Source organism: Zingiber officinale, chromosome 6B (assembly GCF_018446385.1).
Source record: "Zingiber officinale cultivar Zhangliang chromosome 6B, Zo_v1.1, whole genome shotgun sequence".
Classification (NCBI taxonomy): Eukaryota; Viridiplantae; Streptophyta; class Magnoliopsida; order Zingiberales; family Zingiberaceae; genus Zingiber; species Zingiber officinale.
In genome coordinates, this window is record NC_055996.1 from 86,611,024 (window position 1) to 86,682,546 (window position 71,523).

General features: G+C 38.5%; 5 protein-coding genes across 19 annotated transcripts; 1 reads left to right on the top strand and 4 right to left on the bottom strand.

Moving 5' to 3' along the window:
* Positions 1-20,310: 20,310 nt before the first annotated feature.
* Positions 20,311-22,939, bottom strand: LOC121992954 (alpha-1,3-arabinosyltransferase XAT3-like). Its single transcript, XM_042547599.1, has 6 exons — positions 22,578-22,939; positions 22,448-22,480; positions 22,300-22,362; positions 22,062-22,157; positions 21,828-21,983; positions 20,311-21,642 (listed from the first exon to the last, which is right to left on the bottom strand). The coding sequence occupies exons 1-6, from the start codon at positions 22,708-22,710 to the stop codon at positions 20,477-20,479; spliced, it is 1,647 nt and encodes a 548-aa protein (XP_042403533.1). The 5' UTR covers positions 22,711-22,939; the 3' UTR covers positions 20,311-20,476.
* Positions 22,940-27,680: 4,741 nt separating this feature from the next.
* LOC121992955 (beta-1,2-xylosyltransferase XYXT1-like) lies at positions 27,681-30,009 on the bottom strand. 2 transcript variants are annotated; one of them, XM_042547601.1, is made up of 5 exons: positions 29,733-30,009; positions 29,595-29,648; positions 29,304-29,456; positions 29,024-29,176; positions 27,681-28,938 (listed from the first exon to the last, which is right to left on the bottom strand). In XM_042547601.1, exons 1-5 carry the CDS (start codon positions 29,857-29,859, stop codon positions 27,767-27,769), a joined length of 1,659 nt encoding a protein of 552 aa, XP_042403535.1. In that variant the 5' UTR covers positions 29,860-30,009; the 3' UTR covers positions 27,681-27,766. The 2 variants fall into 2 exon arrangements, with proteins under 2 accessions (XP_042403535.1, XP_042403534.1); XM_042547600.1 differs by having other exon boundaries at positions 29,024-29,191.
* A 3,458-nt stretch (positions 30,010-33,467) lies between these two features.
* On the bottom strand, positions 33,468-39,049 carry LOC121992956 (alanine--tRNA ligase-like). Its single transcript, XM_042547602.1, has 8 exons — positions 38,670-39,049; positions 38,443-38,589; positions 37,842-37,954; positions 36,782-36,874; positions 34,847-34,949; positions 34,674-34,748; positions 34,219-34,314; positions 33,468-33,724 (listed from the first exon to the last, which is right to left on the bottom strand). The coding sequence occupies exons 1-8, from the start codon at positions 38,760-38,762 to the stop codon at positions 33,665-33,667; spliced, it is 780 nt and encodes a 259-aa protein (XP_042403536.1). The 5' UTR covers positions 38,763-39,049; the 3' UTR covers positions 33,468-33,664.
* Positions 39,050-42,237: 3,188 nt separating this feature from the next.
* Positions 42,238-42,735, top strand: LOC121991200. Its single transcript, XM_042545218.1, has one exon. The coding sequence runs from the start codon at positions 42,238-42,240 to the stop codon at positions 42,733-42,735; it is 498 nt and encodes a 165-aa protein (XP_042401152.1).
* Positions 42,736-43,205: 470 nt separating this feature from the next.
* LOC121992958 lies at positions 43,206-47,387 on the bottom strand. 14 transcript variants are annotated; one of them, XM_042547608.1, is made up of 10 exons: positions 47,268-47,387; positions 47,081-47,172; positions 46,763-46,816; positions 46,390-46,654; positions 44,435-44,506; positions 44,182-44,249; positions 43,936-44,086; positions 43,760-43,840; positions 43,556-43,648; positions 43,206-43,478 (listed from the first exon to the last, which is right to left on the bottom strand). In XM_042547608.1, the coding sequence occupies exons 4-10, from the start codon at positions 46,642-46,644 to the stop codon at positions 43,431-43,433; spliced, it is 768 nt and encodes a 255-aa protein (XP_042403542.1). In that variant the 5' UTR covers positions 46,645-46,654; positions 46,763-46,816; positions 47,081-47,172; positions 47,268-47,387; the 3' UTR covers positions 43,206-43,430. The 14 variants fall into 14 exon arrangements, 13 of the variants coding, with proteins under 13 accessions (XP_042403542.1, XP_042403540.1, XP_042403546.1 ...); XM_042547606.1 differs by having other exon boundaries at positions 47,081-47,177; positions 47,268-47,379; XM_042547612.1 differs by lacking the exon at positions 47,081-47,172 and having other exon boundaries at positions 46,390-46,648; positions 47,268-47,371.
* Between the last annotated feature and the right edge of the window lie 24,136 nt (positions 47,388-71,523).

The window sequence follows — 71,523 nt, forward strand, 5'->3', positions numbered from 1 at the left end:
ATTTGGTGCATGGGATGATATTGTTCTATTAATTTTCCACTTGTATAACAAGTTTTTTTTTATAGTTTTTCATAATAATTGCTCTATGTTTCCTTAAATTTTTCCTCATGTCCTTACTTTTAAATATATTTGTCTACAATAATATGTAGAAAATTAGTATAAAAGAATATTATATTATACAGTATCAATAATATTCAAATTGTTTATAAAAAATTCTTGATAATAAAATTTTTTAAGATGTTAGTTTACATGTCTCCATATAGAATTAAAAGTGCACTGACATTCTTTAATTTTTTTTAGTTATGTAAGCCTATACACTATGACCCTAGGGAGTAAAATTACAAGAAAAAACTTTCAATTTTTGAAATAATAAATAAAAAAAAAGATTAATTGGAATTATTAATAAAATCAATACTTACAAATTTCTAATAATCCTCAACATAATTTGGCCACCGTATACTATTATAATATTTGACATGATTATATTTATAAAATAATATTATAACATATGCACATGTCAAATAATAATCAAATCAGAACAATAATGATTTATATGGTAGAACTAGTAAGATTGAAAGCAAATTAGAACAAAATATTATGGAAGAACTCATAATATCTATATTGGTATGAAAAGTAATTATATATATATATATATATATATATATATATATATATATATATATATATATATATATATATATATATATATTCATATTTTGGCTCCAAACTATATATATATATATATATATATATATTCATATTTTGGCTCCAAACTCATGATAGTCATATCTCATGTCAATTTAAAGGATACTGGTTCTTGATGAACACAATATTCAACTACCTATAATCAATATAAAGTCTCAAAATTATAACCTTTTTTTTTAGCAAAAAGGATCAACACATCTCATTGAGAAATACTAGGATGGATAAAACTTTTATCAAGTAATTTCTAGTTGAACCTTTAGTTCTTCTCTCCATAAGCTATGGATCACCATTATCACTTAAATCGGTCACTACAAAAAAATCGCTTCTAACGACAAAAAATTTGGTCGCTATATGTCCATAGCTATGTAATAACAACGGAATAATGGCCATCGCACAATATTGGGTTGTAAATGGTATTTCCGATGGAATATGATATCCGTCGGAATTTGTGACAGAAGTTTATTTCCATTGGAGAAAATAACGATAGAATCGAAAACTTATCGTTTCAAGCTACAACGGAAGTATAAAATCCGTAGTTAATATAGAAATAGAAACTTCATTTTTATCGTTAATACTAATGACGTAACATATAGTTTCATCGTTAACTAGTGACGGAATCATTGTTTTAGTCCCTATATTAACTGTTGGAGCAATCTGGGTACCCTAGGTTTTGATGTTTGGGTAAAGGTTTAAGTTAAGTTTATTGCTGTATTTGATATGCATTGTGAGTGTGCAGGATACAGGTACAACAAGGAAAGTCCAAGAGTGATCTTGACAAAGGAGTAAAGTCCAAGGATGAGTCTTGGCGGTGTAAGTCCAAGCATGTAGTCTTGGCAACGTAAGTCCAAGTGTGACTTGGCAATGGATGAAGTCCCGGAGGTGTGACCTCTTGGCAAAAGAAGACCCGACACCAATGACATGGCCGATGGAAGCTCCAGAAGGCAAGACGTGAAGGATGGGGAGGCATCCGAGGGACGCAAAGCTGATGGAGGAGGCTAGAAGGCTAGGTCTAGGTTGGTCGGGCGAGGGCGAGTGCTAAGTGAATGTACTCTGGGGTTAAATCCTAGGATTAGGGGGTTACTGTAGTAGTAATGTAGCGTTACCGTAGCAACACTGTAGCGTTACTGTAGCAGTACTATAACAGTAGACTCGTACGATCGACCAAGCAATCGACTGGGAGTGAACAGAATGTTTATGTTCGTTTGATTAGTGTGGAGCAGTTGATTGATGGAAGTATCAGTCGACTGGTATCAAGCCGTTGGGTTGTAATGATCGAATCTCCATAGAGGGCAGTCAACTGATGGTTTTGGCAGTCGACTGGTAGGCGGGGTTTTCCAACTCGTGGCCTATATAACCAAGTATTGGAAGTTTGGTTAAGGTTGACAAAATAGACTTGGTTAAAGCCTATTAGAGTCTCCCAAGCTCTCGTGTGATCGGTGTGCTTGTATTCAAGTGTTTGTGGCGAGGTTTCTCCACCGACAAGAACCTTGAGCTAGCCGGAGGTTTTCTGGGGAGTCCTCCACTAACTGATCGGGATCGTCCATCTTACGGATAGTCGTGGAGTAGGAGTAAGTAATCTCCGAACCACGTTACATAAACGTATTAGATGTTTGATTGTCTTGGTTATTACCTCTAGGTTTAGTATTCTATTTGTTAGATTTGTTTTTTGTATTTCCGCTGTGCACTAACATTATAGGAAGCGATCGATTTGGGTGAGACGTTATTCACCCCCCCCCTCCTCTAGCGGACGTCAAGGTCCCAACAAGTGGTATCAGAGCGGGTCACTCTTCTACGGACTAATCGCCGAGGGAGCAAAGCACTAGAGGAAGATGGAGTTCGAAGGTCCGTTGGATGGGATATCCGGATTCCACCTCCATATAACCGAGAAGACTTCGGGTATTGGAGGTCACGCTTGGAGACTTGGTTCCAAATGGATTGGAACCATTGGATCACATTGGAAGATCTTTTCGAAGCTCCAATGGACAAGAAATAAAAACGTCTCCGGCCTCGGTATTGGACCAAGGAGCAAAGGGAGAAATTAGAGACGGATAAGAAGGTAACAAAAATTCTATTGAATTTATTACCTCCTAACATTTTGTTGAGTGTAGGTAATTATGAGAATGCAAGTGATCTTTGGAAAAAGATCATTGCATTCCATGAAGATCCTACAAAACTCCAAGTAGTGGAGAAACCCAAGGAGAATGGCTCATTGGTCCAAGAGGAGAAGGACCAATCGAATGTTGACACGTGTTCAACATCCGAGGAGGAGAAGAAAGATGAGGAGGTATCATCCACATCTTCAAGGGAGGAAGAAGTGGAATCATCCACATCTTCAAGTGCAGAGGAAGAAGAGCAATCCAAAGAAGAAGAGATCTTGGAAGCTCAACCCTCCACCTCAACTACCAAGAAGAGTACAAAGGACCACATAAAATGCTTTGAGTATGGTAAGATGGGACACTACAAGAGTAGGTGTCCTTCGTTCAAGAAAGTAAATGAGGTAAACCCTAAACTCACTAACATTAATTTAGAAACTAATGTGAGTTGTAGGAAGAAGAAGGAGAAGAAGCACATTAGGTGTTTTACATGTGGTGAGTGGGGTCACTACCACACAAAGTGCCCAAGGAGAGGAGAGCTCAAGAAATTGGTGCACTTGAAGAAATGGGAAAAAAAGAGGAGCACAAGTCAAGGGGGAGCTTCAAAGGTAAAAGGAAAGGTAATCCCTATTTTGAAGTTTAATCCAAGCTCTAATTCTTATATGCTTGTTAGAAATAATATAGATTATTTACCCAAGCATAATCATGGATTTAAATAGGGTTAACACTGTAGATAATCCTAAGAAATCATACACTAAGGGTAGACCTAATAAGACCCAAACTACTTCGCCTAAGGGAAGAAAAGTGGGTGAAAATCTAAGCATTAATCCCAAAAGAGAGACATATGCCTAAAAAGGTGAGTAGATCTAGAGATGTCCAAGGTGGACATGTTGACTCTAGGGTTAGAACCTTAGAATTGGAAAATCAAGCCTTGAAGGTAAGGGTTAAAGAAATGGAGAAACTCCTAGATAGGTTCATTATTGGTCCTAGAGGACTTGACATGTGTTTGGGTGATCAAAGACCCAAAAATATCAAATTGGATCCCTCGAATACCAAAAGGAAGTCAAGTGGTAAAGTGACATATGACATTAGTAAGGGAGGTGTGACAAAGGGCAAGGGAGAGTCATCCAAGGCCAATAAGAAGGAATATGTTAGGATAACATATAATTATGGCAAGGGTGAGGTGTCCAAGGTGAAGGACAAGAAGAAATTAACCAAAGACAAGGTGTCTAAGGTTAAGAAAATCAAGTTTGTAGGCCAAGTGTCACCTATGATACACCATGTGGGTGTAGCCATAGTGGATGAGTCACCAAGGGAGGTGACTGAGGTTAAGATTCCTAAGGTTAAGAAGAGCCTTTGGGACCCATGGTAGATGAGTTATCAAATGTGCCAAGTGGTTAGGAGATGGACTTAAGTCCCTAACCTAGTGGGTTGGCACAATTAGGATGTGTTTCATGCATGGAAATATGAATTGGATTCATATTGCATGAAAATTAGTTTTTGATGTATAGATGTCATATAAACTAATGATAGGGATGGATTATGGTTTAGTATGGGCATATACATAAAGAAGAGTTCAAAACTAGGACTTTAGGTCAAGGTTCAATTGAACTATTTAGATAGTTTTGAATTTTGTGTCATTCTTGGGATTTGTTATAAATATATTTATATATATATTTTTTCCAAGTAGACATAGATAAAATAGACCTCTCCATAAAATTTAGGATTTTTTGGAGCTCTATGAAATTTTTGGTGTATTTCTGAAGTTAGGTCAGAAAGGCTGATTTTTACAGAAATAGAGTACCAGTCGACTGGTACAATTACCAGTCGACTGATAATAGTAATTTTGAACACAAAATATCTCTGTAAGCTCATTTTGATGATGGCAGTCGACTGAGACTTATGACAGTCGACTGATATGATCTGAAAATATTTTTCAACATTAGAAAATGACCAAAAGAGTGGTGAACATGTATGTAATCTTATGGGGGATTAATACATGATGCTTATGGTCATTAGAGGTCAAAGAGTTCAATAATTGAAATATTGTTGGAGCTCTTTTTGATGTATGACAAAGGGGGAGAAGTTTAGGTTTAAGTGGGAAACCTACATACCTTTGTAAGAAATTCTAACTCAAGGGGGAGCTTAAGTGAAGGGGGAGAAGTTTGTCTTTTGCGAGGGAGCTTAGGTGAAGGGGGAGTCTAGGATTAGGTTTCATTATTTATGCATGTGTAGATTGCATGTTTATTTACATTATTATTGCTATATTATTTCCCTAACTTAAACGGGTTGTCAAACATCAAAAAGGAAGAGATTGTTGGAGTAATCTGGGTACCCTAGGTTTTGATGTTTTGACAAAGGTTTAAGTTAAGTTTATTGTTGTATTTGATATGCATTGTGAGTGTGCAGGATACATGCACAACAAGGAAAGTCCAAGAGTGATCTTGGCAAAGGAAAAAAGTCCAAGGATGAGTCATGGCGGTGTAAGTCCAAGCATGTAGTCTTAGCAACGTAAGTCCAAGTGTGACTTGGCAATGGATGAAATCCTGGAGGTGTGACCTCTTGGCAAAAGAAGACCCGACAACAATGGAAAGGCCGATGGAAGCTCCAGAAGGCAAGACATGAAGGATGGGAGACGTCCGAGGGACGCGAAGCTGATGGAGGAGGCTAGAAGGATAGGTCTAGGTTGGTCGGGCGAGGACGAGTGCTGAGTGGATGTACTCAGGGGCTAAATCCTAGGACTAGGGGTTTACTATAGTGTTATCGTAGTAGTATTGTAGTATTTTTGTAGTAGTACTGTAGCAGTTGCTTGATGTTTTCATCAGTCGACTGGTGCAGTCAACCAGGCAGTCGACTGGGAGCGAACAGAATGCTTATGTTTGTTCGGTTAGTGTGGAGCAGTCGACTGATGGAAGTATTATTCTACTGGTATCGAGCCGTTGGGTTGTAACCGTCGAATCTTTACAGAGGGCAGTCGATTGATAGTTTTGGCAATCGACTGGTAGGCGGAGTTTTCCAACTCGTGGCCTATATAACCAAGTATTGAAAGCTTGGTTAAGGTTGACGAAATAGACTTGGTTAAAGTCTATTATAGTCTCCCAAGCCCTCGTGTGATCGGTGTTCTTGTATTCAATCTCTTGTGACTCAAGATGATAATATGATTGGGTCCAATAAGTAATGACTGCTCGTATCTTGGCCATGACAACATTATCTCTCATCGCTCGAGTGACCATCGTCTGTTCCATTATAGATAGGGGTGAGCAAAAGTTCAGTTAAATCGAATTAACCAACTAAACTGACTTAATTTAAAAAATTGAGTCGATTAATTCAAAAATTCAATTTTTCTAAAAATATCGATTATATTAGTTTAATTGATTCAGTTTCAATTTTAAAAGTTAAAATTTGGTTAAACTGAATAACCTAATTTTTTCTACAAAACCTAATAATATGGCTTATAAAAATTTATAATTTGGTTCTCATGGTTCTCTCTTCACATGCTCCTTTTCTTTTCTTCACTTCTGCCCTAGTCCCGATGCTCCAAGTTCAAAGCTCGTTGCGACAACAAAGCTGAAAGTGACTCCCTCAATCGAGTACCCCAACCCTCTGCACCTCGCACTCCCATCCCGCTTTGTCGTCCGTCTCTCCATTTCCCTCTTCATGGTATCGCTATTTAGGGCTCACCATGCGATGTCGGAGGAGGACAGGTCGAGTGGGAAGACCCTTCATGATCAGAGGAAGCCGAGCGATCTGGTCCTTATCGTGCCATAGGCCGACGGGGGGTGGTCGGATCTGACAATAGGCATCCATTTTCCCTATTTTGGCAATTGTTCATGTTAGGATTTTGGATCCCATGTTGTTCGTGTAAGTGTTTTTTTTTATTTGCTAGATTTGGATTTAGGGTTGGCGTTGATTTTGCTTTGTCAAACTGTGACTGATTCATGCTTATAGCAAATTAGATGGATAACACCTATTTTTAGTTTGTAAATGTACATGTGTTCGCGTCATTTGAATTTTTCTTCTCATTTTTTTTACTTTTGTTTTTGGGAACTTTTTTGTTCTTCAACCCAGACTGTAGCTATGTTCTTGATTTTTCAGTGGTAATTATAAAATCTCGATTAATTCAATTTTGACCAAATTAATCAAAATTTTATCAGTTCTATTTAATCGATTTTGTCAAAAAAATTTGGTCAGTTCGGTTGCTCAAAAAAATTCGATTTGTTCAGTTTTGGTTAATTCGATTCAGTTTAGTTCAATTTTTACTAAATGCTCAGCCCTAACCGTGGACAATCGATCCCTCATATTTTGATTTTCTTGTTTTAACGACTGCACCTTAGTAAAAGAAGCAAAAATATGATGGCCTCTAGGAGTCCTCAAATGATCATATATCACTTTGGCCTGAGAGCCAATACCGTAGAGGGTGGAGTTCTTTGTCCTTCCATTGGTAACATTATAATAAATGTCATTTGTGATTTGGGTGGATAGATGTTATGACTCCCCTCCCTCTACTAGTGGTTGAGATATTTGGATCACTTTATTTATCATTTGTTCCTATGTGAAGAAAATTATATGATTAATATTTTGTACATAATTATTAAAGTTAATCATTGTTAAAGGTTAAATGTAATAAAGTTAATATTCTTATATATATGGCTCGGGATCAAGGATCAACAAATGTACTATTTTTTTCTTATGAGTCTTGTTAAATACTTCCCAACAAGTGGGTTGTCTTGCTAGATAACGTTCTTGTATACAAAAAAAATTGACCCAAAATTATACAAGTTTGATAAAAAAAAAATTAAAATTTTCTTATATAACTTTAATTTAAACTAACCAAATCAATGACATGCTCTACAATAGATTGGGATCTAAAAATATGCCTTGCAAATTCGGTGCTCAGGCTAGTTGACACTGTATTTCTATTTGTTCACTGAAGAATTTGCCTGTTATTTTTTTATAACCTAGGTGGTAGTCCATGCATTCCATATTTCGTCTCTATTGTATAAATACCCTAGCCTTGTGACCTTACTTCTCATATTGTATAAAAGGTCTCTATACAGTTTGACATGTTGGTGCAATATCCCTCGGTTAGGGTTGACCAAGTTAACTTAGCTTGAGTCGGTTCAAGCTTGAGTCTTGATGTGTGAGTTTTGATGTTTGACAATATATGAAGATTGCATGTGCAATCGTCCGATTTGGGAGATTATTGGTGCAATTCTCCTCTGGTCAAGGTTTGACCAGTTAGATATAAAGAAGAGTCAAGTAGGTCAAGATTGACTGGTTACTTGACTGGGAAAGTCCTAACTGTAGGTTAGGCAAAGGCAAGTCCAACAGGAAGGCTAGCAGAAATAAAAATCCAAGTGGGTCAGTGTTGAACGAACACTTAGTGATGAAAGTCCCGATGAGTGAAGTCGGGCAGTAGGAAAATCCTGGTGAGTGAAGCCAGATGAAAATCCTAGTGAGTGAAGCTAGGTGAAAGTCCTGGTGAGTGAAGCCAGGAAGATGAAAGTCCTGGTAAGTGAAACTAAGCAGATGAAAAGTCCTGATGAGTGAAGCTAGGCAGATGGAAAGACCTGGTGAGTGAAGCCAGACACGTGAAAATTTAGGTGGGTCAAGGTAACCAAACACCTGGTGTTGGGAAGTCTAAGTAGGTTACTTGGCACAAGGAAATCCAAGTAGGTCAGAGGATTGACCGAATACTTGGTGAAGAAGTCCCAGCAGGTCAAGGTTGACCGGATGCTAGGCATAACAAGTTCCAACAGGTCATGGTTAACCGGATGTTAGATTTGGGAACCCTTGAGCTTGAGTTAAGCAAGTCAAAGGTAGTCAATTGATCAACCGATCGATTGAATTGAAGCCCAATCGATTAGCTGATCGATTGGGAGAGTGTTGCGATAAACAGCAGCCCAATCGATCGACCAATCGATTAGGAGCCTTTATCGCGAGAACAGAATACAGCCCAATCGATCGATCGATCGATTGGCGATGCCCAATTGATTGGCCTATCGATTGGGGGTTGGAATCCTTCGCGCGACGCAAGAATGGCTGAATCAATTGGGCGATCGATTCAGACCTTTTCCAGCAAGAGCACAAAGACGCTTTAAATCGATTAGCCGATCAATTTAAGCCTCCCCAATCGATTGGGATATGATCGTTGCACAGGTAGCTAGCTTTGGACGGCTGGGATGGCGCGAATCTCACATGGCAATCAATTGGGAGCAAGCCCAATCGATTGGGAGCCCTAAAGGTGTAGTATATAAAGTCACGACGAGCTTTCTTCTCAATGGTTTTGCTCTCGAGCCTTCTTCCAGCACATACGATCTTCTCCGACACTCTCCACCAGTTCTTGGAAGCTCTTGGGGACAACTGCTGCTGCACTTCTAAGGTTCAAGAGGCGTTCTTCAACAACAAGGTTAAGCAAGAAGAGGTTTTTCTTTTATATACTTGTATTTTCTTCTTACGTGTGTTGTATCTTATTGTGTGAGTATTGTACGAGGTTTCTCCATCTCCAATAGTTACCGAGAAGGAGTGTTTTTCTTAATGGAAAGTGCGTCGTGTGTGGATCCTTGGATTAATCACCTCTTCTTGAGGTGGATACCAAGTAAATCCTTGTGTTAGCATTATAAGTGTTGCTTCGAGTTCTATCCACTGCAAATCAACAACACCGAAGCAAGCAAACGAAGCGCGACGAGCTATTCCCCCCCCCCCCCCCCCCCTCTAGCTATAAATTGACCCTAACATGACATAATAAATATTCCATGTGGCTTCACCCCTTTGAAGAACACGAGTATCTGAATAAAGCTTCATCTAGATCTCTGGGTCTGGGCTTCCTTCCTCTAGCATCTAGAGATATGGATTAAGTTCAAGTAATGTTTGAACTTCTCTGTGGTCACTGGCTTTGTCAGCATGTCTGCAGCATTGTTTGCAGTGTGAACCTTTTCAAGTTTAATTTCCCAAGAAGCAATCAACTCTATGATCTTGTGAAACCTCACATCAATGTGCTTGTTTCTCGCATGATACACCTGATTCTTCACCAAATAGATAGCACTCTGACTATCGCATAACAACTTGACTCCACCTTTCTGAACACCCAATTCTCTAACCAACCCTGTAAGCCATAAAGCTTCCTTCGCTGCTTCAACTGCTGCCATGTACTCCGACTCCATAGTAGACAATGCAAGAATAGATTGAATCATAGATTTCCAACAAATAGGTCATCCTGCCACAATGAACACATATCTTATAGTAGACCTCCTGTTATCTAAATCTCCTGCATAGTTTGCATCTACGTGCCTAGCAACTAAAAGATCTTCCGGTTGTCTACTGAACATGATGTCATAATTAGTTGTATTTCTCAAGTATTTGAAAATCCACTTCACTGTATCCTAATATGATCGACCAAGATTTGAGAGAAATTTACTTACCATACTAACTACTTGCGCCAAATTTGGTCTCGTACAAATCATGGTACACATCAAACAATCAACTGCACTGGCATAAGGAACCTTTGACATCTCTTGGATCTCATCATCCGTCTTTGGATACTGTGTACTGGATAACTTGAAGTGATGTGCCATGAGTGTGCTCACTAACTTTGCATTCTTCATGTTAAACCTATCCAGCACCTTCTGCACATAGCTACGCTGAGACAACCATAATCTCCCTGTAGCTCTATCCTTGTGAATCTCCATCCCAAAAATCTTCTTGGTCTCTCCCAAATATTTCATGTCAAATTCCTTACTCAATATCCTCTTCAATTTATCAACCTCTTTCATTTTCTTCGCAACAATGAGCATGTTATCTACGTATAGTAGTAAGAAAATCAGTGATTTATCTTCAAGGCCATTCACATATATGCAACAATCATACTCACATCTCCTATATCTATTTTGAATCATGTATAAATCAAAACATTTATGTCATTGCCTAGGAGATTGATTCAATCTATAGAGCGATTTCTTCAACTTGTAAACCAATCACTCTTGTCCGAGCTAACTAAATCCCTTAGGTTGTGACATAAAAATCTACTCCTCCAAATTTCCATGAAGAAATGTCGTCTTCACATCCATTTGCTCTAGCTACAAATCGTGATGTGTCACCAAAACCAACACCACTCTAATTGACGTATGTCTTACCACTGGAAAGAAAATTTCTTTATAGTCAATCCCCTTTCACTGTGAATACCCCTTTGCTATCAACCAAGCCTTGAACTTCACTTCTCCCTCTGACATTGCTTCTTTCTTCTTGAATATCCACTTGCACCCTATAGTTTTCTCACCTTCAGGAAGTTTTACTAAATCCCACATTTGATTCTTATGCAACGACTCCATCTCCTCTGTCATAGCACCTGTCCACCTATCCTTCTCAGAGTTGTGTATCGCCTCCTGAAAAGATATAGGATCTCCGCTATTAGTGATAAGCGCATAAGATACCAAGTCTTTAAATCTGTATCTGATGGGTGGTTTTACGACTCGTCTCGTTCTACCATCAGCTATAGTGCGATGCTCCGTATGCTCTGAGCTAGAATCATCGGATTCATGAGTGTCTAGCTCTACCTACATAACATCTTTCTTCATGTTGCTTTGTGGTGTTTCCTTTCTGTCTTCCTGAGTATGCTGTAGCATAGTTTTCTTGTCAAACACCACATCTCTGCTAGTCACCACCTTGTTTGCCTTAGGATCCTAAAGTTTGAAGCCTTTAACTCCTTTTTGATACCCTAGAAAAATACACTTCTTTGACTTCGCATCCAACTTTGATCTTTCCTCACTAGATATATGCATATAGGTTGGGCATTCAAAAACTCGAAGATGAGAGTAATCTACTTGATTCCCTGTCCATACTTCCTCTGATACTTTGCCTTCTAGTGCTGCCCTTAGTGATCTATTAATGAGATAACATGTCATGTTAACCGCTTCCGTCCAGAAATTCTTTGCAAGCCCTGCATTCAGCCTGAGACATCTTGTCTTCTCAATGATTGTTCTGTTCAACCTTTTCGTTATCCCGTTCTACTGAGGTGTCTTGCGAACCAAGAAATACCTCATTATCCCATGCTGCTCACAAAATTCCTGAAACTTTGAATCTGTGTACTCAGTCTCATTGTCTGACATAAGACATTTGATCTTTCTTCTAGTCTAGTTCTCCACTTCAGTTTTCCATAATTTAAACTTTGCAAAAGTTTTCGATTTGTGACGCATAAAGTATACCCAAACCTTTCGTGAGAAATCATGAGTAAAACTTATAAAATACAAGTGTCCTCCACGTGATGTTACACTGGCTGGTCCCTAGAGATCCGCATGTATGTAGTACAGAATCCCCTCCATCTTGAATTGGACTTTGCTCTGTTTCCCAGGAACACAAAATTTGCAGAATTCAAGCTTGAATGTCTTGACACTCTTCAACAAATCTCTCATGTGAAGTTCTAGCATCTCACGTTCACCCATATGCCCTAGCCGCATATGCCACAAGACTGTACTATCTAATTCAGACTCCACCTACAACTGTAGTTCCTATCAACTTGTAGATGTTTCCTTCTACCTTTTATCCTTTCATTATCATCAGAGCTCCTTTGCTGACCTTTATCACCCCGCTCACTAATTTATAATTGCAACTAATACCATCCAGTGTGCCTAGTGAGATTAAGTTCTTTCTTATCTCTGATATATATCTGTCACATAAAGTTCTGATCACACCATCAAACATCTTGATTCTAACGTTCCCTATGCCAATAACTTTTCATGACGCATCGTTTCCCATCAACACTGAATTAGATCCACTGTCCTATAGGTGTTAAATCAATCCTTGTTTAGAGTCATGTGATATGAACATGTAGAGTCTAAAATCTATGTATCTGTCAGCTGCTCTGAACTTGACATAACTGATATATATCTCCATCACCGCTCTTTGAATTTTCTTCTTTAACTATGTTTGCAGATTTTGTCGAACTACCTTTGTTCTCTGCAACACTTCTTTATCTCTGGACAATATCTCTTGATATGACCTTTGCCTCTACATTTGTAGCACGTGATCACCTTCTTCCTTCTCGATTTATAATGAGATTTGTTGTTGTTACCTGATCCATGTCGAGATTTGCTCCTACCACGCTCCTCGTTAGTATTTACCACAAGTCCTCCTTGAGAAACTTCATCGCTTGCTTTCTTCTTTTGGTGAAAACATAGCAACATACTTGTGATCTCCTCCAATTTAAGAGTTTCCTTACCCCACATCAAAGTAGTAACCAAATTCTCATACATAAGAGATGAAGGTAGAGAATTCAACAACATCAACGCGTTGTCCTCGTCTTTGATCTTCACATCAACCTACTTCAGATCACTCACAATCTGATTGAATACGTTGATGTGCTGGCTCAGATCAGTTTCTTCTATCATTTTCAGCCCGAATAATTTTTGCTTGAGATACAGCTTGTTTGTTAATGACTCTGACATGTACCGGATTTTCAGCTTTTGCCAAACTGCCACCAGTGACTCCTCATCCATGACATGGTACATCACATCATCTATAAGATAAAGTCTGATTGTTGCTACTGCCTTCGCCTGAAGTTCTTCCCAATCTGATCTCTTCATGCTTTCCGATTTCCTTTCTCCTAGAACCTTCACCATGCCTTATTGCACCAATAAGTTATTGACTTTTCTCTGCTATAATCTGAAGTTTCTGGTTCCATCAAACTTCACCATATCAAACTTCACAGAAGTCATCCCTGACATGTTGAAGAAATCCACTAAAACTTGTAGCTCTGATACCAATTGTTGTTCAAAGAAGGGACAACACCTCTAAACCTCTAATGTGTGGAAGAAGAGGAAGAGAGAAAAAAGATCATGCGGAGCAACAATACAAAGACTCACAAAAGGAGAGCAAACATGAGGAAGGAGAAGAAGAGAAAGAAGAAAAGTTATCGTGGTTCGCCGGCATGCCTGCTCCACAAAAAAAAAGACCGAAGCTTTATTAGAATTCTCTACACAAGAGAATCACATTGCATGATTCTAATGATTGCTGTTATACAATAGGTTTACAATGATCCCTATAAATAATGCATAAACCCCAAACTCCGTAAAATCATAACAGAATTTTGTTATGAAAAATCGTAACAGAATTCTGTTATAAAAAACCATAACAGAATTCTGTTATATAAAATCGTAACAGAATTTTATTACGAAATATCTTAACAGATTTTTCTTCCATAACATCCATCATATTGACCTCATCCAAATATGAGCCACCCGTCAACAACATACATGTATGTAGTACTAAAAGTACAGACTCGCTCTTTAAATCACTTGCTTATGTGTGTCGCTACCTGATGCACATCCGAAGTAAATTTGCATGAAAAAAATATTAAGGTATGAGAAATATGTTAAATAAAGTCATGTATGAATTTGAATTACTAATAACAAAAATACTTATGATTCTCCAACAACCCTCAATATTGTATGGCCACGGAGTGTGACTGCTTGTTCTGCCATGATAATATCTATAAAATAACATTATAACACATCATAATAATATTACTAACATGATCATATTTGCACTAAACAAGATGAAAGCATAATTTACTTGATGAACAATAATGCTAATATTTAATCATCATTAAAATCTGAATCATAAACATTAACGGTTTCTAAATAGTAAGTTAAATTTAATTTTAAAAGTTATTTCTTCTCACAGTCTTTGTATTAAACTTAATTAAATTAATTGATTAATTAAATTTTCTAATGTGGATAACAAATTAATTTTGATTTATTGATTAAATTAATCCCAAATTTGTTAATGTGGATAACAAAACTATCAATGATCATCCAAACTCATTGGAGATGAAGAACAACAAAACATGAATATTATAGTAATGTACCAAGCATACACTATCCACATTAGACGGCTTAATGTAGAAAAAAATATTGACAAACAAGGTAATTATGTTAGCTCAGACAATCAAGCAATCATTAAAACTTAATCAAACCCCTAAACCAAAAATTCGCTGAGAAAAGGTCACTCACAGCTTCCCCAATGATTAGGTCAGATCTAAGGGTGAGCCTGTCGGAGTTTAGGAGGTCAGAGAAGAAGCTGAGGCCACTAGAGTTGTGAGTGTTGGATCTGAGTTGAGCTGGCTAGAGCTGAGGAGGTTGGATCTGAGCTGAGGCCGCAGGAGCTGAGGATGTCGGACCTAAGGAGGCCGGACAAGAGGCTGAGGCCGCATGACATGGGGCTGGGGACAGCAGCGCCAATGACACGTGGTGGGATGCCAGAGAACTAGCTAGAGATGATGCAACTGAGAGGAAGGGTCGGAGAAGGATGTGCGAGTCAAAGCAACCCAGATATTGTTAGACATAATTGTCGGAGAGAGAGTGAGAGAGAAAGGAGAGATTGTGTGGAAAGAAAAGTTGGGCTGGAAATCCTAACTTTGCCCGACTTTAGTAATGGAATCGAGTGTTCTATCATTGGTCGATGATGGAATACTCGATTCCGTCATTGATCATCATTGACCAATGACGAAAACTCAATATTATTATTGACCAATGACGATGAAATCGAGTATTCCGTCGTTTGTCAATGACGGAATCAAGTATTCCATTGTTGGTCTACTGATCAACAACGGGAACTCGATTCCGTCATTGATCATCGACTAAATGTGACCCTGTCGTTAATAAGGGGTTTGATTATATTCATAATTGCTAATCAGAGAAGGATTAATGATGGGGACTTGATGTCTCGTAGTTAACCAATGACGGAATAGAGTATTCCATCGTTAGCTCGATTCCGTAGTTGGTTAACGACGAGATTTCATCCCATTGTAAATTCCATCGCTATTATGCATTTTTTTTATAGTGGGTTCCTAATATTCAAGTTCTTTCTCTCCTTCTGTTGGGACACTCAGGGAGCTAGAGGGAGGGGGTGATTAGATCCATTCGCTTTGTTAATGATAATTTGCAACGAAAAGCTTGAAGCAAACACTAACAGAAAGAATTTACTTGGTATCCACCTTAACGAGGTGACTAATCTAAGGATCCACACACGAGCACACTCTCCACTATCAAAAATACTCCTTCTCGAAAATACTTCGTAGGTGGAGAAACCTCGTACAACACACTCAACAAGAATATAAAACAATGCAAGAAGTAAATATAAGATTGAAAGTAACAAACCTCTTGTTGCTTAGTCTCTTGTTGATGTAGAAGCCTCTTGTAAGCTTGAAAATGCAACAACACTTCAACTCTAAGCTCCCAAGAATCGACGATGAGTATCGAAGAGAAGGTGTGTGTAAACTTGTCAAAGAATGCTCACATTAACCCTTTTCTAGGGCTTCTTCAAGCGCCATAATCGATTAAGCATTCTTCTAATCACTTACCAGGTTAGCAACTCAATCTGAACCTGCAAACTGACTATATTTTCGAACCTTAAGTGATTACCCCAATCGCTTAAGCAGAGCATAATCGATTATCGTAATTGATTACGCCCTTTCTATTTGATTGCTAAAGAGTCGTAAGTGATTAAGCAACTTTGCTTAATCTCTTACCAACCTTTCTGTTTCTTCATAGAAAAGTCCTTAAGTGATCACCCTAATTGTATAAGAAGGGTGAAATCGATTAGCCTGATCGATTCCGCTCCCTTCTGCTTAATTGCGAGAAATGTCGTAAACGATTAAGCTTTCTTGCTTAATCACTTACCTCAGCTTTTGTTTCTAACAAAAGGTTTCTTAAGTGATTACCTTAATCGCTTAAGTAGGGTGTAATCGATTAGGGACCCTAATCGATTACGCCCCTTTCTGTTCGCGTGATTTTGAGTCTTAAGCAATTAAGTTAGAGCTTATTGCTTAAGGTATGCTAAATCGATTGTCTCAATTGATTTGGCAAACCTATCTCTTAAACCTGAGTCCTAGGGTTCCTTGCCCAACATTTGGTCAATCGTGATCAGTTGAAACTGTCGGGACCAAAGAATGCTCAATATCTCCACAATGACATGATGTTGTCCACTTTAAGCCTAGACCCTCATGGCTTTGCTCTTGGGCTCTCCACAAAAGGTCTCATGCCAATAGAGATATCCTACATTCTTTTAACCCCATGATCTTTCCCAAATCTTTCCAATGTGGGACTTTGATTGAATCCTAATAATCTTCCCCTCAAACGAAGGACCACAATTACTCTAATATTCTGGGCTTCTTCGCGAGCATTTAGTCACCCTGACATACTTTGGGCCTCCCCGCAAGTATCCGTATTCGGTCACCTTGACCTACTCTGGGCCTCCCTATGAGCATTCAGTCACCTTGACCTACTTCGGGCCTCCCTGCGAGCATCCGGTCACCCTGATCTACTCGCCTCACCGTAAGTATCCGGTCATCCTGACCTACTACAGGCCTTCCTGCAAGCATCCAATTATCTTGACCTGCTTCGGGCCTCCCAACGAGTATCCGGTCACTCTGACTTGCTTCGGGGCCTTTCCCACAAACATCCAGTCATCCTGACCCACTCCAGGCCTCCCCGCGAGCATCCGCTTCCGGTCACTCTTGACCTACTTTGGGCTTCCCTGTGAGCATCTGGTCAACTTGACCTACCCCAGGTCTACCCTTAACTTTGTTCAAGGTCACCCCACATTGTATCCGGTCTGGACCATAGCTCTGATACCATTTGTCGGGACCAAGGGTTGCTCACATATCTCCACAATAACATGATATTGTCTACTTTGGGCCTAGACCCTCATGACTTTGATCTTGGGCTCTCCCCAAAAGGCCTCATGCCAATGGAGATATCTACATCCTTTTAACCCTATGATTTTTCTCAAATATTTCCAATATGAGACTTTGATTAAATCCTAACAGAAACTCCTCATTGCCTAGCATCTAGTCACCCTTGGCCTATTGGAACTTCTCCACCAAGTATCTAGTCAATACTCGTGCTAAGTGTTCAGTTCTCCATGACCTATTTGGACTTCCACTCATTAGATGTCCGGTCAAACTTTTGACCTACCTAGATTTTCCACTACCTGACTTCACTCACCAAGACTTACTCACTACCCAACTTCACTCATCGGGACTTTCCGATTACCTGATTTCATTCACCAAGACTTCTCATCTGTCTGACTTCACTCACCAGGACTTTCCAACTATTTGACTTCACTCACTAGGACTTTCCATATTACCCCGCTTCACTCACATGGATTTTATAATTGTCTTTCATTCATCAGGACTTACCATCTGTCTGGTTTCATTCGCCAGGACTTTCCAACTGCCTGACTTCACTCACCAGGACTTTCCACACCAAGTATCTGATCCTCCATTACCCACTTGGTTTTTCTTCTTCTGCCAACCATCTCGTTGGTCTTGCTCTTGTTTAACATCCAATTATGACTTTTTCAGTCAAATATTAGGTCAACCTTGACCTACTTGAATTTTGGTTAACTTTTGACCATCAATCTCCCAAATGGACAATTACACCAGTAATCTCCATATATTATCAAATATCAAAACTCAAGCATCAAGACTCAAGTTTGAGCCAACTCAAGCTTAGTCAACTTAATTAACTTTGACCCAGGGGAAGTTGCACCAACAGTTTTAACTGTGCATAATTATTTTTTATAATATATTTTTAACATGTATGTTATTTCTAGGATGATATGATGAGACTGCGTAATGAGTATATTCAAACACAAGAAAATATAGAAAATGACAACGATGCAGTCTAAATTGCGAATACAATTTGTGATCAGGTCCATGATACTCATTCTATTATTTACTTGTCATGTTTGGCACAATTTGAATGATACTTATAAATTATGTTCTCAATGCTTATGTGTTGAATTGTTCCATCATATTCTTTTGAATATTTATTCATCTTATGTTTGCTTGTATTTGGTTGCTCTATCTTGGTCATTTGAGATACTCAAATGAGTTAAACCTTATCTACATGCTCGAGATATCATCATATCATATGTTTTATTATCTTCAAAACTTGTATTATTTTGGTGACCTAGGTATTGAAACTCTAGGCCAACATATTTGCTATATTGTTATATTGTATTGTTTATGTTATATATTAACAAACACCTCATATGTAGCTTTTCGTATAGTGCGCATTATCCTAAAATGTAGAAGCCTCAAATTCATCTTTTTTGCATACATGAGTATATGCACAAGTGTCATTTACTTGTGAAGGAGAATGTTGTATAATTCAGTATAACTTGATTTTGTTACTACTTTTAACAAGATTCATATACTTGCACCTCTCATTATGGTTATCGTTGATCCTTGAATTGAATTTTCATAACTTAATATTTTTATTGTCAAGCTACATCAGGTCCTCCTTACTTGTTCTGGATACATTAGAGGAATTGAAAGTAGACCAAAGTTAGTTAGGTCCACTTCTTCATATGTCACCTTATCCAGATCAACTAACATAGCATTGAGTGAAAAGCTTGGATCCACCGAGCAATGACTAGAAGGCACAAAAGAAAAGTTAGCAAACACCCAAGATGAGTTGACATTAATGAGATCAAGATAAGATATGTTCAAACAAATTCTTAACTGAGTGGCACCTGGAGCATTATAATCATTGATCCATGATTCATATTCAGCTCTACCTGCTCCTCAATCTTAGAATTTGATGGTGTGAACTTTTGTTAAAGTCGTGAGCTTTGTTTGTTGTGTTATTTGTTGTCAGAGTTGTGAACTTGTTACTTGCTACTTGTTACTTGTTACTTGTTGTTGGAGTACGTTGTGTTACTTATTTATTATGTTACTTGTTAGAGTTGCATGAGTTGTTCGTGAATGTTGTTAGATTTGTAAATGTTGTGAACTTGATGATGTTGAAGTATCAGTTGTTTGTGAGTTTGTTTGTAAATTTATTTGTGAGTTTTGAATTTGTAAATTTGTATACTACGTATGAATGAAAATAAATAAAATTATTTAAAAAATTAGGGTTATCAACCAATTAGGAGTTTACCCCGTTTTCATCACTAACCACATCATATCTATCAAAACTTATCACAATTGCTAGTGGTTTTTAAAAAAGATTAGCGGCGAAGTATTAAAAAAATTCGTCGCTAAAATATAGTTTCGTGACGAATTTGAGAATTTTGCCATGAAAATTAATACTATTTTGGTTAGCGATGAATTATGTTACATTCATCGCTAACCTTGGTGTATTTAGCAGTGATTATAGTAATTTTAGCGGCATTTACGATGAAATATTGACTTTCATCACTAAATATAGTTTACGACTAGCGATAAATATTATCGTCGCTATTTACGGTTAGTGACTAAAACATATGTTAGTGACGAATTATTTCATTGTTAAATAGCGTTATTCTTTCAGTGGAAGAGCATCGAGAGAGCGAGAGGAGAGAAAACAATTAGCTACGGATATTTATTTTAGCCACCAAAATTATTTACCCATCTTTAATTAAATAATTAATTATTATTTTAGTTAATATCTATGAAATTAATGATGAAATTATAAATTAGCGATCTAATATTATTTCGGTCTTAATTAACCATGAAAAATGGAGATCTCCCTATCATGTAAAAGTGTTTGAATCACCATTCTGACACCAGAGTCATCACCACTTTAATTTAATTACAGAAGCTCTTAAAAACTCTGAACCATTATCAGTTGACAAGAAAATAATTAAACTGATAAAATAAAATAAAAAACAAATTGCCTCAGCATGAATTCTGCTACCTATTGGATGATGTGCTCCAGTGCTTTCCACAGCACGATCTTGAACTTTTTTATGTCGATCTTCACATTCTGGTTGTCCATGAAGGTGGACCTCATCACGGGATATCCTTGCTTGTGGATGGACATGGGATCCTTGAACACCGGGTGATCCTTCGGATACTGCTCGATCAAGCTGCTCTCCTCTATGCCGATGCTGTACTGTACGTAGTTGAGCTTCATATCCTTGGCCGGATCCCCGAAATCCAGCATCGACATCCACTCGAGGCCTCCCCAAGGCACCACCTGGATCACCGTCGCGTTGGGCGGCAGGAAGAGGAGGTTGGTGAGCCCGGAGCCGTGCACGCCGACCATCACGTCCATCGAGTTCACCAGCCGAGCGAATTGGGCCACGTCGGAGCCCACCTCGCCGTCGTTGACGGTCACTTCGAATCCTAACTGGTCCGCCAATTCAGCTATTTCGTGTGGATTTGTGAATGCTCGGGATTGTTTCCTTGCTATGATGAGAATTCTGGGTTTTTTCCCGGCGAGGTCTTCGATGTTGGAAATGGAGTCTCTCTCCAAGGAGAAGGCTTCTCTTAGGAACTTGGCGAAGTCGACCATGGAGTAGCCATTGGGGGCGCGCGCAGGGTCGATGCTGAGCTCCTTGTGCGCCCGGAGCCCGACGACGGCCTTGCTGAAGCAGTGCACCTCTTTGTCCTTGTCGAAGTCGATCACCGGAAACTTGGAGAGCTTCTGGAACACAGGGAGGTAGCGGTAGACCCACCAGGGGTTCATGTCGCTCACCACGAACTGGGCCTCGCCGTGAACGTGGCGGGAGGCGAGGAAGAGCGGGATCAGCACGTCGGTGAAGTCGTGGAAGAGGTTGCCGGTGTATCCGCCGGCGGAGAAGACGACTGCCGGGACGGCATGCGTCACGGTGCATTGCGGCGCCGTGGTGCCGGCGGCTTTGACAGTCAGCTCGCGAACGCGGCTGAAGGCGGCGGCGTCGCCCTTGCGGGCGTAGGGGCGGAACCGGAACTCCTCGTTGCGCTCGTTCGAGTCGACGAAGAGGACGTCCGAGGAGTTGCCGGGGATGCGGATGTCGCCGGACATTTCGCACACGTCGGCTCGAGGGTCGGAGAATTCGCACGAAAGTTTCTTCTCCACATTATTCGTGATTTCTTGCGCTGCTTGGTGATCAGAATACCATATCAATTTCAAATCTATCAAATCAAAATGTTGCTAAACAAAATCTATCAGTCATCTAAAATTGCAATAAAATTGATGAAAGTCGAAACAGGCAAAAACATTCTTCTTCTGAATCCTCTTTGTGTCCCTGTATCATGGTGAACCTCAATGGCTGCTGACGTACCTGGTTGCTCGGGTGTCGTGGTCTTGTTCTCCACCTGAGCAAGATCATTAATGGTGTAATTTGAAATTGTTGGTAAGGTCATTCTACTGTGTGATTCATCCTGATCCGAATTGCCCCCATTCTTTGTGCCTTCCTCCTCTGCTTCACTCGTGCTCTCTGTAACAGGAAGATGTTTTTTAAAAAAACAAACTTGATGAAAAACTCAATACGCTTCGACCAATTCCAAGTACGGACCGAATGCTTCGTCAGTTTCCGGTTTCTCATCCTTGTTTGGATCAGTAATGGAATCCACCTTCTTCCCTTGGAGATCATTCTCCTCTTGGTATTTTTCTGAAACACGAAGCAAATCTGTGACCTTTTCGCTGACTTAGGAATTCATCTAATGCCGTCTCACAGAACACAGATTAACAGAAAACATGATAAATACTCCAAATCCATCATGAGTTGAGTCAGATCTAGCAGAGATTCTCACCTGATTCCTTAGAAGACTGATCGTCGTCTCTCAGAGTAGGAGCTATTTTCTCTCCTTCCACATCTATGCATCAGAAAATTGGAAATCTTAAAACTGCTATTGTAAGATAGAATTCACACGAAACGGCAAAAACCATCATGGGAATTACCTGATGGTCCTGCTCTTCTAATCTTCAACCCAACTGGAATAATATCAACAATTAATATAAAAAAAAAAAAAAAAAACGCTTTTCCCCCAAATCAAATATTTCTCATAACCAAAAAATCAAAGGAACTCACAACTGGGAAAAGCGAGAGGCCTGGAGATCATTATGAAGGTCATGGAGACAACCAAGCATCCTATTACAAGCACCACGAATCTGAATCTCTGCGTCTGATTGGTGTTTCGGAACATTTTCAATTTGTTCGCCATCCCTCCTCCTTCCTCTTCTTCTTCCTCTCCGTCTCCCAGCTGTTGGAGTCTGCTTCTTTCTTATCTATTGACTTCCCAAGGAGCCTGAAAGCTGTATCTTGCCAACCTCATGATCGAGAAAAAAGGGAAAAAAAAATATATGCTCAAACAATATTTTGTGAAACTAAGCTAATGGGGGGTGGTTGGCAGAGGTGGGTCCTCACCATCTTGCTTTGTTCCACGAACTACTGGTCCAGCCTTTAAAAGCTAACCAGGAAGGTTGGTGGAGGGACGCATTATCTTAAGCTTCTTCTCTAAGCAAGGAAGGAAGCCATCAAAATGGGAGTCGTATAGTCTTATGGAACATGGATACCAATTCCAACCACCACTTTGGACTTTCATCTGCAGCTGCACGAGCTGTGTATTAATGGTTTCTTAATTTGCTGGTGTTGAAGATTTCAATGCTCATTCATGAGGTTCCTGGTCGTTCGAGGAAAACGTGCATTTAAAAATTCGATCTTGTGTAAATGACTGGATTTCGATAGATTTGGTATCTGCTTCCCCGGTTTTAACACGGCAATTACTTACCGAGCTTCAAGTAGATCGATCCTATTCTAAAATTCCATTAGAATCCCCTCTGATGTTCTAAGCCCGTTTATGATCTATTGATCATAAATTGAAGTGTTATTCTTTTTCTCTTGGAGATTATAGCACATTGAGTGGCACACAAACAAAGTTGGAAATTTGTGGATGTAATTAATTCAGTACAATATCTGCGTGCCATGGAGCCTCAGTAACTGTCAATGAAAGCCACAACTTCTGACTATTGAAAAATAATTTAAAGTTTGTCTTTCCACTTTTGCCTTTCCACGTATTGAAACGGAGAGGTGGGAGTTGAATCATTCTCGTTGATTTTAAAAAGACAGGCATGAGAAAGTGATATGCCGAGTTTATTAAACTTTTTAAGGGTAGAAATATTTTTCTTAGAAAAAGTAGAATTTTGAAAAAAAATAATAATCTTATTGCAAATGCTTATGTTGTATATTTATACCTAGTAGCACTGTTTTATAATTGTCTTCTCATATATTCAATTTTTTGTAACTCAAAAGAAAATATATTAGATGGTTTTGTTCTCATATCCAATTATTCTTTTCTTAATCTCTGAATTCTTTCACAATTTACTGTTATCATAACATATTTTTATTTAATAGCCTATATTTATTTTTCTTTTATATATTGTCTTTTAGATATGCATAAATCTAACATAATTTGTAACAAATCTAACATCATATTTTGTTTTTATTTAAAATAGCACATTAAATTTCATGCCACAAAACTATTTATGGGCCAAATCCAATTATGGCCCAAATCCAATTGGGATCCAAAAATGTTAGTGATGATTCTAAAATTGTATCTCTGACCCAAATTTTTGAAAATAAAAATTTTAACAACTTTAAAAGGTGGAAGGTCCATGATAGTAAAAAAGATGGAATATGTTATCCTAGTAGTTCCACAGTTGATTATATGTGAGGAAGTAAATTGAAAAATTATAGTTGGTCAATACAGAGGAAAGTTTTTTTTTTTTGACTTTATCAACATTCGAACCTTTATCCTATGATAATAACTCTACCATGTAGAGATCACTCATCCATACCAGGGCGATAGGTGGAAGGTCCATGCACCATCCATGTCTGCCAAATAGAGCATGCTTAAAATGATAAATTAAATCGTAAGGAGAAAAACAGAAAAAAAAAAAAAAAAAAAAAAGTTCAAGCAGTGTACTTTGTCTCCTTTTCTATAGTCACCGAACGGCAAGGACCAGATAGTAATGGCCCATTCAAATTGTCTTGCTTTTTTCCCCGTTGCCTTTCCCAACTCCTCAGGGCTTTCCCCACAAGTGTCATGTGATTCTGAACATTTATGTAGCATTTCAAAAATAACGTGCATCATCTAATGCAAACAAACAAAAACAAAAAAAAAACTAAAGAGTTTAAAATTATTTTATTAATTAATATTAGATATTTAATTTATACGAATTCATTCTAATATCTTTAAATCAGCTGTCTATTAACAAAATTTATCTATTAATTTATCAAAATTAAAATTTGATCCTTAAATAAATATATGAAAACTTAAGAAACCATTCGCCCACGGTACCATTGTCCCAAAGGAAATGGAGTTTAAAATCAGTGTTATATAAACGCCAACTTTCATCACGTTATCAAAAACTGCAACGATAATTTATCAAAAGGTGTACTTAGATTTTTAAATTTACCAAAAGACGTACACTATTTTAATATTTAGCAAAGAAAGTACCTTTTTATGGTGCTCTTCCCATTCTACTCTTGACAAATTTGACTATTTTTTATTTTTCTTTTCTCTTCTATTTCTCTCTATTCTCTTTCCTCCTATACATGAAATATCTCTTCTCTTTCCTCTCTTTTGCATGCATGATAACGTGAACTTAAAAAACCTCCGAAGAAGCTGATTCTTTAGTCGATTCTACTAAAAATATTTTAACACTTATGAGAAGTCAAAATAAATCATGGATAACACCATTTGACTCCTTGCAACCTCAGAAATTCATAAGATCTAAAATACGTCCAATCGAACCTGTGTAGGTCCATAAGTGGGTTTCGATCAAAATTCATTGATGGACCTACACATGTCTGATTGGATTCATTTCAAGTCCTATGGATTTCTGAGGCTGCAAAGAGTCAAACAGTGTTATCCATTGTTTATTTTAGATTCTCAGAATTGTTAAAATATTTTTAGAAGACTCAACTAAAAATCTCATATCATGTCCACGTTGGGTCTGATATAGAATCATATTAGGGCCGGCATGATATATAATCATATTAAGTGCACATTGAGCCTATCTAGGTCTATCAATGAATTTCGATCTAATTAAACCAATTTTATGTCAAAATCTATGGATGGAGCTAGAAAGGTCCAATTGGACACATACTATTTTCAACATTCTTAGTGATGGTTCAAAAGTTTAAAAAAAATTAAATTCTCTTTTTTGCTTTATTTTTTTTTTCAAACATGTTATGAGAGATAAAGCCCACGTTGGCCTAATATCTTCTCATATAAGGTCTAACGTAGATCTAATATCCTCCCATATTAGACTCACATATGACCTAATATAGGGAGATACCAAGCCCAATAAAGAGAAAATAAAAAAAAATAGAGAATTTTGTCTATTCAAGATTTAAAGATAGATTTCTGAGTTTAAGTATTGTGTCTCAATTTAAATTAATTAAGGATTAAACATTAAAATGATGGAAAGAAAATGCCCAAACACCGCTAAAAGACGTAGATATTATTTTACCCTATTTTATTAATTAATTTTCCTCATTTCTTCCTCCTTTGCTCGGGCTTGTGCCTGTGCATCTCCCTCTCTTCTCCACCCTCACCATGTCACTCTATTTTTTTTTCTTTTTCCTTTTTATTGAGGCTGATATCTCTCCATATCAAGGTCATGTTGGGCTAATATAGGGAGATATCAGGGGCAATGTAGACATGATATAATTCCATATCAAGTCCAACGTAGATATGATATGAGATTTTTTAACCGATTATTATAAAAATATTTTAACACTCCTAAGAAGTCAAAATAAATAATAGATAGTATCGTTTGACTCCTTGCAGACTCAGAAATCTATAAGATCTGAAATGAGTCCAATCGGACCTATGTAGGATCCATTGATGGACATACACAAGTTCGATTAGATCCATTTCAGATTTTATGAATTTCTGAGACTGCAAGAAATTAAACGGTGCTATCTATTTATTTATTTTGCCTTTTCAGAAATGTTAAAATATTTTTAGAAAACTCGACTAAAGAATCAGCTTTTCAGAAAGCTTTTTAAGTTTATGTTATACATATGAAAGAGAGAAGAGAGGTTGCATAGAAAGAAATAGAAGAGAGAGGGAAATGGAGGAGAAAAAAATAAAAAATAATTAAATTGGTCCTAAATAGAAAAAAAACTGTCAAAGGACACTCCTTTTGATAAATATAAAAACAGTGTAAGTCTTTTGATAAATTAAAAAAAAATCATCTTTTGGTAAATTACCAAAACTACAGAAATGCTAAAGGAACCACTGGAAAACTATTTATTTTCGTAACTGTTGAACAACTTTAATCACTTCCAACTCACCGTCTCGTGGCGACAACTCTACCTCTTTTAATTTACTTGCACTCGACCAGCTCCCAACAAACAACTTTCTGTTCCAGTGTGCTTTTATTTATCAACTACCACAAACTACTGCGCATCACCAATATTTCCAACTACAAAACAACTACTATTAAACAACTACGATTAAGACTAATTAAGACGTGTATGAATGAGTCGAGTAAGGCTTATCGAGCCAGTTCAAGTAGCCTAATTAATCTGAATGGGTCAGCCGAATTAGTAGAGTTGATACATTCGATTGGATTGCTCAGGTTGAAAGGGCATTGTGAGGCAGTAGTTGCCGCATGATTTGCAACTTTGGCACTGTCGATCATTATTGATCGCCTCGAAATCTATTTCTCAATCAATGCGTGCATCCCTCGAGTGGCAATGGGCCCACACCACGTGGACCACCACTTGGTAATTAACCATATCAATCTTAATCTCATCATAAAAATATGAAAATAATGCTGAAAATAATACAACCAAACTGCACATTCATTATGAATCCCAAAACCTCCATCAGGCAAATGCCACGCAATTAATTAATTAAATAAAAGCGACGACAGATTTGATTGATTGCATGTCACTAGATTTTGTCGACCTGAAGGATTTTTCATATTGTTTCGCCTATTCATTTCACTATCATCATATAGCAGAAAAGCTTTGAATATAGAATGAATTGAGCGAGACCTTTTATTAATTATCATAAGTTGATTACAGCAAACACATAAAAAAAAGATTTCTTATATTTATAACCTTAATTAGTTCAATCGCATGTGCTGCCATGAGTTGCGAAGAAGGTCGAGCGAGTTCTACCGAACAGATTTATGAATTTCTATCTGTGAATTTTCCGTTACTACCAATAAACATAAACAAGCAAAATCTAGACAGAGTTTCTACTTCCTGAGAAGGTCAAGAGCCTTCTCGAGAACAGGCCGGAATCTATCCAAATCCAACCTCACGTTCTGCTTGTCCAAGTAAATCTCCCCCATTTTTACCCACCCAAGTTTGTGGATCGACTTTGGATCCGTGAACACCGGATCATCCCTCGGGTACAGCTCCGTCAGCGAGCTCTCGTCGGCGGTAATGGTGTACTCCAAGTAGTGGAGCTCCATCCCCGTCGCCGGATTCCCGAAGTAGGTGCTGGCGATCCATTCATGGCCGCCGAACGGCACCACCTGGATCACCACCGCGTTCGTCGGCAGGAACACCATGTTGGTCAACCCCGCGCCGTGCACGCCGAACATCACGTCGCACGAGTTCACTGTCTGCGAGAACTCCGCCAAGTCCAAAGCGCCCTCCGTGACCACCACCTCAAATCCGAGCTTCTCGGCCAGCTTCACGATGTGGTCGGCATTCATGAATTTTCTGCTCCCGGATCTCGCGATCATCAGCAAACGCGGCTTCTTCTCCGTCTGCTCTGCTAGTTTCAGCGCGAAGTCTCTGTTGAGGCCGTAGGTGCTCCTCATGAACTGCCGGAAGTCCGACATGGTGTACCCCATCGGCGACTTCGCCGGGTCGATCATCAGGTCCGCGTCGGCGCGGAGCCCCACGATGGCGCGCTCGAAGCAGTGCACGCGCGCGTCGTTGTCGAGGTCGATAGCGTCGTACCGGGAGAGCTTGCGGAAATAGGGGCCGTACTTGGCATTCATCCACCACCGGTTGAGGCGGGCGACGACGAGCTGGACCTCGCCGTCGAACTGGCGCGCCGTCTGGAAGGCCGGGACGAGCACGTCGGTGAAGTCGTGGAAGTGGTTGCCGACATAGCCGCCCATGGAGAAGACAACGGCAGGGACGGCGTGGGTGACGTCGCAACGGGGCGTGGCGGCTGTGTCGGCGGTCGTGCGAACAGTGACAGGCTTCATGTAGCCCATCACGCCATGGTCCCACTTCCGGGCGTAGGGCTTCACCTTCCATGACTGGTGGTCGGTGGACGAAGAGTCGGTGACGCGGAGAACGGAGGGCGAGTCTTTGCCGGTGATGATTCTGATGTCGCCGTGGATGTCGCAGAGGTCGCACCGGTGGCTCGACGTGTCGCACATAGGCTTCGTGTCGAACTCCGCCGGATCTAAATGTCGAGACAATAAGGAAGAAAAATCGAATTTTTGAGATCAAATCTCCGTCAACAAGTGGGGACAAATCTAGGAACTCACCAGATTTCCAAGCGCTGCTTTTGACAGGAACCTGCGAGCGGTGAACATCGACCGAAGTAGGTGGAGGAGAAAATGCATCTTTACTTCCATTATTTATTGTGCATCTAACGGAGTCTGGATCACAAGGCAGCTTGGCGCTCTGCTCCTTGCCATCTGCAGGGGAAGAAGCTGAGAAGTGCAACCACGTAGATCCAGTTGAAGATTTCTTGAACATTGAGAAATCGGGACCATTTTCTCATGGGAAAAAACATAACAAAAATCTGTTCTGTGGTTTTACTACCTCGCGTGGTTTCGCTTGCAGAAAACTCATTTCTTTGAGAGGGAATCTCAGATCCTGCAGAGGAAGAAACCCTTGCTGTCTCAATGGTTTCACTATTTTCGCAAAGATACGATGCTGCGCTGCCATGGTTGCACCTTGGCTTGCTCTCGGAATCTGTCTCCAAAAGATTGTACAAGAGAAACAACAATAAGACACAGAAATCTGAAAACTACACCAAGATCATCCGCTTAGAACAGCTCAAAGCATAGATCTATCATTTTTATTTTTATTTTTGGTTCTGTTCCCTCTCACCTATTTGTTGAGAAATCCAAGAATAGGCATCTGCTTTCGACATCTGAGAAGCCACTGCCACAACCATTAATCTTTGAGCAACAACAAAGAAAAGAACCAAAAAACTAAAATTTAACAGCAAATGAAATAAGAACATACTCGTAGCAAGCATGTCAGACTTGTACATGGTGACATAGGTGAGAGAGACAAGGAAGCATCCGATGAGCACGCCTACTCCCAAACTAAGAAGATCAAATCCTCTTCTGTAGATGGAAGCTACCTTCATCTTCTCAGCCAACCCAGTGCATGCGCTCCTCCAAGACTGCTCAAAACTTTACCATCTTCTTCATTTGGGAGAAGTCAAGAAGCACAAACATCTCTAAAAGGATTTCTGTATCCGCACGCACCAGCGAGGTTTATGGGTGGGTGAAACGGAGTACAAGGTCAGGTCCAAAAAATTTTGTAGGGCAAAAAAAATTTTAAAAATATATATTTTTTTTGAGAAAATACTCCAAACATCTTTTGTTTTGTTCCTTCCGTAATTTAGGCTAGTTGTCTGGTGGATGCACGGAGTCTCTAATGGCCACGACTTGGCCATGGATGACTGGCGGTGCCATGTGACTGACTAAAGGGCAAGAAGGCACCGAAGCAAATATTCGACTCTGTACTAAACTAAACGTCTCAATTTAGCTAGATTTTTAAATTTATCAAAAGATATTTTATATTTTATTATTAATCAAGGATGTATTTTTTTTAGTGTTTTTTTTATTCTCCATGTCTGATTGTTTTATTTTTTATTATTATTTTTCTCTATTCTTTTTTCTCCTATACATGAAACGTTCTATTTCTTCTCCTCTTTTTTTTTTTCTTTTATATATTGATTCTTCTAAAAATATTTTAATATTTCTGAGAAGTCGAAATAAATAATGGATAGTATTTGTGAACTTCTTGCAATTCCAGAAATCCATAGGAACTGAAATGGATACAATCGGAACCCTCTAGGTCTATCAGTAGATTTTGGTTGAAATCCACTGATGGATTTAAAGAGCTCCGATTGCACCCATTTTAATATCTATAGATTTTTGGGGTTGTAAGGAGTTCACAGATGTTATCCATTGTTTATTTTGATTTCTCAGAGATGTTAAAATGTAAGGAAGAATTATCAAAATTCTTCACGTTCGGTCTGATATGGAATCATATCAAGCCCAATGTAGGTCTGATATAGAATGATATCAGAAACCCATTGAACCTAATATGATTCCATCCAACGTGAATAATTTTGACGATTCTCCCTTATTACATTTTAACACATCTGAGAAACTGAAATAAACAATGAATATCATATTTGAACTTCTTGCAATCTCAGAAATTTATAGGAACTAAAATAAGTGTAATCGGAGCTCTCGAAGACCATCAATGAGTTTTGGTCCATCCATTTCAATTCCTATGGATTTATGGAGTTGCAAGAAATTCAAATATGCTATCCATTGTTTATTTAGGATTCTCAGATGTGTTAAAATGTAATAAGGGAAAATTGCCAAAATTCTCCACGTTGGGCTTGATATGAAATCATATCAGGCCCAATGTGGTCTTGATATCATTCTATATTAGACCCACGTTGGGCCTAATATGATTTTATATCAGACTCAATGTAAAGAATTTTGACGATTCTTTCTTATTATATTTTAACACCACTAAGAAATCGAAATAAACAATGGATAACATCTATGAACTCCTCACAACTCCAAAAATTCATAATAATTGAAATGGGTACAATTGAAGCTCTCTAGGTCCATAAGTTGATTTTGACTAAAATCCACTAATGGATCTAAAGAGTTCCGATTTTATCCATTTTAATTCTTGTGAATTTCTGGGATTGTAAAAAGTTCAAATATATTATTCATTATTTATTCGGTTTTTAGGTATTAAAATATTTTTAGAAGAATTGATGTGTAAAATAGAGAAAAAAAAAAGAGAAAAAAGAGAAGAAGTATTTCATATATCTAAGAGAAAAGAGAAAAGAGAAAAGAGAAAAATGATTGAAAAAAAAAAATCAGATGGGTAGAATAGAAAAACAGAGAGGAGGAGAAATGATTGAAAAAAATCAGATTGGTAGAATAGAAAAAGTATTCTAAAAAGAAGCATCCTTGATAAAGCATGCGCTTTTGATAAATTCAAAACTTTAAATACGTGTTTTTTTTTTTTGGATAAATTACCGTAAACTCATTGCTTGGAACCAGAGAAAAGAAAAAGAAGAAATGAAAAATGTCATCCGTGAAAGTTTAGCTTTTTAAAACGAAGATATCATGAGTGATAAGGTAGATACTGACAATGATAGTGGCCATCAGAGATGACGCGTTTATGAATGGAATCAACCCTGAGTTGCTGCGAAATTAAACAAATAAGAAGAATAAAATGAAAATAGTTCAACACATGATAAATCCGATACTTATTCTTCTAGTTGCTTGCAAATGCATTGGAGTCTTCAATTACAATTAGCTAAATCTAATCCTGTTTTTGTTTGGAGCGTGGTGAAAGGGGAAGAAAATTACAGACAGAAAAGAACCGGTGTGAAATAAAATTAATACAGTTTGATTTAATAAACCAATCGAGTCAACTTGACTGGGTCAAATTTATTGTTTTTAACGCATTGAATAAAATCGAATCAAGTTCAAGGTAACATATAAGTATCAATAAATAAATAAATAAATAAATAAATAAATAAGAAACAGTCAACTTAGATCGAGGGGGTGGATTCAAAGTTGTCTTGCACTGACGAGGCCCTTTCCAATATTGGACTTTTGCCCAGTGACCTAGTCATGATTGGTTTTGTAGTGGGTGGGAAAATTGAATTAATTGAGAATTAAACGTCCAACACGGCAACACTCCCCATCGCAACAAAAGAAGAAGAAGAAAAAAAAAAAAGGTGAAATTCATAAAACCAGTTCTGCATAAAATAATATTACGTTATTAATTGTTGAACATTTTATGCCACAATCGTCGTTGCAAGTTTGTTCGCACCTTTGCCTCACTTAGACAGAACTAGAAACCTCTCTTCATTGCAACATCTCATCATTTGCTGAAGAATCTCTGCCTATCGCCATCATCCATCGATTTTCTTTGGCTGCAAGATTATTAATTCACCAACCACCTGCACTCTACAGATCTTCGTCCCGGAACAGCATCATCATTATTCAATCACTACCACTTCCCTTATACAGCCCATGTGATATATGCTGCTCTCCACCTTATTCGTCCACACTGTAGTTATCGAGCATAGACATCTCCATTGTTAGTGATTCAACAGTAGAGCATCAAATTCTTAGCGTCACCAAAATCCTTCATGATCCTAAGCTTCTGCTTTATCACCCCTCCCTTAGTTGCATCATCTGAAACTACTGATCGTAGATCCTAAATTATTGCAACAGACTTTTCATTTATCTTAATAAGAGCACAAGTTATAGCCTCCAATGGAGAACTCTATGAGACATTGTAATAACCTTGGAAAAACACCTTCGACTTCACAGGCTTGAAATATGTCTCATGACTTCATCGCTAATAACTTTTCTTTACCCTTGTTTTAAAACCTCTGCATTAAACCTCCAAAATCAATAAAAATTTCCATGGAAAAACTTCACAAGGCTTCAAATAAGTCTCATTGTTTCATCACAAATAACTTTTCTTTTCCCCTTTTATATCACTATATGAAACCACCAAAAGGAATCGAAAACCAGAAACTCGCCTAAAAGGGTTAAAACCGAAAACAGACAACGTAACTTTTAAACCTTACAAAAATTCAGTGATTTGATTGATAGAGGGGACTCAAAGTTCTGGCATAAGAAAAAAAAAAATCACTATTCAGCGTCATTCACATAGTTTACCGTAGGCCTATAATGACAGAAATATCGTCTTGTTTTTCTTCACCTGTTATTTCAGATTCATAAAATACAAATAACCAACCAGACCAGAGATACACTGGTGGAAATGACAGATACGAATAGTTTGGATAAATGCTAGTGTAGTTACATAGTTTATTTGAGTATCAAATTTCATTCGTACCGAATCTGTAGATGAACTAGGCTTGCTGATGATCAAGCGCCAATGCTATAAGAAACTCTAGTGCTTCCTTTCTTTGTTCGTATCTGGGTGATCTGGAACCATTGGAAACTAACAGATGTTGGCAGGTTCAAATGACAGAAAATTAACATGATAAACTGTATTCAGAAATACAAAGGCATGGAGCAACATGTGGGCATCATAAAGATATCCAAAAAGTAACTCTGAGAGCAATAAAATGACCTTGCAAAACAAATCAAAGTTGCATCAGAATCCTATCTCATTAATTGTCATTTGTTCCTCATATATGTTCTTCACAGAATCACAGTAGGTTTCCACATTATGACTTCGGATCTGCTATTTAGACTATATAGGATCCTAAAGTTTTGAGCTCCGAACTTATTCTATTTTTCATAACAACATTTCCAGTTCCATTCCCCATTCCAATAGGAAACCAAACATATATGCATAGGGTTCGAATTTATCAGAAACTTAATTTTTTGGGTGGTGGACAAGATATTATAAGCGACTGCAAATATGATTTGGAATTGTAAGATGGAGACTAACTGAAATCCGAAGTCAAACTTACTTTCATGCTCCTTATATTAGCAATGTCTTCAACATGAGTCCCTCCACAAGGACAACCAGGATGGTCACCTAACTTCACTATTCGTGGACTGCTATCCTGGATAGTTTTATGAAACACCAAAAGATCATTAACAAATAAAGGTATAACAATCTCCAGTTAAACACATTCTGGAACAATTACATATGTATACGAAGATCATGTGTGATGAATAAAGTAAATCTTCCTTCAGGATGAAATGGCACAATACCGTGAATGATTATCTCATATTATTAAATAAAAAAAAAATCTTCTAACGGGTACTATGATAGTATGATATTCAAAATGAAGTTGATTACAGCAAATGGGCAACAAGTTATTTGAGAATAGACATTAGCAGAGCCATTAAAAAAAAAGGTTTATAGGGGTAACAAAATTACAGATTATTCCATAGCAATTTTGGTTATAATCATAAGTACCTTTGCAATGTAACTAGGAAGAACACCACCACAACAGTTAGAAGCTTCATCATATGATAAGATGGAAGCTGAAATCTAACACAATAATCACACAATATCATATAGTATCAGAAAAATCCTAAAACAAATTCAAGGAGCCTATAAATGGATTAGTTTCATAGCATTGTACAAACTTTTCCTCCAGTTAAAATCAAAGCATTTGTCTCTGTCTCCAATTCCTTTTGTTTGACTTGGAGCAGATCCTGTGGGATTAGGCCTTTGTACTCGACGAATGGACTGCAGACAACAAGTAATTAGCATCAAGACTACAAACAAAAAAATTGTGTCAAAATATGGGATTCAAGAGACCCTTCGAAGCTTTGGTGTCTTTCACGTACCCACTGTTAGTTCCATAATCCACTATAGGTCTTAATTGGACACTATAGTTAAGTTAATCGAATCTGATAAATATACTTTTAAAAAACAAAAAAAAGTACACATGATAACTTTTTTTAAAAAAATTCTCATGTAGGAAACATGAACTTCTAAAGTTTTATTTTCTTAAATTACACATCTAAATTTGCAAAATCAATTAATAGAGGGGTTCAAGTGAAGATTTAAAAATTGGAAGAGATATATGGGGTAGTCTACCTATAATATACGCCTGAAGAAAAATGTGATTACTTGGAAAAATTGGTAGAACAAAAATCATACCAGCAAAAACTACGATTTCCCAGCAAAGAGTTTGAGTCCCATTAAAAGGAAAGTATATACATATTTTGAGGACCATGTTTTCTGAGCCATTTTAAGCACTAGAAATTAATATACCAAGAGTACATTGTTAGATAAACTCTTGTTATGATATTGACAGAGTGTTGTAAATGGCAATAGACGGTGGCGGTGTGGTTAGTGACCGCCAACAACCTTGGCTACCTAGGCGGTGCCTAAGCAATGCCTAGGCGGTTGATTTTTTTTTCTTTCTATTTTTATACATAATTAAATAATATATTAACTAAAGGATAAAAAATTTAAAAAATACTATAAAATATATTAACAAAAAAAAGGTTAAATCTATTTTTTTAAAAAAATAAATAATAATTATATATATATATATAATAGGTTAATTTTATTGGGTTTTAATTAAGGTTATTTAAATTATCCCAATCATGATTAAAATTATTAATTAAAGTTTCAATTAAATCCTAAGTTAAAAAAAGCCTATTCTATTCGGCAATCGGCTTAGGCATTTTGGCGTCGGACGCGTCGCTTGAGCCCGACGACAAGTTCGAACCTGTTGCCTAGCCCGACAACGAGTCCCGAGTCCGGATCGAAAACACTTTACAGCCGCCTAAACACAAGGCAATGCTGTTCAAGGCGGTGCGGTTGAGGTCTGCCTCTTGCCTAGGCGGCCGCCTCAGCTGCCATTTAGAACACCGAGCATTGATAGTCTACAAGAATACAAATGAACATGAAATAAAAAGGAAAAAGGCATTATAAATAATGTTGGTCTGGAACAATATAATGGAATAAATGGTATTTGGCTTCTAATGTTCAGGATGTTGCATTATATGCAATATGAAACTAGTTACAAGATAGAAGCAAGGACAATATAATGGAATAAATGGTATTTGGCTACTACTTTTTAGGATGTTACATTATGTGCAATATGAAACCTAATGTGAACACCAGAATCACTCCACAGATTGCTGCTCATACTATAGAAAAAAATAAATAAATAAAGAGCATAGGACACAGGTTCTACAAAAATAACAACAAAGAGTTAGTGCCCAGCTACATGGATCTTAATTTATAATGCTACGGACCATTATTCAAGATTACATTTCTAGCAATACCCATATGGATAATCACCGCAAAATAAAATCTGGCATACAGAAAATCTAAATTTTTCCAGAATCCAACCTTAGTGCATAGATATGATGGGAAGTGAAATGAGTTGTAGAAATACAAATCTACTGCACAAGCAGCATCAAAAGAAAGGACACAAAAGTACCAAAATCGCTTAGAAAGGCAAGCTAATACGATTATTGATGGTGAACTTAGGCCATATTTAGTACAAGAATAAAGTAATAACCACTATAAAAAGCATGTCCAAAAAATGCAGCAGATACCTATCAGGGAAATGATAACATTTTCCTGGTTCTAAATGAGACAAACCCACTTTGTGCATGCAAACATCAAGCAAATGCCCTGCCGAGTGAAGTCTGTGAAAATGAAGAAAAACAAAGTGAGAATACCCATCAGCAGAATTTAAGTCTTATACTGCAGTATAAGATGGTTGGGATGTTAATCATGTGAAGCATGACCAAGAAAAGTGAGAATATTATACTTTTGGAGAAAGGGGAAATATCCCACCAATAGCTGGCTTAATCCAAAAAATCAATGGAGAATTTTGCATAAGCTTAATCAACTATTGATAAACAAGAATATAACTAAACTAATGCTAAATTAGATACTTAATCCATGGAACAGAGTACTGTTGGCATCAACCATTACACTTGTTGTTGATTAAAAAAAAGCAAAATAAGGATGAAATAAAAATGTGGATCAATATATCTACTATGCAAGTTATTGTTTCGAAGCAATCAGGCTACAAGAGCTGTTGTATAGCCAGCTTAACCATATCAGCTATGCTAGGGTTTAACTTGGACATTCCTACAAACCAATACAAAGTTGGCATACTTTGGAATTTCAAAATCTCAGAACAAACTGAGTTACCATGATAGCATATGGACTTGGTGATATCTTACTTGCCACACATGTTGATCAAGATATTCAATATTAAACATGAAATCCTTGTTTCTGCCCTTAGTGGTAAGTGAAATGTAGTGCATTGTTATTGTTGCAACTAGCTTCTAAAGTAGTTGCAATGTATGCAAATGACAGGGTTTTAAATTTCAATGCCACCTTGCATGGGACATCTTGATCCAATCCAAAACCTCTTTAAATAGTCAATGATTGTCCAACAACAACTAGAACCATTCCACTCTAGTATTGGAATGTTTTAAAACTTGAAAATAGATAACAACTAATCCGTTCATCAATGGAAAATTACATCAAGTTAGAGCAAACAAAGTGTCACAACAAGAAAAGAAACAATATAGACATCATATGCGGTCAGAATTAATATGTCAAGTCCGACAAACTCCTGCTATATATAAAATTTAATACCTTGAGTTAAGGTCCCGTCTTTGGGGGTCAACATGCAAGTTAAGTTCGTCTCCAAGTTTTGGCACGACAGCACAATCACTCTGAGGACCCTCTAAAAAACCATAATGGTAAACCTGACAAAGGATAGAAGAAAGGAAAAATAAAAACAGAGAAAGAACATTGCAATGACTAAGATCTAAGTCAGGCATGGGTATGTTGATATCAAAGCCATCAAACTCTTGAAAGGTGGCAAAGGTCTACGGCCATTGGTCCACTAAATAAAAAACATAGTTAAATAATTGAATTAACAAGCTATACCATATCAGGCATACCATTCATCTACCTATTTAGCATACATATCCTAAGAATCTAACATAGTAAGTTTCTGGCATGGTACAACCCGAAGCCAGATGTTTTAAGCTCTAAAACACGTGTTTGTCTCAGACATATCACCATAGTGACGGGGGAACAAAATAGCTCAGCCAGCATTCATAAACAGTTTTTCACGAAATGATAGCCTCCAAAGATTCATTTTCTGTCATTCTATCAATTTATCCTTAGAACAGCCTTGTGTTGTGCCGTTAACGAATTTAAAGGATCAGGAAAAGAATAGTTTACTCACCAGCCCGTCCTTCAACCTCACGTCCTCCACGACGAACTTGACGCCAGAGGCAGGCCCTGAGATGAAGCCGGTGTCGGCTGGCTGCCCCCCACCCTGGGGGTAGAAGATGGTAGAATCCAGTATCAGCGCGATGCGGCCGTCTTCGGTCTTTTCCACACAAAAAATGAAACAAAATTTAGGGTTCTACTTTCGCAGCAGGGGACGATTGCAGAGTCGCAAACGCTTACTTGGAGCTGGGCGAGGAGGACGGCGGCAGCTTCAACAGCCCACATGTCGTCGAAATAGGCCAATTTCGTCGCCGGCAGTGCTTCCGCCGCCATAATCCCGTCGCTTCGGACGCGCGTGACCGTCTTCTCAATGGTCCAACCTGTTCGTATTCAAATGATATTTTTCCACCGGCTTTTTGCCCCCTTTGTTTGTTTTTCTTCTTCAATTTACGATATCAATTCAATTCTATATCGATTACAAAAATTATATAAACAAATTACTATTAAAAGAAAAAAGGGAAAAAAGAATACGATTACGCATGATCATAGGCACGCTTCGAAGAGAAATTCGTGGGAAAAGAATAGAAATAACTTTCTAAATCACCACCCAGATCAAATAGATCTCTGAATAAACCTTCCCTTTAGTCAAGTATTATTTTTCTTTTCTCACTTTCTTCTTATCTGTACTTTTCCTTGTGACATTAAAAAATAAATTATAATGTAGGGGTGTATTTAATGTTAAATTTTTAATTATTCTGAATGATTTTTTGTGGATTTTAAAAGTTTAGGTGTATTCAATCTAGACTTTTATAAGCTCTATAAAAATTTAATGGAATCCAAATTAAATTTTTATAGAGTTTTAAAAAATCATGTGATATTCAAACTCGACTTTTAAAACTCTATAAAAATCTTTTGGTATTCAAAATTTTAATAAATTTTTATAGATTCTTTTAGAATTCTTTAACCAATGAGAGCTTTCTAAAATACTTGTTACAAGTTTAAATATAAAATGAAAAGTCTTCTCTTCACTCTTAGATTTCTATAGACTTCAAATCATTTTACGAATAAGTCATTTCTCTTTCAGAACCTATCAATACAATAGTACATAGTCCAACTTGACGCATATTCAACAAAGAATCTTCACCACCTTGATCAAATTTAACACTGTTGTCGATATTATTCTTTCACCACCTTGATTACGTCGATGATCTACCATAGAAATTACTTTTGAGTGTGTTATCTTTTGTTACAAAATTAACTATACATTTTTTAAAACTTTATTATTATTATTTTTTTGAATTTTATGCTTTTCTCTTTTTTTTTTGTTTTTGTTTTTAAAGTTTACGTTTTGTTTTTGAAATTTACGTTTTCTTTCAAGTTTTTTACTTTACGTTTTTTTTAATTTATGTTTTTTTTTTAATTTTTACGTTTTTTACTTTACGTTTTTTTTGTAATTTAAGTTTTTTTTTTAAGTTTATGTTTTTTCTTTACATTTTTTAAGCTTACGATTTTTTAATTTATCATTTTTTTAGTTTACCGTTTTTTAATGTTTCTTTAAGTTTTTTTAAAATTTACGATCTTTTTTAAAATAAATTTTTTATTATAAAAAATTTGACTTGTGTCGGATTGTATAATTTTCTTCGCAAGGAATGTCGTTCTAATGAATTTCTAGTTGAACTAGATAATAAAATTTCATCATCCTTACCAGAACAAGTTCATGGTGTCTATTGCTTTGATCAATTATCTGATACTCAAGAATAACAACGAGCAAATGTCAATATGAAAAGATACAATAGTGAATCGAATGTTGTGCGATGTTTATCATATTGATAATAACGAAATAAATTTTTCTTTCTCATAAATCCATAAGTTTACATGAAAAAATTTATAAACATATGTAAAAGTCTTGCAAAAAAATCTATAAAACTTCATAGAATTTTTTTCACAACTACGCAAGATTCTATACAAGTCAATAAAGATCAATCAAGTCCACAAAAATTTATCATTAAAAAAAAATCAATAAAAATCATTTAATCTCTTAATTCAATATACCCCTAAATGAAATGAACAATATATGTCATATAAAAATTAGAGCGGTAATTTAAAGTTTTTTAAAAAATATTTTTGTGCTTTATAATTTTGATGAAAAATTGGGCTGATGATTATTGTGCAAGTGCTTGATCTGAGTGACCTTAAGCTAGATCTTGATTTTTTTCACAACTACACAAGATTCTATACAAGTCAATAAAAATCAATCAAGTCCACAAAAATTTATCATTAAAAAAAAAAAAATGAAAATCATTCAATCTCTTGATTCAATACACCCCTAAATGAAATGAACAATATATGTCATATAAAAATTAGAGCGGTAATTTAAAGTTTTTTTTAAAAATGTTTATGTGCTTTATAATTTTGATGAAAAATTGGGCTGATGATTATTGTGCAAGTGCTTAATCTGAGCGACCTTAAGCTACTGTTGATCTTGATTCCTCATCCAAAGAAGTAATCAAACACTAAAAAAACAACTAAGGTAAGGATAGACCATCATTATCAGTTTCTTTGTTTGAAACAGCTGTGTTTGGCTCGATGGGTAGCGAAGCTTTTATATAAACTAGTATATGAACCAACAGCCTTTCCTTTCCATTCCTTTCCTCGCCGCAGTCTGTCTACTTAAAAAAAGTTGCTTGACCCCGAATTTCATTGATCATGATTACGCTCTCTAATCATTAATTCCGTGCCAACTTGCAGAGACTACCTACAACAAAATCTTTGGATTACATAAATCACGTACCCATTCAAATCAATTGCCTCAAGGATTCCCCTAATCATTGAACTAAGAGACTACTTTCTCCCCAACCCAACCACCACTGGGAAAAAACATTAAAATTTAATAGAGCTTGCATTCAACAACATCGAAGAAGCTGTCCTCCTATATTGATTAATATATTAATTTAACGTAGTTACTAAGATCAGTCCAGCATACTTTGAGTGAGGTGGATGGATGGCACGGGCATCGTTTGGTGGTGAGGACAAGCAGAGAGACAGCTTGAAAGTCCTGAAGAACTCACGGTTAATGAAGACACACTGGGGCCAAATCCTAAAAAACAAGGGGCTCTATGGCTGAAAGCAAAGCTGGAGTCGCCAGTTTGCCACTTAACATCAATCACTGCCCATACTCCATTCGGTGCTGTTCAGTGCCTTCAGGAAAACTGTCTCTCTGCACACCCACGATCACGAATGAGTAGGCTCCAGTGTGCCTGCATGTCCTCCTATGTTTGGACTCATCCTCTTAAATAAAAAAAGAACCATTTTTGACGGAGAAAAAAAAGAACTGAGTGATTTTACTTGCGTTGACGTGATCGAATTCACATGAAATTAGTTAAAAATTCATATTTGATGACAGCTTACCAGCAAAAGACGATCAGTGATGCTTTTGAACTGCAAATTGGGAGAGGTCCACTTGAAAATCTATGCGCTTTTGCTTTCTTTTTTCACATGGTCAGTGAGAAATTTACACAAGAAATTGCCCGTCGTGCAGAAAGACTTCGCCCAGGAATGCGAGTGTTAGGTGAAGCGGTCACATCCCTTGCAGCCAAAAATGTATCATTTTCCGCCCTCGAAGTCCGCTTGACGCTGTTTGTCCATCTCTTTGTTTGCATCCTGGGCTTGTCTGCTTCCCATGCATGACCTAATCCCATGTGCTGCCCCTGTTAATCTTATTCCGCCATCAACAGCGACCTCTTAACAATTTCCTACAAATTTGCCTTTTTAAACTCCCTCCCCATCGTCCTCCACTACATCAGCGACCATGGGGAACGCCGCGTGCGCGCCTCACTCCGCCTCCGCCAAGGTCATCAACGACGCCGGCGACGTCGAGGAGTACGTCGGCCGCCACCCGGTGCGGGCAGGAGAAGTCATGGTGGAGCACCCAGGGCAGTTCGTGTGCGACTTAAGGCGCCTAGGGGTGGGGTACCGGGTTCCAGGGCTGGCGGCGGACGAGGAGCTGGAAAGGCGGCGCCTTTACTTCCTTCTGCCGATGGACATGCTTTTCTCGGTGCTCACCGAGGAGGAGATGGAGGCGCTCGCGAGCCTGGCGGCGGCGGCGGTGACGAAGAGGGGAACAGGGGTGGTTGCGAAGAGCTACATTGGGCGGAGGATCTCTCCTGTATTGAGTGAATTCTGCTTGATACCGGCGGAAGCAAAGCAGGTTAGGAATGAAAACCCCGAGAGGACCAAGAGACCGTCGCGGCAGGGTTCGTGGAAACCGGCGTTGGACACCATTGAAGAGGTTCCACGAACAAATTAAGCCAAGAACTTGTTTTTCTTCTTCTTCTTTTCTTTCTTCTTTGTAAATGCATGCCTTGTTTCCTGCATGTAGCTGTGCTAACATCTTCACCACTTTGCTTGACTACTATAAATAAATAATTTGAAATCTTGCTTCACTCTTTGTTCAATCACTGGCTTTGTGTTCTGTCATTGCTGCGTTGAGGCTCTGCTTGTTCCTTGCATTGTTTTCTAACTCAACGAGAAGGAAATGGAATTGTGTCCGCAACCACTGCAATTAATGGCTTAATGCCTGAATATCAAGGCTGACATCACGCGAACTGATCAAGGTCCTTTTACTTTTTTTTTTCTTAAAATATTTTTTAAATTAGTATTTGATGTGATATAAAATTTATGATATTTTTTAATTTTATTGAGTTTTTTCTTCTGAATCTATTGAACCTACCAAGTAAAAAAATAAGTGGCATAATGAAGCATTTTAACGAGAGGCCAAAGAGTAAATTTTTTTCTTTCATTTTTCAAGCAATTGAAAACACGCGTTCCTTCACCATTCTATGTACATAGCCGAGTCATTATAGACCCAACTACAGGCACATTTTTCTATTCTCCACTTTCTCTTGTTCTTTCCCAAATGCTCCATTGGCATCATTCTCTGGCTCTGGCCCTTCGATCCGCCACTCTAATGAGGCTGAGACTGCACTAGCTGCATGGACTGCTTCAATCACTGTCTTCTACATAAGATTGATCGAACATTTCCCAAACTCCCTGCAGTACAATACAAATGTGAGGCGATAGATCTCCAACAAATAACTGACAGATAGTTTGTGACCAGCACAAGTTACCAGTTGGCGGCGGCCATGATGTCGAAATGTCCTTACTGCTTTAACCATTACAAAGAATAGCAAAAGCAATCCAGCAACCCTCAACACCATTATCTTTGATTTTGTTATGTACAAGTAAACAAGAACTGCATCACAACCAGCTCCAGGAGATAACAGGCTCAACGATTTTGCTAAGAATGCATTTCTAAGATTTAATGATTTTACCAAGAACAGAGTGAACGAGTATTGGTCAGCTCCCGTGATCATGAGAGGAAGAGTATGGCGGAGGAACAACAGAAACATAAACTGGATAAAAGGAAATACTTATCAAAGAACAAGATCAAAAATATAACTCGGGAGTTAACTTCAATTTGATACTTATCTAACAGAACGGAACTCACTATCACAGCAACTGACTGGCAATAGGATGTACTTCTAGTGCCTCCAACTAAAATATCATCATAGCCTGAATTAATGTTGTTGCGTTCAGAGGGAACTAGTGCTAAGATTTGAGAATCACGGAAACTTCGTCGCATAATGTCCCAATTTCCTCTGCAAGCAACGATAGGAGTTGTTTCTTTAAAAAGAAAAAGAAAATCTTGCTGAGACATCAATTTGAAAAATTGTTGCTTATGTATAATGAATACCTAAAGTTCATTGGAGAACTCCCGTACTGAAGCAACTTTTGCGGAGCTGTGTAACCTGGCTTAAATTGCTGAGTATAACTAAAATTTAGTGAACAACAAAATAACAATCAACCAGATAACGAATTATTGTGAAGCCAAATCTACATCAAAATGAATATCTAGACAAAATCCTAGACATTGAGTGTCATAGTAAGATTCCGGATATCAAAATTTTAGATCAAAAACTACAGATAAACCAGCAAGAAGACTTCACCTGCAGGCAAATCTCACAGATAGTATCACCCTTCTCATTACACCATCTTTGAACACATTCACGATGGGCAAACTGAAAATGTAAAGACAAGAATTATGACTTTAATAAGTATGAAGGTCATAAAAGAACTGCTTGTTTATATGAATATGAATGACAAGAAAACAAACTTCCATAAACACGTTAGCATATAAAGTGCAGAAAGTTACCAGCAAAGCTGCAGGAGACTCGATGCAAAGTGGAAAACAGGTGTTAGTTAAAGAAGGAAGTATGTGGTTGAATATGCTAAAGGGAATCTTTTCCGATAAAGCTAAGAAAAAACAAAACATGTTCACCAGCTTATTGTCATTTCGTCCCTAGATGTTTAAAGCTGTTAGCTCTGGCTCAAAAACCAAGAACCAAACAAACCAAGGCCTTATTTATGAGAAAAAACTGAATTTCCCATTCTGCTGCCTCAGTGTAAGAATGGCTCAATAACAGTCTTAAACTTAGGTGAACACTAGACCTTTCACTTTGTAGTCATTGTATTTCACACCCTTTTTGAGTACTAGATAGGAAAATGACTACTATTAATATTTGATTGTGATTAACTATGGTGGGGAGCTCTTCTGCCAACATGTTTTCATAAAACAAGTTAGTATATATACATATTTCTACAAATGTATAGCCTAAAACCAATGCTATGTTGGCTCAAAGGAGAGGATACAAAACAACTTAGCAAAGAAAGGGGTGGTGCAGAAGAACTTCCAAACAGGTAGCAGAATGAAGAAAAACAATGCAGATGGAATAACAGTTAGATGCTTGTCATTATCACTGCTCAAATTAACGGAGATTATTTTCAGCCTCTCCACAATTATGGATAAGGAAATATATTTGTCGATCAACTTATCCTGACTGGTTTTCTTTTCTGAAGAAAACTGAATATTTAATCCTTCAACAGGAAAAAAGCTCCTCCATGATTGGTTTTAGTTTCAAAAGCAGATGCTCTGAGTCTCTGATGAACTATTTGATGCAGAATTTACAAATGCTTCCAATACAAGACATCTAATCAACTTCTGCTTACTGCTTCATACCTACTGTAATAATAGCTTAGCCTAGGAAGGTTCCCAAAAAAGAGCTCCAGTCATTAAGAACTAAAATAAATGAATGGTCTCAATCACAATTTGGAGAGACACAGGCATAATTCTTTACTTTATTCCTATAAACAATCTCAAACTGTGTTTTAGTGATATAAATCACTGTCCGTAAGCTAAGGTATTCATGCTTTCTCCAACAATGGGCCGTAAATATGTAGGATTCAACCATTAGTAGAAATACATCTAAGCACAAAGTTCAAACATACTGTCTTAACTGAGCATCAACAAGTTTTCATTTAGTCAATAATATGGATAAATTCATTAAGGCATATCAGTAGAAAGGAACGATGAATCATAGTTCATAACCAGAATATCAGAATAAATCCAAAATGAACTAAAAATACCTTTGCAATGCAACTTCTTATACAAGGTGTTATTATGCAAGTGGTATGGCTTCTAAAACTCTGAGGGGTAAACTTTTTATAACTTGCGGGGATCAAATGAAAAAAATCAATAAAGTCCAGGGGGCAAAGTGAAAAAGGAAAGGGCTGAATGAGATTAAGCTAAATTCTTCTTCGCAGTGAAACAAATTGGTTTTCCAAAGACAAAAGAAACCATTGATGTATTACAAGCTCCTGCCTCCTGCTAGACTACATTTTTTTAAGTGTGTTTTTCTCCCTACCATACTTTTGAAACCCTTCTTTTCAGAGAAAAATCATCTCTCTGTCTCCTTTCTAACAAAAATTTCCCTTCGGTGTATAAGATTTCACGCTACCAAAAAAAATGAACATAAATTTTCCAAGAACAACATACACAACAATAAAAAAGAATAGAACCCTAATGTAACTATAAACCAAGTGTAGACAAATTACAAGCCTTTACCTTCATGCTGCCACAGCAAGAGCAAGGTATCTCCATGTTGCAATCTACATCATCTTCTTGACAAATTCGGCACTCAACCAACTTCCCCACAGAATCCTCATCCCTGAAGCTCCTCTTCTGCGCAAACCCTTTGCCTCCTTCGTCCAAGGATGTCGAAGTCGAAGAATTCTGGCATCCTTTTCTATTCCCAATGGCTGCTTGCAGAGTTGATTCAGTAAGCAGGTGGTCCACAAGCAAAGTAAGATGGTCTCCCATCCTTCTGGAACTAAGAAACCAGCATTAACTAAATTTTCGAAGTCAAATAAAAAGAGCATATAAATACTAGAAATCAAATGGAATCACTTCAACATCGACCGACGACCGAAGAGGTTACCTCAACAATGCAAAGCGCGTCACAAAATTGTCGGAATTAAAATCCCAATCCAACCTTCATTTAGAAAGGGGGAAAAAAAGGAAGTTAAGTCTTCGACAAATGAGAAGTACAGTAAAAATGTCTCATCTATCAAATTAACCACTTGAAACCAATTTTCAACTACAGGTACAAGTGAAACCAACCAAAAAAAACACACACACACAAGAACCGAAAGCATTGCATCGGAAATTGCAAAAGGGAAGGCCCTTTAGGGAAACCAAAACGCCAACCAACTCGACAGGAAAAAGAAACAAAGATGAAACAAGGCAACAAGCCTACCAAAGAACAGAGGAATCCTGAGACGGAGAAGAAAAAGAGTAATATTTGGTGAAAAGGTGCCAGCTTTCTTATGGGGTCCTGGAAGATCTCTTCTTTCCTTGTCAGGGGAGATGAAGAACCTCAACAAGACCGAAAGGCGCGGTGGGAAGCAAGCTATGAAGTAGAAGAAGAGGAGGAGGAGACTTACAAGGTAGGAGATGCAAGTGTTGGAGTGAAGGAAAAGTACAACAGGGGAAGCCGGAGAGGAAAGAGAGAGGCGGAGTGGGGTGGTGGTTTTATTTTGCGTACGTAGATGCCCGAAACGCCATGGTTGATGGTTCTCACAACCAGACCGGCCATCAAACCGCTACCGATTTGACGGTTCAAGCAATTGAACCGTAGACTGACCGAAAAGCAATGATACAAACGTATAACTAACATACGACCATCTGTACAAATTGATTTAATTTTTAAAAAATCGGGTTCACATCTCCGGTTGAATTATAAGTCCGGTCCAATAAGAAAAACATTATGAGGGAATGTGGGCGACAAATCGAAGACGAGAGTCACATTAAAAGTAAATGCACCTCTTTGAAAACATGAGCTTTCAGTTCACATTCCACTCCCATTTAATACCATTTTAATATTTTAATATATTTTCTTTTTAGTTTGTAACGCGATGAATCCTATTTTATTTTCCAAAAATCGTATTGGCAATAGACTGCACTTAACGTTTCATCTGATTACATATGTTGAATAAACCTTTGCTTTAAGTGTTTTTTTCCCAAAGAATTAACAAATGAATGCCAAAATAGGACAAATTTCTTTCTTCTAAATTGAATATGTTGGTCGATTAAAAACGTTATTTTTTTCACTTTTAAATTATTCCTCTCAATCTAAGTATTTCTTTTAAATATTTGATTGTGTCTAAAAGTTGATGAGACGGAATACCGGAGATGTGGTACTCCCGTTGATTGCTTATAGATTTCGCCTGGAACTATAATACAAATTACGTCAGTGTCGAGCTAGGGAAGAGGTCCCCGGTGTTGACTCTCCGACGTTCAAGTCAATCACCGACAGTGAAGTATAAGGTGGAGCAACAAGAAAATTGTAGCACAAAATGTGAATATCGCATATCTTTACCGATGCTTGGACCCCCTTTATATAGTGCTCATGTAGCGCATGTGCACACTTCCCAAGGTGAGCACGCTTCTTAAAGTGTTTCCTGAAAAGACTCGTGAGTAAAGTGTCCTTGACACAGTACCTTAACGGACCGAGCATATCTATGAAGTGATAGTGGAAGCTTCCGCCGTACGATCTTCTGGCTGTCCATGCCCAGTGTCGGTGGCACCAACTCCCAAAAGAATGTCGCTGGATATCAGAGGGAGTGTACTTAAAGGTCGAGCAGGTTGGCCGCTCAGCGGGGATCTCGCCGCTCTAGTGCCCCCACCGGTCAGCTAGAACCTCGCTACTTCTGTGCCTGTGTCCGCTCGACCGAGGTTCCACTTTGTCACTATCGATCCTTGCTGGCGAGCTGAGCGGAGTAGCCGCTCGGCCGAATTTGAACTCTACCAGTCAAGCTCTACTGACTGGCCGAGTGGGGTAGCCCTCGGATCAGCTTCTGCCCCTCGTCTCTTCCTCCGTTCAGTGTCCAACAATCCAGCGTCGGTCGTTTAACTCCTCCCCGTGTCGAAAGAAGTGGTAGATCGGGGCCTTCTCCCCCGGTCGAGGCATGCTTCGCTCGACCGACCGATGCTATCTATGAGTTTATCGCCTTGACTTTGACCTCCATCGTGGCCGCGGGGTGGGGCCCCTCATCATCACCGCATCACATGCCTCCCCCTCAAATCTTGTCGAAGGAGGCTATAAGTCCGACTAACTGGACAGTTGTTTGAGCAGATTTCCATCCAATCGGCCTTCAACACTATTTGGTTTCTGATCGGGATGTGACCGCTCCTTGCCAATCGGTCAGTTGAAGCTTGTCGTTCGGCCGTAGGTATGCTCCCTCAATCCGATCGGCACAACGAAGGTTTGTACTTGTGAAATCTTTGTAGGATCGAAAGCGCTAGAGGGAGGGAGGGGGGGGGGGGTGAATATCGCTCGTGGCTTTCACGTCGTTTTAAAACAATCGATCGGAGTAAACGTTACGCAGCGGAATAAAAGAAATAATGCAAACACCAAGATTTACTTGGTTCGGAGCATGTGGCGACTCCTACTCCAAGGCCCGCAGATAAGAGTGTTTTCGATGGGCAATCACTAATCAATCGAAAAGATTACAAATTAGAGTTTACAAGTGATTTGCAATTAAAGAATACCAACAATAGAAAATCTTCGATGGAATAGTCGTCGGAACTTTCGGACGTCGTAGAAGCATTTTTTTAGCAGCTCGAAGAAGAAGAAGAAGTTGTTCATTGTGTTGTTCTAAAGCTTCTAGTCAAGGCTCCTTTTATAGGCAGTTTTGGGCGCCTGGAACTCCTCCGAGAGCTTGGACCACGTGGCTCGACCACTCCGCGCGCGCCACATAAGCTTGGAGATAATCTTTAAGTTCCAGGCGCTTGGACTGACAATGGGCGCCCGGACCAGCTCGGGGCGCCCGGACCAGTTCCGGGCGCTAGAACCAGTTCCGGGCGCCCGGACCAGTTTCGGGCGCCCGAACCAACTTTCTCTAGCCCTTGTTTTCTGCAAAACAAAGTTAGTCCAGGCAAAATTAATATACATATAATATGAAATTATGACAACCTCTAACTGTCCGGTTCTGACTTTGAGTTTCGTTGAAACTCTAGGTCGAACCGACGCCAACTGGACTTTTGCTCAACGCCCGAGGCTCCAGGACTTTCTGCTGGACGTTCGCTCCATGACCCGTCCAGTCTTTTTACCTGGTCCGCGACCGCCATGACTTTCCACCTAGAGTTCCCGACCCTAGGGTTTTTGCTTGAAGCCTTCGGGTCCGCCAAGACTTTCTGCCTAGTGTTACCACCCCCTAGGACGTAGGGTTATCATCCCTAGGGTTTTCCACCTACCTAACTGCAGCTAGGACTTTTGCCTAAGTACATTTAGGACTTTCCTGCAAACTCATTCAAACATGTTAGACTACAAATAACCTTAACTTTGAACCATTTGTCATTATCAAAACTCAGGTTCGATCGTCGGATATTTTCCGCACTAACAATCTCCCCCTTTTTGATTATGACAACAAAATTCAAAGTTCAGTGAAACATGAAAGTAGTATAAATGCATAAAAGCATAAAATCAAGTTTCAAGTGCAATCAAGTGAAAAAAAATATGTATGTGCATAAAAAAAAAAAGTTGTACCTCACTTATTTAATTACTTAACTTTCACTTTCCTTTCGCCCTTTACTATATATCAAAAAAATATTACTTAAAAACCATAAGAAAGATGGAAAGATAGGAAATTTATCTTTTTTTTTTTTTTTAATTTTTAGCTTCCCTTGAAAGGTAGCTCTTACTTGAAAATTATTAGCTAAGTTCGTAGTTTTGAAACTAGACTTTAATTAAGAAGAAGGAAAAATTTAGCAAATTTTTAAGCTTTTGAAAGTGACTTAGGGTTTACCAAAAACTTAGCTAGACTATATTTAAGCTTTGAAAATGACTTAGCTTTAAAACAAATTTAGCTAAATGTAGTTTTATAAAGGTTTTGAAAGAGGCTTAGTTAAAAGTACTTATCTTAAAAAAGATTTTGATTAAAGCTTTGTTTAAAAAATTTGATAAAAACTAAGTTAAGTACTTAGCTAAAAATGATAAAAACTTAGTTTCAAAAAAAAAAAATGATCAAAATTTAGTTAAGTACTTAGCTAAATAAAAATGATAAAAGCTTAGTTAAATACTTAGATTTTAAAAATATTTTGAAAAACACTTAGTACTTAGATTTTGATAAACGCTTAGCTTTTAAAAATATTTTGAAAAACACTTAGCTTAAAAATAATTTATTTTTCTTTTCAAAAATAGTAAAAAATTGAACTTCTTTTTTTTTTTTGAAAAACAATACTTTAACAAAATAAAAAAATAATGTCTTAAACTTCTTTGCACTCTCCCTTAATTAATGACAAAAAAATTTTTTGGAGTCCTAGAGTCCAAGCATATAAAACAAACATAAAAGTTATTATTTATTTTCCTAATTTTCTATAGCACTCATTCTATGTTATTAAGCATGTTCACCTTATGAGTGTGTGTGAGACGGAGTTAAGCTGATTTACCTTTGAAAAATATTTTAAAAATAATTTAAGTTAAATTTGGATTTTAAAAGTAAAGTATAAATTTGAATTTTGAATGATTTCAAAATGTTGAAGACAAAAATATTTTAAATTTAAGTTTTAGAATAATTAAAATTGAATTTGAGAATATATACGTTTGCGTAATTAAATTTTCAATTTAAAAACCTTTTAAACTATATTTAAAAATAATTAAGATTTTAATAATTAAATATTTGAAAATAATTTACTTTGATTAAAGATTTTAGAATTAATTGAAATTAATTATACTTTTAAAATTAATTATGATTTGAAACTAATTAACTTTTAAAAATTAATTATGATTTGAAAGTAATTATAATTTAATTATGATTTGAAAGTAATTTAATTATGATTTAAAAATAATTATGATTTGAAAGTAATTATAATTTAATTGTGATTTGAAAATTAATTAGATTTTGAAATTAAGATTTATTAGGTTTATTAAATTAGATTAAATTAGATTTATTAAATTATATTAAATTAGATTAAATGATTAATTAATTCTAAAATTTTACCTGAGTTCATCTCACCAGTCTAGATTATCAATCAGGAAACCTTATAGGTTTTTGTGAGATGGTTAATTTTATCTTTGATTTAGGTTATCATCTAAGGATTGAGTTATATTTGAGTTAGACTTAGGTTTTTAAATTAGTCAATTAAATATTCATTTCAAAGATTGGCTTCTAGGTCGCAGCGAGACACTAGGCATTCTTGGGTATGAGATCATTCACCACTTCTAGACAAAGTCTTTCAAAGAAATTAGATATTTAATTTTTTTTTTGAAACCCCTAGGTCTAACCAGTCAAGTGTAAATCACGCCTAGGTCCTTATCTAGCGTAATCTAAGCATGTATAATAAGAGCACTAAAACAAGCATCAAACAATTCTATTTATAAAAAATAGTTTTTCTATTGGCTCCCCCTAGATCATAGTCTCGATAGGGTCTATCAAGGTAGTGGATTTGATCCTTGAGGACCCAATATTATCCAAGTCCAACTTGATTAATCAAGTTTGACTTAGGGATCCATGCTTGGACTAATTTTCTATTAGTTCTATTTACAAGTGATAGGTAAGACTTGTATTTTCGTTTAGCCTTAAATCCAAGTCCAGATCGGTTGTAGACGACTCTCTGTTTTCCAAGAATCAAATCAAGATTCTTGGAACCCAAAGTGAACCGTTCCAACATGTCTTTAAGTTCTTTGACTTGAGTTTTCAGATTGGAGTTTTCTTCCTCAAATTGTTGGACTTGAGTTGAACCTCCAATTTAAACTGGTTCAGTCAAAGGATTTAATTTAGTCTCCTCCTTAAGGATTGTTACCTCCTTTTGGAGTGACTTGACTCGGAAGTTGGATTTGGCTAATTTACGCATATGGTAATTAACTAAATTATGTAGTTTACTTAGTTGAGAAATACTTACAGTGGGTTTAGGCCATTCAAAAATGGATGCGGATCCGTGGCTTTTCTCGGACTCGGTTTCCGATTCACTCTCGATTTCCGATTCCTAGGCTATCAATGCAAGGAAGCTCATCTGTTTGAGTTCTTCGTCAGAGTCTTCTGAAGAAGACTCATCCCATGTTGCTTATAGTCTTTCTTCTTCCTTTGCTTCTTTGCTTCCTTTTGATTCAGACAGTTGGCTTTGATGTGTCCCTTTTGGTTGTAGCCATAGCATGTAACTTCGAACTTTACTTTTGGACTGGCTTGCACTATCTTGAACTGAATCGCCTTCTTGATGCCCTTCTTAGTGAATCCTTTCTTCTTTTTGTAGAGTTTGCGTACTAGGTTGTCGATCTCGTCTGTGATCTCGTCGTCGTCATCTTCTAAGTCTGATTCGTCTTCGGACTCAGGTTTGGTTTTACGCTTTGCTTTTGGTTCTCGGGTTCTGCTGTACCTGTAGCCAAAGCAATACCTTTCTCGGTTGGACGTGTATTAGTCTGTTCTGAACGACGCTGGAATTTCGTTCTGTGTAAATCCCCTGTACAAAAATTTATACAAGCACAGAACATTTCCTAGAAACCCACATGCTCGATCAGACATGTGTAAGTTCTTGATTGATCAAAGTGCACCTTGATCGAAGCACAAGATCGCTGGTCTCTTGTGTTGGTATTCAAAATCGATATCCAAAATCGACACGAAGAAAACAAAACTAGATACGCAGCGGAATTAAAGAACTAGTTGTACTTTTCTTCGTAGCTAAAAACCTCTTGATCTTCTGTCATATTCCTCTCATCTTCTTGGATGTCGTGTGGGCGACGATCTACCAAGACAAAACACCCGAACCTCTTCTTCCTTTCCAAGCCGCCTACCACCAAAGAATGCAAAGCAAAAGGGCGCCTCCTCCTTCTTCTTTTCCTCCAAACCGCCGGCCACCTAGGTGCTTCTTCTCTTGTTTTTCTTCTCCTCCAAGCCCCCGCCACCAAGGGGAGATGGGGTTCCTGCCCTAGAGGGAAGAAAGGGATGGGGCGCCGACCCTAGAGGAAAGAAAGGGAGGGGTTTTGGGTGCCGACCCTAGAGGAAAGAAAAGGAGAGGGTTTTGGTTGTGGAGAAAAACTTATCACTTTTTACTTGATGTTTTTGTCGCACAACCTCCTCTCCTTTTATAAGCCTTGGCACCAGATAAAAAAGGAGAAAAATTAACAGATTTTTAGAATTCTGTTGAGAGAAAAAAATCTCCCTTTTCATAACTCTTTTTTTTTCTTTTTCTTTTTCTTTTTCTTTTATTGTGGCCGACCCCTTACTTGGGCACTGAGCAAGGCTTGGCCGGTCCTATGCTTGGGCAACAAGCAAGGCTTGGCTGACCCCTTGCTTGACCACCAAGCAAGGATGTGGCCAACCCCTTTCTTGGGTAGGAAGCAAAACGAAAACAGGTGAATGCGAAGCTTTATAGAGGCTACAACAGGGACCGAGAGGAGGAATTGGTTTTGGCCTCCTGATGGACTTGAGCTTCCTGTGTTCGACCTGAACACTAAACTCAAGTTCATCAATAATAACCCATATCACTAAAGGGTCATTATTGAACTACCGTACCAATCTCATATTACAATATGGGCTCCTACTTATCATGAGTGCGTTAATCTCCCTGTGTTTAAGATATCTTATGTCCGTTAATTAAATGAGTTACTGACAACTCACTTAATTAACATCTGACTCCAAGAGTAATACCACTCAACTTTATTATCATGTCGGACTAAGTCCACCTGCAGGGTTTACATGATAATCTTTATGAGCTCCTTAAGGGGGCATCATCAACCTAAATAAATAGGACACAGTTTCCTTTTATAATCAATAATATATCATACAAATGGTACTATCTCCCAACTTATCGGGCCTATTGATTTAACGAATAAATATCACTCATTGATAAGTTAAAAAAAAAATACTAAGTATATGTGTTTGTTATTATATCGGGATTAAAAGTATGCACATCCATAATAATAGAGGTTCTGTTCTTTTATATAGTCAGTATAAATCGAACAACCTCAAATGGTCCTGCTCAATACACACATAGTGTACTAGTGTAATTATATAATCAAGACAAACTAATACCAAATTACACTACAACCGTTCTAATGATTTGTCCCTATCCATCTTGGTTGTGAGCTACTATTTATAATTTATAAGGAATTGATAACATGATCTTCTGTGTGACATCACACACCATGTTATCTACAATATAAATTAAATGGACAACTGCATCGACATATATATAAATATAAAATGTAAACATTTGACTAAAGTGATTCTCATTTCAAAATATTTCAAAATAGATGTTCATACAAAAGCTAGGCTTATAGTATACATCCCAACATGTTCGTGCAATTCAAATTCTGAAAATAACTCATCTAACTTAATTGATGAAAGATCCTTGGATACTTTGTAAGCATCTACCATGAATGCCCATAAAGTATTCCTCGGAAAGGCGTTAAGTGGGTACCTTATTATGTCTCAATTCTCCATCTTTTGTTCAATCTCGTGGAGTCCGTTCAGTAGATCTTGTATCCGCTCGTGAAGTTGGCTAGCCGTCTTGCCTTCCTGTATTTTTATGTTATATAACTTATTTAAAATTAGATCGCGCTTACTTACTTTCGTTTCGAAGGTGCCTTCGTGTAGCTCGATTAGCTTCTCCTATAGTTCTTTCATGCTTGAGAATGGACCAACTCGGTTCAGCTCTTCCTTTGTTAGACCACATTGAAGAGTACATGTTGCTTTGGCGTTGGCCTCAACCTTCTTTATTATACTTGCGTCCCAGTTCTCGCATGATACTGGTTTTCCCGTGCCGTCGAGTGGGAGTGAGATGCCGGTTTTGATGATCATCCACATCTTGAATTAGGTTTGGAGGTAGGACTCCATTCGACCCTTCTAGTAGACGAAGTCCTCGCTGGAGAAAAGAGGTGGGCGGGCTGTGTTGTAGCCTTCTTGGTAGGCCATTGTAGAAGTAAAATATCGCACAAACAAAAACAAAAAACTTTGTTCCAAGACTTGGTCTTGGATTAGTAGTGCGGGATTAAAAATAAATGCGCGAACTCGAGTGGTGTTGCACCAGTTTCGAGGGAAAATTTCAATTGCGATAAAAACAGATCGGAAGGCGGCAATATTACCGATTCTAATCGACTCTGGAAAATTAAAAATTACCACAAAAAATTACTTGAATGGTGGGTTCATCAATTCAAAGCGACCCCGCTTTTGAATGAGTTTGCAGGAAAATCCTAAATGTACTTAGGCAAAAGTCCTAGCTGTAGTTAGGCATGCAGAAAACCCTAGGGGGTGGTAACCCTAGGCGGAAAGTCTTGGCGGGTCGAAGGCTTCGGGCAAAAACCCTAGGGTCAGGAACTCTAGGTGGAAAGTCCTGGTGGTCCTGAACCAGGTGAAAAGACCAAACGATCGTGGAGTGAACGTCCAGCAGAAAGTCCTGGAGCCTCGGGCACTGAGCAAAAGTCCAGTCGGTCTGGAGGACCAGCTGACAACAGGTAAACTCTCCTGAGAGGAGTAGGTGAGGACGCGTTCCCCGAAGAGGGAACAGTAGGCATCTGTTCGACCTAGAGTTTTGACGAAACTCAAAGTCAAAACCGGACAGTTAGAGGTTGTCATAATTTCATATTATATGTATATTATTTTTGCCTAGACTAACTTTGTTTTGCATAAAACAAGGGCTGGAGAAAGTTAGTCCGAGCGCTCAGAGTCCGGGCGCCCCGAGCTGGTCTGGGCGCCCGGAACTCAAAGATTATCGCTAAGCTGATGTGGTGCTCGCGGAGTGGCCGAGCCATGTGGTCCAGGCGCCCGGAGGGGTTCCGGGCGCCCAAAACTTCCTAAAAAAGCAGTCTCGACCAGAAGCTTCAGAACAACACAACGAACAACTTCCGCTTCTTCGAGCTGCTTAGAAAACGCTTCTACGACACCTGAAAGCTTCGATGACTATTCCATCGAAGATTTTCTGTTGTCGGTATTCTTTAATTGCAAATCACTTGTAAACTCTATTTTGTAATCTTTTCGATTGATTGGTGATTGTCCATCGAAAGCATTCTTACGTGCTGGCCTTGGAGTAGGAGTCGTCACAGGCTTCGAACCAAGTAAATCTTGGTGTTTGCATTGTTTCTTTTATTCCACTGCGTAACGTTTACTCTAATCAATTGTTTTAAAAAGACGTGAAAGCCATGAGCGCTATTCACTCCCCCCCTAGCGCTTTCGATCCTACAAAGATTTCACAAGTACAAGCCTTCATTATGCTGATCGGATTGAGGGAGCATACCTACGGTCGAACGATAAGCTTCAACTGTCCGGTTCTGACTTCGGATTTCCTCTGAAAACTCTTGGTCGAACCGACGCATACTGTTCCCTCACAAGAGAACGCGTCCTCACCTACTCCTCTCAGGAGAGTTTACCTGCTACCAGCCGGTCGTTGTTAACGTTCCGCAAGTATACGGATACGTCGTCAGTAATAAAGAAAGATATCGTATCCACAAGGACTGGTTATAACTACTAAAGATATCTCAACACGAATTAGCTAAACAACTAATCAATTGATTTATAAAAACTAAGTGCAACTATGGAAAGAAAAGCATAGAAGTAAAAGCATAGAAACATGAATAAGGGCTATGGTAAAAGGATATTCTAGGAGTTTTGGTTTCTTTATAATGTTATTCAATGTAAATGATCTACCAAATCTTATTCCTCAATTGTCCATCATTTGTAGAAGGTTGCCGATTCTCTCTTGCAATAGACAACCGGCTTAGGACCAAAATCTATATCTAAATGTGATCAATTAGGAATGATTCCTATGATGTCCTTACACGGGCTTGCTTGTCACGCGCGTCCCTCGGATAATCAACATAGAAATTCATTACTTCTCAACCCATATCAAGATATAAAAGATTAATGCATACAATCTATCCTACCCCCTTGAATGACCTTATTTCACCTTCAAGATTATCCCTCAATCGTCCTTACACGGGCTTGTCTGTCATGTACGCCCCTCAGATAATCAAATGAGGAATTACCTCTACAAGATCCACAAGATACTCAAACATTCAATCAAGTATGGTAATTAAGTTCAATCGCAACAATCTACACAAGATCAAATAGATACAAACAAGACAAAATCATAGAAATAGAAAATTGGCAAATCCACAAGAGTTTACATCAAATCATATTACAAATACTTCCTCCATCCTAGAACAAAGAGATCTAATCCATAGAACAAGAAAAGAAACCCAAAGACAAGAAGATCATAAGCATCTTGATCCCAAAATCCAAGAAGAGAAAGGGAAGAAAAACTTATCTACGATGAAGAAAGGTCTTTGGATTCAATCCTCGATCTCGGAGTCTATTCGTTGAAGATATGCCCTTAGATCGCCGAAAAATCCCTCCAAGAAGGTGAGGAATCACCCAAATCTTGTTTTTCTCCCCAAAAGGGAGAACTCCCCTTCAAATGATGGAAGAGACCCTTATATAGAGTAGGGCTTTGGGCGCCACACGACCCTGAGACATAACGGTGTGAAGCTCACACGACCTAGCTCATTCTCTTCACTGCCCATCTCACACGACCGTGTGGTGCACACGACTGTGACATGTTTTGCCACTACCCATCTCACACGACCGTGTATATCTACACGACTTGTGTTGCCTCCAGCTCTGGAACTCATGCACGACCATGTCTGGGACACGACCAGGATTTGTTTGCCTTCTGGAAGGCTTGCACGACCGTGTAGATCTACAGGGTCGTGACTCTCTTGGCTTCAAAATTGGCACGGTCGTGTGATGCACACACGACCGTGGCCTTTTCCTTTTCTGCAGAAGCTACACGGGAAAGCTTCACCACACGGTCTAGACACTCCTCTGCTCTGCCAATGTTGCATGGATGAGCATCACCACACGTCCCAGGTCACTCTCCCAGACATGGTCGTGTGGCACTTCCAAGATGGTGTCTTCCTCCTTACATTAGCTTGCAGATTTGGCCTCGATCATAAATTCTTCTCCAAATATGACTCCTGCGTATAAAAAATGCATAAAAGCATATCTCCGAATAAAAAGAGTAAATATGCCAAAAGCAAAGCTGGAAGTACAAAAATGCATAGATAAAGCATGCACAAAATATGTGAATGTGTGTCAAAGCATGCTAAACAAGTGTATAAAATCTACGCACATCAGTCGTCCAGAATGACTGGACTTTTGCTCAACGCCCGAGCCTCCAGAACTTTCTGCTGGACGTTTGCTCCATGACCCATCCAGCCTTTTCACCTGGTCCATGACCACCAAGACTTTCCACCTAGAATTCCTGACCCTAGGGTTTTATCCCGAAGCCTCCGACTCGCCAAGACTTTCTTCCAAGGGTTACCACCCCCTAGGACCTAGGGTTACCACCCCTTAAGATTTTCCACCTGCCTAACCGCAGTTAGGACTTTTAGCTAAGTACAGTTAGGACTTTCCTGCAAACTCATTCAAACATGTTAGACCACAAATAACCTTAACTTTGAACCATTTGCCATTATCAAACTCAGGTTCGATCGTCAGATGCTTCCCGCATTAATAATCTCCTCCTTTTTGATTATGACAATAAAATTCAAAGTTAAGTGAAACATGAAAGTAGTATAAATGCGTACAAGCATAAAATCAAGTTTCAAGTAAAATCAAGTGAAAAAATATGTAATAGGCAAAAGTCCACAATGGTATGATATTGTAGGATTGGAAAGAATTTAGATATCTTCACAATGGTATGATATTGTTCACTTTGGGCCTAAGCCCTCATGATTTTACTCTTGGGCTCTATCCAAAATGTCTCATGCGAATGGAGATATATTTTTTCTTATAAACCCATGATCTTTTCCATGTGTTTTAAATGTGGGACTATGTTTGCAACTTTGCAACTCTAACAATCCCCCCCAAACAAAGGATCACAGGCTTCCCACGTCCGATCCTTGACCCACCAGGTCTTCCTGCCCCTCAGTCCACCCGACCTACTAGGACTTCCTTGCCTAGCTGCAATTAGGACTTCCTGCCTGGTATCTGATCCTCTTGATCCGAACATAGGAGCCCCTACTTTCTTTGTTCGAGGTCAATATTGTACCCACATGACTCAATCAGACCATAGCTCTTGTGCACAATCAACAGTCAAATCTTCTGGTAGTCCGAGCTCTGATATCAATTGTAGGATCAAAAGCGCTAGGGGGGGTGAATAACGCTCGTGGCTTTCACGTCATTTTAAACAATCGATCGGAGTAAATGTTACGCAGCAGAATAAAAGAAACAGTGCAAACACCAAGATTTATTTGGTTCGGAGTTTGTGGCGACTCCTACTCCAAGGTCCACACGTCAGAGTGCTTTCGATGGGCAATCATTAATCAATCGGAAAAATTACAAAATAGAGTTTACAAGTGATTTGCAATTAAAGAATACCGACAACAGAAAATCTTCGATGGAACAGTCATTGGAGCTTTCGGGCATCGTAAAAGCATTTTCTGAGCAGCTCGAAGAAGCGAAAGTTGTTCATTGTGTTGTTCTGAAGCTTCTGGTCAAGGCTGCTTGTATAGGCAGTTTTGGGCGTCCGGAACCCCCCGGGTGCCTGGACCACGTGGCTTAGCCACTCCGCGCACGCCATATCAGCTTGGCGATAATCTTTGAGTTCTGGGCGCCTGGACCGACTCCGGACACCCAGACTCCTTTCGGGCGCCCGGACTAACTTTCTCCAGCCCTTGTTTTCTGCAAAACAAAGTTAGTCCAAGCAAAAATAATATACATATAATATGAAATTATGACAGTCTCTGACTGTCCGGTTCTGACTTTGAGTTTCATCGAAACTCTAGGTCGAACCGACGTCTACTGTTCCCTCTTTGGGGAACACGTCCTCACCTATTTCTCTCAGGAGAGTTTACCTGTTGTCAGCCGGTCCTCCAGACCGACTGGACTTTTGCTCAGCGCCCGAGACTCCAGAACTTTCTGCTGGACATTCGCTCCACGACCCGTCCAGTCTTTTCACTTGGTTCGCGACCACCAGGACTTTTCACCTAGATTTCCTGACCCTAGGGTTTTTGCCCAAAGCCTTCGACCAGTCAAGACTTTCCGCCTAGGGTTATTACCCCCTAGGACCTAGGGTTACCACCCCCTAGGGTTTTCCACTTGCCTAATCGCAGCTAGGACTTTTGCCTAAGTACATTTAGGACTTCCCTGCAAACTCATTCAAACATGTTAGACCACAAATAACCTTAACTTTGAACCCTTTTCCATTATCAAAACTTAGGTTCAATTGTCGGATGCTTCCCACACCAACAGGTTTAAGGTCGTCGCTCGACCATTGATGGAGACAAGGGTTTAAAGTCGTCGCTCGATCGTCGATGGAGACAAGGGTTTAAGGTCGCCACTCGATCGTCAATAGAGACAAGGGTTTAAGGTCACCTCTCGACCGTTGGTGAAGGCACATCTCAAGAGGCATTCTTCACTTTTTATTCATATTTTGCCATGCTTTCAAGAAACATACAAAAATACATAAATTCACTCGCGCACCTCTCATTCGGCCCTGTAGGGTTGGAGATGATCTGCGCTACACAACTGCTCTGCCTTCTTCTTGGGTTCCCGATCGACCGTGATTAATGGCCCTGCCCGGCTTGGGTGAATCTGGACTTCCTCCTTTTCTTCGCAGATTAACCCATGAAGCTTCTTGGTGATGGTGCTCACTTCCAAGCGCGGATTCTTCTGAGCGCTCCTTGCTTCAGACTTGACCATCTCGACATAGTATCGTCGAGAGGCCAATTGATTACCTTTGACTTCACCCACCCGGTCATCCACTGAGAACTTGATCTTTTGGTAGTAGGTAGACACCACCACTTGGAATTCGTTGAGGGTCGGTCGGCCCAAGATGACGTTGTAGGTTGATGGGGTGTCTACCACGATGAAGTTTGCGGTCCTGATTCTCTTCAGTGGATCTTCCCCGAGTGAGATAGCCAGTCGAGCCTGTTCGAGTGGCAGTACCACGTTGCCCGTGAAGCCGTAGAGTGGGGTCATCATAGACAGCAATTCACTTCGATCAATTTGTAATCGATCGAATGCCTTCTTGAAAATGATGTTCACCGAACTCCCTGTATCCATAAAAGTTCGGTGAATAGAGTGTAATTAGCAATTACCGCCCAGATAATCAGCGTGTCATCGTGAGGAATCTTTACTCCCTCCAAATCGCTGGGGCCAAAGCTGATCTTGGGCCCTTCTGCCTTCTCCCTGCTGCATCCTACGACGTGGATCTCCAGTCGTCGAGCGTACAACTTCCTAGCTTTGTTGAAGTCGCCGCCGGTAGGCCCACAGGCGATCATGCCTATTTCTCATCGAGCAATGTTGCTTCTGTTCTCTTCTTCCTGAGCAGAGTGTCTATTTTGCTCGGTCGGGCCTCAGGAAGGATCAGCGTTGTCCCTCCGTTGGTGCTGATCATGCCACTCGAGCATCCTTCTTTCATTTCGTTGCTTGGTAGATCGTTGTCTATGCCGTCGTTCGGGAGTTGGAGATTGGCGGCGGCATCCTCTTGGCGTCGGTCGGCTATCGATCGGTGTTAGATTGTAGCAGTCGCGCATGTTGTGCGTCGTCGACTAGTGTAAGGAGCAGAACATTGGTGTCCATACCTTACCTCTCTTCGTCTTTCGCCGACCGACGACCACATACTGCATGGCATATGTCCTAGCCTCCTTGTGCGGCCGCGCACCCTCTGCTCTTGGCCCTTTAGGCGGTTGGTGGCTGCTCATTGGTCGTCGCTCGGCCGCTGGTGTGGGCTCGGTCGGCGTTTCCTTCTTCCTTGCTGCCTAGGCTTCTTCCACATTTATGTATTCGTTGGCTTTCTTGAGCATGTGGTCGAAGTCCCTAGGCGACTTCTTAATGAGCGATCGGAAGAAATCTCCCTTGACGAGCTCCTGAGTGAAGGCGTTCATCATCGTCTCGGATGAGACTAAGGGGATGTCCATGACTCCTTGATTGAAACGCTGTATATAGGCTCAGAGTGTTTCTTTCGATCCTTGCTTTAGGGAGAAGAGGCTGATGCTTGTCTTCTGGTAGCGCCGGCTGCTAGCGAAATGATATAAGAAGGCAGCTCGGAAGTCCTTAAAGCTATGTATAGATCCGTCCGGAAGTCTTCTGAACCAACGCTGCGCCGATCCAGAGAGGGTAGCGAGAAAGACTCGGCACTTCACTTCATCTGTATACTGGTGCAGCATGGCTTCATTATCAAACCTATCCAGATGATTGTGTGGATTGGTCGATCCGTTGTATATCCTGTTCGCCAGCGGGGTATAGTGTCTGGGCAGAGGGTCCTGTAAGATCTCCTCGGAGAACTGCCGATTGATTCGTTCGGGGCGACGCGTTGCTTCGGGACGCCTTGCCTTTTCGTGTATCCCGAACGGGAGCATCATCCGAAGACGATCCCCATTCTTGATTCGTCTGAGCTATTTCTGAGGGGGTTTGGAACAAGGTGCGCTGAAAGGGGATCGACCTGGGCGGTGCTTCTCCTTGTGTGTCAGTCTGCCTTCTATTCTCCCATACGGAGATTTGCTCCGCTCGGTCTTCCTGCCCCGCTTGTCTCTCATTCGCCGATGTTGCAGGCTGCATGGCTTGCCGATCGGCTAACGCCTGTAGTTGTTGCTACTCGATCATCTTTGCCGCTCGGGTTTGCACTAGCATGTCGAGCTCTTCTTGGGTGAGCATCACGGTTGTGAGTCGTCTAACGCCCTCCATCTTCTCGGCTCGGATGCATGTTACGTTTCCATAGACGACGCCAAATATGATCCTGTCCGAAAGTCGATGAGATAGAATGCCGGAGATGTGGCGCTCCCGCTGACCGTCTGTAGACTTCGCTCATACCTACAACACAAACTACGTCAGTGCCGAGCCAGGGGAGGGGTCCCCAGCGTTGGCCCTCCGACGCTCAAGTCTGTCACCGACGGTGAAGTATAAGGTGGAGCAACAAGAAGACAGTAGCACAAACAATGAATATCGCATACCTCCGTCGATGCTTGGACCCCCCTTTATATAGAGCTCATGTAGCGTGCGTGCATGCTTCCTAAGGTAAGCACGCTTCTCAAAGTTTTCTTTGAAAAGACTCGTCAGTAAAGTGTCTCTGACACAATACCTTAACGGGCCGAGCATATCTCTAAAGTGACAGTGGAAGTTTTTGTTGTACGATCTTCTGGCTGTTCATGCCCGGTGTCGGTGGCACCAACTCCAAAAAGAATGTCGCTGGATATCAGAGGGAGTGTACTGAAAGGCCGAGCGAGTTGGCCGCTCGGCCGGGATCTTGCCGCTCTAGTACCCCCACCGGTCGGCTAGAACCTCGCTACTTCTGGGCCTGTGTCCACTCGACCGAGGTTTCACTTTATCACTGTCGAGCCATGCTGTCGGGCCGAGCGGAGTAGCCGGTCGGCCGAAGTTGAAATCTGCCAGTCAAGCTCTGCTGTTTGACCAAGCGGGGTAGTTGCTCGGATCGGCTTTTGCCCCTCGTCTCCTCCTCCGTTCGACGTTCAACAATCCATTGAGCGTCGGTCGTTTGACTCCTCCCCGTGTCGAAGGAGGCGGCAGATCGGGACCTTCTCTCCCGGTTGGGGCATACTTCGCCCGATCGGCTGATGTTATCTACGCGTTGACCACCTTAACTTTGATCTCTATCGTCGTCATGAGGTGGGACCCTTCATCATCACCGTATCAATATTTATTTGATAAAGATTGTCATTTTTTTAACATATGTATCTTTAAATAATAAATAAATAAAAATTAAAGAAGAAAAAAAAAAGATTGAAGTTGTTACAGTCTAAAATTACCTGATATAATTTTCCATATTTTTTTCACCGTCCTTTTGCCTAGCCCTACCACTGCATCTCTTACCTAACCGTGACTTGGAAGATAACAAGTTCCATATACATTCTATGCTAAGTTGATTAGATTGTCACCATTTTCTTTGTTTATTCCACTTCTACCTACCGTACGGATCGCTGAATTTGTTCTTCTCCTCGTCTTCGCTTTCGGTGTTTGATTGCCTGAAGTACTGCTTCAGCTGATCGCTTTACTCTTCCTCAAATTTGCAGCATGCCTTGCAAAAAAAAGAAGGCTTGAAATCTTTCTACTCGACGACAAACTACTTTGTTCGACTCAGCATGCAGGATGATCTTGAGAAAGAGAGGGGCTCCGCATGCTACAAGCTTGTCGGCCACTTAATTGGTTACTGGTAGTTGTTCATGGCAGACCTGAAAAACTCAGAGAATTATGATATGAGATACATTGCGCATAAGAACTGAGACATGACGGGAAAACGACAAGTATCAAAGTCAATCACTCATCGAACTGTAAGTGGTCCCTTTGAAATCAAGTTCCAAAGCTCGGGAATGCATGAATATGGCATGGGACAGATGGTGTACTGATTAGATCACTTTGATATTAATGGCGAGGGGATTAAGATCCTAGTGACGCGGACTCATCTAAAAAAATAAAAATTAGGAGAAAGTATTAATTATTGGGTCAGGGAGGGGGTCTTTAACGTATACACTCTGACATTCAAGTTAGACTAGTAGTTGAGTGAAAATAGAGAAGAAGATGAATAGTAAAATAGTAGAATAATGGTGCCCATCCGTGTGTGTGCGTATGCACGGATATTTTTGTCTGTCAAAAATATACTTAGCCAACGAAGATGACCCCCTTTTTATACCGTCTCTCACAACTTCCACATTAATGAGGCAACAGAGAATATATGGTGTTAGAGTGTGTCGGGTGGTGGAGGATATATGGTAGTCTTCCTATGGTTGGAAGAAGGTTCAATTGTATGTATATGTCAGAATGGTGAAATATTTTTTGATGAGTAACTGTTATTCTCTAACAATATTATCTCATAAAAGGAGTTTGACTGACTCTGGACTGACTAGCTGTATGCTGAGAACCTTGTATTGGAGAAGTGGGGAGCTGGGATGATAGGTCCGACCGACCATGGGGTCAACTGACTATAGACTAAGAGTCTTGCCTCTACGAAGTGGGGAGCTGAGCCTCGTAGGTCTGACCGGCTCTGGGGTTGGCTGCTATATACTGAGAGACTTACACAAGAGAAGTGGGGAGCTAAGTGTTGGTGCAAGTTGCACTAGAATCAAACCTGAGTTTTGATGTTGCAAAGGTTCAAGTTAAGTTTTGTTGTGATCTAACAAGTTGACTAAGTGTGCAAGCTGTTTACTCAACCGGGGAAGACCTAATTGGAGGCTAGGCAGAAAAAGTCTTAGCAGATCGTGGAACCCAGATGAAAGTCCATGTGGGTCGAGAGGACCCGACGCTTGGCGGTATGATCGAGAGGTCTGGAGGACCGAAGATCAAGAGAAAAGTCCTGGCGAACTGATCAAGGCTAAGTGAAAAGTCCAAACAAGATATGGAGGATCAATATTTGACAGGTAGGTTGAGGTAAAGAACTGGAGGAGTGACAGAGAGGTCAAGTTCCTGAAGGGAACAACATAAAGTCGCTGATCCAACCGAAGAAACCGAGAAGGTTTCCAAGTTGAGATCAAGACAGGTTCTACTATCTAATATTACTCATGCATTATATATTACTGTGCTAACCTTTGTGTTGCAGGGATATTTTGTCTAACACTGTTTTGCAGGTTATGACCTAATCGATCGACCGAATGAAGGGATCGGTCGATCGAACTAGGTTGACTCAGCACAGATCAATTCAATCAGCAATGATCAACAGCGAAGGAAACTACACTGATCGATCGACCGAACGATCAATATTAAAGGCACAATAAATGCAAATATCGGTAAGTCTCGACGAACAAAGAAGGAGCCTGTTCGATCGACCGGACAAGGGGATCGATCGACCGAACCCTTAATGGACATTAATTGCCGAAGATTGAATCAGCATCGGATCTCAACCAGGAAGGAAGGGAGCTGGTTCGGTCGACCGAACCCAGGGATCGGTCGATCAAACATCGATGATTCTTATAAAAGAGAGCTCGAGGTTTGAGGTTGTGTAACGAAGTCTGTGGGGTCCATCTCTGTGCCAACTGCTGCTATTCACGCTATTGCTCTACAAGTCATCTATACGCAAGCAAGTGCCGACCAAGTTTCAACTTCACATACTATCGGTATATTTTGTTTGTGCATTGTACTTAAACTTATATAAGATAGTAGGTTGTTACTATCTTATATTATTTCATACTGTACGCATTATTTTTTTTCGAGATTTTCAGAAAGAAGAATCTTAGTGAATTGCCATCGGTGCGATCAAGGATCGCGGGCCTTGGAGTAGGAGTCGACCTCGGCTCCGAACCAAGTAACCGAACTGTTCTTTATTTTTCCGCTGCACGACTTTATTTTTAACGAGTAAAAGAAAAATTTTAAAAGCGCGATATCCCCCCCTCCCTCCCTCTATCGCACTCATTCGATCCAACAATAACATCAGAGCCTTGTAGCTCTACAAATACTTAACCGTTTTTCATAGCACTTTTAAAACTCTTTCTTTCGTTTTCTTTTAAAATATTCTCTTTCTTTTTCTTATTTCTTTTCCAGTACTACTAATCCCAAGACGAGAGTCTTGGAAATTTGTTTTGTTATTTTTCTTGTAATGAATAATGTCAAATTCCTACCAAGCGGGATACAGCACCGTCCGACCTCCTCTATTCAAAGGGGAAAACTTCAGCTATTAGAAGAACAGGATGGAGTGTTACCTTAAGTCTGATATTGAACTGTGGTTTACAATACTAAAGCGCTACACACCTCCAACAAAAGATGGAATACAACTAGAACCTAAAGAGTGGACTCCTCCAATGATCAAGAAGGCACAACTAAACTACAAGGCGATCAACACCATTCAGTGCGGACTCACAATGGAGGAGTTGAACTGAGTCGGCCCCTACGACAATGCTAAAGAACTGTGGGACTGTCTGGTAAAGCTACACGAGGGGACTGACGAGTCAAAGGTAAATAAAAGAGACCTTTTATTAAACAATTTATTTAACATTAAAATACTTCCTGGAGAAACTGCTTTGCAACTACACGCTTAACTAAAGGACATTCTCAACGACCTCTATCTGATCAGACACAATTTGGAGAACCACGACACAATAAGGTACGCACTAAATGCCTTTCTATGGAATGCTTTGTGGGCATCAATTGTAGATGCTTACAAAGTTTCTAAGGATCTTTCAATTCTTAAGTTAGATGAGTTATTTTGTGAATTGGAATTACATGAACAATCTAACGTGAGCCATGTCGAGAAAGGAGTTGCTTTGTATGCAGGTCCAAGCAAGGAAACCAAATCAAGAACAAAGAATGAGACAGAAAATGAGTCAGACTCTGACTCAACAAATGAAGAAGAACTAATCAACATGGTCCGGAGATTGCTGATGAAGAAGAAATCCAGAAGAAGTGCCAAAAAGACACCACTTAACCAGATGCAAAACAAATCAGAAATAATTTGTTACGGGTGCAACAAGAAGGGATATTTCAAAAATGAATGCCTAAATCGGAAGGAAGAAAGGCCCAAGTCAACAAGAAGAAAGAAAGCCCTCCATGCGACATGGGACGAGTCATCCTCCGAGGAATCCGATGCAGAAGAACCGAAGCATTCTAGCCATCTTGCCTTTATGGCAAGAAATGAAGAATCCGATTCCGAGGAAGAGTACGAGTCCGAAAACTATAGCTGAGATCGACATCGAGTCTGAGAGAAGCCACGGATCCGCATCCGTTTCCGAAGGTCCAAATATGGTAACGATTTATTCGAAGTCAAATTTACTTAAAGTTGTTAAATGTTTGTTTAGAAAATTATCAAAATTTGAAAAAATAAAATAACTTGCTACTTAAGGAAATAGACCACCTTAAGGAGCAAGTTAACTTGAGTGACTCGACCAACCAAGTTCAAGTCGGAACTTCAACTCAAGTTACAAAACTTGAGGAAGAAAATTCAAACTTGAAAGGTCAAGTCGAGCGACTCAAGAAAACGTTGGAAAAGTTTGAACAGGGATCCAAGTGTCTAAATATGGTACTTGAATCGTAACGAGCCGTGTACAACAAATCAGGACTTGGCTATAAACCAAATCAAACAAACAAATCATATTTATCATTAATTAGTTAAAATGTTAGAAGTCAAGTCCAAGCATGAGTCCAAATAAAATATTTAACCAAACCAATTAAACCAAATATCTAGTTGATCCCTAAAAGTCAGATTCATTACTTAGATAGACCATATCTAAGCTATGACTCAGGGGGAGCAATTAGAAAAATAATTCAACCAACATGATTAATTAATCTTACACACTTAGGATTAGGTTTACTTAGAACGGTTAGTTAAAAAGGTTTACCAAACTCTACAACATAGCATCGGAATGTATTGAGATGATAGTACGTCAAGGAAGCTTTGTCGAAGGCATGTCTAGACTAAATCTTGTGTATTCTACCTGGTGCACTAGACTTAGTAGATTTGATCGAAGCTACCCCAGTCAAACATGCCTAAACCTAGTATTAAATTTTTTGGGCAGAATTAATTTGGAAAGTATTCAGCAAGTGACCCACCTTTGATATATAAGAAGGTCATATGCCTCGTCACTGAACTGAAAACTTATCCTTAAAAAACTTATTTAATTAACCCAAAGCTACGTTTGAATTTAAAATGGATTCAATAACCTTTTTCAAATTTAATTAATTTCAAACTTAATTAAAAACATAATTTAAAACTATAATAAATTAATTAATTTCAAACTTAAGTTCAAACTAAATTAAATTCAAACTTATTAAATTAATTTCAAACTTAATTAAAAGCATAATTTAAAAATATAATAAAATAATTAATTTCAAACTTAATTAATTTCAAACTAAATTAAATTTAAACTTAATTAATTAATTAATTTCAAATGTAATTAATTCATTTCAAATTTTTTTAAAACTTAATTAAATTATTCTTAAAACTTAATTAAATTATTTTAAAAGCTTAATTAAAATTATTTTTAAAAACCTTAATTAAATTATTTATAAAACTTAATTAAATTATTTTAAAACTTAATTAAATTATTTTAAAACTTAATTAAAAAATAATTTTTAAAACTTAATTAAATTATTTTAAAACTTAATTAAAAAATTATTTTAAAAACTTAATTAACTTATTTTAAAACTTAATTAAAATTATTTTTTAAAACTTAATTAAATTATTTTAAAACTTAATTAGAAATTATTTTTAAAACTTAAAATTATTTTAAACACTAAATAATATTCAAACTTAATTAAACTAATTCAACCCTAGTATTATATTAATACAACTAAATCAACAATATAATTCTAAATTATAAAAATTTACCCACTTAATTATATTCATCCTTTAACCAAACTTTGATTTAAATCCTACGTTTTGTGTAGGAATCCAAAACTCTGGATAAATAGATTTTGGACAGTGGCTGCTCTAGACATATGACTGGGGATCATCATAAATTTACTAATATTAAGTTCAAAAACTTGGGATCAGTTATCTTTGGAAATAATGACAAACTAAAGGTAATTGGTACAAGTGAAATTCAATTACAATATAATATATCAATTAAAAAGGTTTTATTTGTTAAACATTTTCATTATAATTTGCTTAGTATAAGTCAATTATGTGATTCAGGATTTAAGGTCAAATTTCTTTATTCTGAATGTTTAATAAGTTACAATGATTCAACTAAAATATTGTTAAAAGGATTTAGAGATAATAATATATACTCAATTAATCTACCTAAAATATTACCAAAGTGTTTTTTTAACACATCAAGAAGATACATGGTTGTGGCATAGGAGATTAGCTCACACCCACATTAGGAATTTACTAAAATTAAACAAAAATGGATTAGTTAAGGGTCTACCAAAATTAGGAAATCCTAAAAATAAGTTTTGTAATTCCTGTCAACAAGGAAAACAAATTAAATCAACTTATAAATTAACTAATCAAAATAGAACTAATAAAATACTTGAACTCTTACATTTAGATTTATTTGACTCTCATGGTATAAAATCATTAAATAAAAGCCTTTACTACTTAGTAATTATTGATGATTATTCGAAATACACTTGGGGTTAAATTCTTATCTAATAAAACTGAAACTTTTGAGACATTTAGAAATTTCTGCAAACAAATAGAAAATGAAAAAGAAATTAAAATTAAGAAAATTAGAAGTGATAATGGAGGGGAGTTCAAAAATTAATATTTTACTAATTATTGCTTAGAAAATGGTATCACCATGAATTTTCATGCCCAAAAATTCCACAACAAAATGGTCTAGTAGAACGCAAAAATATAACTTTACAGGAAGCTGCAAGAACAATGTTAAATAAATATAATTTACCTAAATATTTTTGGGATGAAGCTATTAATACAACTTGTTATGTCCAAAATAGAATTATAATTAACAAAAATCAAAATAAAACATCATATGAAATTTATTTTAATAAAATTCCTAACATAAAATATTTTAAAGTATTTGGATGTAATGTGTATATTTTAAACCTTAAAGATTATTTAGGGGAATTCACTTTAAGGACTCAACAAGGAATTTTTCTTGGTTATTCATCTACAAGCAGAGCCTATAGGGTTTATAACAAGACCACTTTGAAAATTGAAGAAACCATCAATGTAACTTTTGATGAAAATAATATCATTACTTAACTAGGTTCATCCAATCAAGAGGAAGAGGAACAATTAACACAAATCAAACAACCTGAAAATTCTAATCCACGAATTTTAAAATCAAACCCCAATCATCCA

Coding starts and splice junctions, on each gene's coding strand:
- LOC121992954 (XM_042547599.1), bottom strand. CDS start 22,710: ATGGCGAACAAATTGAAAATGTTCCGAAACACCAATCAGACGCAGAGA. Junction 22,481..22,577: donor GCCTCTCGCTTTTCCCAGTT/GTGAGTTCCTTT, acceptor ATATTATTCCAG/TTGGGTTGAAGATTAGAAGA. Junction 21,643..21,827: donor CACGACACCCGAGCAACCAG/GTACGTCAGCAG, acceptor ATCACCAAGCAG/CGCAAGAAATCACGAATAAT.
- LOC121992955 (XM_042547600.1), bottom strand. CDS start 29,859: ATGAAGGTAGCTTCCATCTACAGAAGAGGATTTGATCTTCTTAGTTTG. Junction 29,649..29,732: donor GTCTGACATGCTTGCTACGA/GTATGTTCTTAT, acceptor TGGTTGTGGCAG/TGGCTTCTCAGATGTCGAAA. Junction 28,939..29,023: donor AAGCAGCGCTTGGAAATCTG/GTGAGTTCCTAG, acceptor CTCGACATTTAG/ATCCGGCGGAGTTCGACACG.
- LOC121992956 (XM_042547602.1), bottom strand. CDS start 38,762: ATGGCGGCGGAAGCACTGCCGGCGACGAAATTGGCCTATTTCGACGAC. Junction 38,590..38,669: donor TCCTCCTCGCCCAGCTCCAA/GTAAGCGTTTGC, acceptor TGTGTGGAAAAG/ACCGAAGACGGCCGCATCGC. Junction 34,749..34,846: donor TGATTTTAACTGGAGGAAAA/GTTTGTACAATG, acceptor TTATTGTGTTAG/ATTTCAGCTTCCATCTTATC.
- LOC121991200 (XM_042545218.1), top strand. CDS start 42,238: ATGGGGAACGCCGCGTGCGCGCCTCACTCCGCCTCCGCCAAGGTCATC.
- LOC121992958 (XM_042547608.1), bottom strand. CDS start 46,644: ATGGGAGACCATCTTACTTTGCTTGTGGACCACCTGCTTACTGAATCA. Junction 44,087..44,181: donor AGTTCTCCAATGAACTTTAG/GTATTCATTATA, acceptor CGTTGCTTGCAG/AGGAAATTGGGACATTATGC. Junction 43,649..43,759: donor ACTCGTTCACTCTGTTCTTG/GTAAAATCATTA, acceptor ACAAAATCAAAG/ATAATGGTGTTGAGGGTTGC.